Source organism: Manis pentadactyla, chromosome 4 (genome assembly GCF_030020395.1).
Source record: "Manis pentadactyla isolate mManPen7 chromosome 4, mManPen7.hap1, whole genome shotgun sequence".
Lineage (NCBI taxonomy): Eukaryota > Metazoa > Chordata > Mammalia > Pholidota > Manidae > Manis > Manis pentadactyla.
In genome coordinates this window covers 129,414,092-129,485,054 of record NC_080022.1, presented here as the reverse complement: position 1 = coordinate 129,485,054, position 70,963 = coordinate 129,414,092, and positions in this window count along the sequence as shown.

The following is a 70,963-nucleotide window of genomic DNA, read 5'->3' as shown; positions in this document are numbered from 1 at the left end:
CGTCACGTCTTAAAGGGAAGCTGTTTGGTAGGTGATCTGTAATCAGTGGAAGGCTTGTTGTTAGATGACCTCTGAGAAAGAAGTTTGTTAGGTGAAGTGTGACTGAGAAACCTGTTTGTTAAAGAGCTCTTACAGAGAAGCCTGGGTGTTATGTGACCTCATAAATGGAAGGCTGGTTGTTTTGTGATCTAATAAGGGGAAGCATGTTTGTCAGCTGAGCTCATACAGAGAAGCCTGGTTGTTACGTGACCTCTGAAACAGAAGCCTGTTTGTTATGTGGCTACTGATGGAGAAGCTTGATTGTTATGTAGTCTCTGACAGTGAAGACTTGTTGGTAGGTGACCTCATAAAGAAGGCTGGTTGTTCAGTGAACTCTCATAAGGCTTACAGAGAAGCCTAGTTGTTATGTGACCTCATAAAGGGAGAACTGGTTGTTGGGTGATCTAATAAGTAGCAGCCTGGTTGTTAAGTGACCTCTGAAAGAGAAGTCTACCTCACAGTCTTCTGACAGAGAAGACGGGTTGGTAAGTGACCTCACAAAGAGAAAACTTGCTGTTAAGTGACCTGTAATAAGGAGAAGCCTGTTTATTATGTGAGCCCTTCCAGAGACACTTGGATGTTATGTGACCTCATAAAGAGAAGACTAGTCGTTGGGTGATGTAAGAAGGAGAAGCCTGTTTATTATGTGAGCTCTTACAGAGACACTTGGATGTTATGTGACCTCATAAAGAGAAGACTGGCCATTGGGTGATGTAAGAAGGAGAAGCCTGTTTGTTACGAGAGCTCTGACAGAAAAGCCTGGTTGTTAGGTGGCTTCTGATGGAGACGGTTGGTTGTTATGTAATCTCTGACAGTGAAGACTGGTTGGTAGGTGACCTCATGAAGAGAAGCCTGGTTCTTCGGTTATCTCTAATAAGCATTAGAGTGAAGCTTGACTATAGAGAGGCCTTGTTGTTATGTGACCTCATTAAGAGGAGCCTGGTTGTTGGGTGATGTTATGAGGAGAAGCCCCTCTGTTAGGCGTGCTCTTACAGAAGCCTGGTTATCAGGTTATCTGTGACAGAGAAGTTCCGTTGTTAGGTCACCTCTTAAATCGAAGACTGATTGTTAGGTGATCTGCAATCAGTGGAAGGCTTGTGGTGAGCAGATCTCTGACAGAGAAGTCTTGTTAAGTCATGTCTGACAGAGAAACCTGTTTTGTTACAGAGCTCTCACAGAAAAGCCTGATTGTTATGTGACCTCATAAGGAGAAGACTGGTTGTTAGGTGACCTCCAATAGAGAAGCCTGGTGGTGAGGTGACCTCCAAAAGAGAAGCCTGGTGGTTAGGTGACTTCTGACAGAGAAGGTAAGTTGTTACATTATCTCTGACAGAAATGTGAAGACTGGTTGGTTACTGACCTCACAAAGAGAAGCCTGGTTGTCAGTTGATCTCTAATAAGGAGAAACCTGGTAGTCATGTGATCCGTAATGAGGATAACCCTGGTAGGTTACCTCTGACCGAGAAGACTGATTGTTAGGTGACATCTGAGGGAGAAGCCTGCTTATCAGGTTTTCCCTGACAGAGAAGCATGGTTGCTCGTTCACCTCTTATAGGGAAGACAGAACGTTAGGTGACCTGTAATCAGTGGAAGGCTTCTTGTTAGATGACTTCTCACAGAGAAGTCTTCTCCGGTGACGTCTGAAGGAGAAACCTGTTTAATACAGAGCTCTTCCAGAGAATCCTGGTTGTTATGTGACCTCATAAAGAGAAGACTGATCGTTGGGTGGTCTCATAAGGAGAAGCCTGTTTGATACGCGCTCTTACAGAAGCCTGGTTGTCTGGTTATCTGTGACAGAGAAGCATGGTTTTTACGTCACGTCTTAAAGGGAAGCTGTTTGGTAGGTGATCTGTAATCAGTGGAAGGCTTGTTGTTAGATGACCTCTGAGAAAGAGGTTTGTTAGGTGATGTGTGACTGAGAAACCTGTTTGTTAAAGAACTCTTACAGAGAAGCCTGGGTGTTATGTGACCTCATAAATGGAAGGCTGGTTGTTTTGTGATCTAATAAGGGGAAGCATGTTTGTCAGCTGAGCTCATACAGAGAAGCCTGGTTGTTACGTGACCTCACAAACAGAAGCCTGTTTGTTAGGTGGCTACTCATGGAGAAGCTTGATTGTTATGTAGTCTCTGACAGTGAAGACTTGTTGGTAGGTGACCTCATAAAGAAGGCTGGTTGTTCAGTGATCTCTCATAAGGCTTACAGAGAAGCCTAGTTGTTATGTGACCTCATAAAGGGAGAACTGGTTGTTGGGTGATCTAATAAGTAGCAGCCTGGTTGTTAAGTGACCTCTGAAAGAGAAGTCTACCTCACAGTCTTCTGACAGAGAAGACGGGTTGGTAAGTGACCTCACAAAGAGAAAACTTGCTGTTAAGTGATCTGTAATAAGGAGAAGCCTGTTTATTATGTGAGCCCTTGCAGAGACACTTGGATGTTATGTGACCTCATAAAGAGAAGACTGACCGTTGGGTGATCTCAAAAGGAGAAGCCTGTTTGATACGCGCTCTTACAGAAGCCTGGTTGTCTGGTTATCTGTGACAGAGAAGCATGGTTTCTACGTCACGTCTTAAAGGGAAGCTGTTTGGTAGGTGATCTGTAATCAGTGGAAGGCTTGTTGTTAGATGACCTCTGAGAAAGAAGTTTGTTAGGTGAAGTGTGACTGAGAAACCTGTTTGTTAAAGAGCTCTTACAGAGAAGCCTGGGTGTTATGTGACCTCATAAATGGAAGGCTGGTTGTTTTGTGATCTAATAAGGGGAAGCATGTTTGTCAGCTGAGCTCATACAGAGAAGCCTGGTTGTTACGTGACCTCTGAAACAGAAGCCTGTTTGTTATGTGGCTACTGATGGAGAAGCTTGATTGTTATGTAGTCTCTGACAGTGAAGACTTGTTGGTAGGTGACCTCATAAAGAAGGCTGGTTGTTCAGTGAACTCTCATAAGGCTTACAGAGAAGCCTAGTTGTTATGTGACCTCATAAAGGGAGAACTGGTTGTTGGGTGATCTAATAAGTAGCAGCCTGGTTGTTAAGTGACCTCTGAAAGAGAAGTCTACCTCACAGTCTTCTGACAGAGAAGACGGGTTGGTAAGTGACCTCACAAAGAGAAAACTTGCTGTTAAGTGACCTGTAATAAGGAGAAGCCTGTTTATTATGTGAGCCCTTCCAGAGACACTTGGATGTTATGTGACCTCATAAAGAGAAGACTAGTCGTTGGGTAATGTAAGAAGGAGAAGCCTGTTTATTATGTGAGCTCTTACAGAGACACTTGGATGTTATGTGACCTCATAAAGAGAAGACTGGCCATTGGGTGATGTAAGAAGGAGAAGCCTGTTTGTTACGAGAGCTCTGACAGAAAAGCCTGGTTGTTAGGTGGCTTCTGATGGAGACGGTTGGTTGTTATGTAATCTCTGACAGTGAAGACTGGTTGGTAGGTGACCTCATGAAGAGAAGCCTGGTTCTTCGGTTATCTCTAATAAGCATTAGAGTGAAGCTTGACTATAGAGAGGCCTTGTTGTTATGTGACCTCATTAAGAGGAGCCTGGTTGTTGGGTGATGTTATGAGGAGAAGCCCCTCTGTTAGGCGTGCTCTTACAGAAGCCTGGTTATCAGGTTATCTGTGACAGAGAAGTTCCGTTGTTAGGTCACCTCTTAAATCGAAGACTGATTGTTAGGTGATCTGCAATCAGTGGAAGGCTTGTGGTGAGCAGATCTCTGACAGAGAAGTCTTGTTAAGTCATGTCTGACAGAGAAACCTGTTTTGTTACAGAGCTCTCACAGAAAAGCCTGATTGTTATGTGACCTCATAAGGAGAAGACTGGTTGTTAGGTGACCTCCAATAGAGAAGCCTGGTGGTGAGGTGACCTCCAAAAGAGAAGCCTGGTGGTTAGGTGACTTCTGACAGAGAAGGTAAGTTGTTACATTATCTCTGACAGAAATGTGAAGACTGGTTGGTTACTGACCTCACAAAGAGAAGCCTGGTTGTCAGTTGATCTCTAATAAGGAGAAACCTGGTAGTCATGTGATCCGTAATGAGGATAACCCTGGTAGGTTACCTCTGACCGAGAAGACTGATTGTTAGGTGACATCTGAGGGAGAAGCCTGCTTATCAGGTTTTCCCTGACAGAGAAGCATGGTTGCTCGTTCACCTCTTATAGGGAAGACAGAACGTTAGGTGACCTGTAATCAGTGGAAGGCTTCTTGTTAGATGACTTCTCACAGAGAAGTCTTCTCCGGTGACGTCTGAAGGAGAAACCTGTTTAATACAGAGCTCTTCCAGAGAATCCTGGTTGTTATGTGACCTCATAAAGAGAAGACTGATCGTTGGGTGGTCTCATAAGGAGAAGCCTGTTTGATACGCGCTCTTACAGAAGCCTGGTTGTCTGGTTATCTGTGACAGAGAAGCATGGTTTTTACGTCACGTCTTAAAGGGAAGCTGTTTGGTAGGTGATCTGTAATCAGTGGAAGGCTTGTTGTTAGATGACCTCTGAGAAAGAGGTTTGTTAGGTGATGTGTGACTGAGAAACCTGTTTGTTAAAGAACTCTTACAGAGAAGCCTGGGGGTTATGTGACCTCATAAATGGAAGGCTGGTTGTTTTGTGATCTAATAAGGGGAAGCATGTTTGTCAGCTGAGCTCATACAGAGAAGCCTGGTTGTTACGTGACCTCACAAACAGAAGCCTGTTTGTTAGGTGGCTACTCATGGAGAAGCTTGATTGTTATGTAGTCTCTGACAGTGAAGACTTGTTGGTAGGTGACCTCATAAAGAAGGCTGGTTGTTCAGTGATCTCTCATAAGGCTTACAGAGAAGCCTAGTTGTTATGTGACCTCATAAAGGGAGAACTGGTTGTTGGGTGATCTAATAAGTAGCAGCCTGGTTGTTAAGTGACCTCTGAAAGAGAAGTCTACCTCACAGTCTTCTGACAGAGAAGACGGGTTGGTAAGTGACCTCACAAAGAGAAAACTTGCTGTTAAGTGATCTGTAATAAGGAGAAGCCTGTTTATTATGTGAGCCCTTGCAGAGACACTTGGATGTTATGTGACCTCATAAAGAGAAGACTGACCGTTGGGTGATCTCAAAAGGAGAAGCCTGTTTGATACGCGCTCTTACAGAAGCCTGGTTGTCTGGTTATCTGTGACAGAGAAGCATGGTTTTTACGTCACGTCTTAAAGGGAAGCTGTTTGGTAGGTGATCTGTAATCAGTGGAAGGCTTGTTGTTAGATGACCTCTGAGAAAGAAGTTTGTTAGGTGAAGTGTGACTGAGAAACCTGTTTGTGAAAGAGCTCTTACAGAGAAGCCTGGGTGTTATGTGACCTCATAAATGGAAGGCTGGTTGTTTTGTGATCTAATAAGGGGAAGCATGTTTGTCAGCTGAGCTCATACAGAGAAGCCTGGTTGTTACGTGACCTCTGAAACAGAAGCCTGTTCGTTATGTGGCTACTGATGGAGAAGCTTGATTGTTATGTAGTCTCTGACAGTGAAGACTTGTTGGTAGGTGACCTCATAAAGAAGGCTGGTTGTTCAGTGAACTCTCATAAGGCTTACAGAGAAGCCTAGTTGTTATGTGACCTCATAAAGGGAGAACTGGTTGTTGGGTGATCTAATAAGTAGCAGCCTGGTTGTTAAGTGACCTCTGAAAGAGAAGTCTACCTCACAGTCTTCTGACAGAGAAGACGGGTTGGTAAGTGACCTCACAAAGAGAAAACTTGCTGTTAAGTGACCTGTAATAAGGAGAAGCCTGTTTATTATGTGAGCCCTTCCAGAGACACTTGGATGTTATGTGACCTCATAAAGAGAAGACTAGTCGTTGGGTGATGTAAGAAGGAGAAGCCTGTTTATTATGTGAGCTCTTACAGAGACACTTGGATGTTATGTGACCTCATAAAGAGAAGACTGGCCATTGGGTGATGTAAGAAGGAGAAGCCTGTTTGTTACGAGAGCTCTGACAGAAAAGCCTGGTTGTTAGGTGGCTTCTGATGGAGACGGTTGGTTGTTATGTAATCTCTGACAGTGAAGACTGGTTGGTAGGTGACCTCATGAAGAGAAGCCTGGTTCTTCGGTTATCTCTAATAAGCATTAGAGTGAAGCTTGACTATAGAGAGGCCTTGTTGTTATGTGACCTCATTAAGAGGAGCCTGGTTGTTGGGTGATGTTATGAGGAGAAGCCCCTCTGTTAGGCGTGCTCTTACAGAAGCCTGGTTATCAGGTTATCTGTGACAGAGAAGTTCGGTTGTTAGGTCACCTCTTAAATCGAAGACTGATTGTTAGGTGATCTGCAATCAGTGGAAGGCTTGTGGTGAGCAGATCTCTGACAGAGAAGTCTTGTTAAGTCATGTCTGACAGAGAAACCTGTTTTGTTACAGAGCTCTCACAGAAAAGCCTGATTGTTATGTGACCTCATAAGGAGAAGACTGGTTGTTAGGTGACCTCGAATAGAGAAGCCTGGTGGTGAGGTGACCTCCAAAAGAGAAGCCTGGTGGTTAGGTGACTTCTGACAGAGAAGGTAAGTTGTTACATTATCTCTGACAGAAATGTGAAGACTGGTTGGTTACTGACCTCACAAAGAGAAGCCTGGTTGTCAGTTGATCTCTAATAAGGAGAAACCTGGTAGTCATGTGATCCGTAATGAGGATAACCCTGGTAGGTTACCTCTGACCGAGAAGACTGATTGTTAGGTGACATCTGAGGGAGAAGCCTGCTTATCAGGTTTTCCCTGACAGAGAAGCATGGTTGCTCGTTCACCTCTTATAGGGAAGACAGAACGTTAGGTGACCTGTAATCAGTGGAAGGCTTCTTGTTAGATGACTTCTCACAGAGAAGTCTTCTCCGGTGACGTCTGAAGGAGAAACCTGTTTAATACAGAGCTCTTCCAGAGAATCCTGGTTGTTATGTGACCTCATAAAGAGAAGACTGATCGTTGGGTGGTCTCATAAGGAGAAGCCTGTTTGATACGCGCTCTTACAGAAGCCTGGTTGTCTGGTTATCTGTGACAGAGAAGCATGGTTTTTACGTCACGTCTTAAAGGGAAGCTGTTTGGTAGGTGATCTGTAATCAGTGGAAGGCTTGTTGTTAGATGACCTCTGAGAAAGAGGTTTGTTAGGTGATGTGTGACTGAGAAACCTGTTTGTTAAAGAACTCTTACAGAGAAGCCTGGGTGTTATGTGACCTCATAAATGGAAGGCTGGTTGTTTTGTGATCTAATAAGGGGAAGCATGTTTGTCAGCTGAGCTCATACAGAGAAGCCTGGTTGTTACGTGACCTCACAAACAGAAGCCTGTTTGTTATGTGGCTACTGATGGAGAAGCTTGATTGTTATGTAGTCTCTGACAGTGAAGACTTGTTGGTAGGTGACCTCATAAAGAAGGCTGGTTGTTCAGTGATCTCTCATAAGGCTTACAGAGAAGCCTAGTTGTTATGTGACCTCATAAAGGGAGAACTGGTTGCTGGGTGATCTAATAGGTAGCAGCCTGGTTGTTAAGTGACCTCTGAAAGAGAAGTCTACCTCACAGTCTTACAGAGAAGACGGGTTGGTAAGTGACCTCACAAAGAGAAAACTTGCTGTTAAGTGATCTGTAATAAGGAGAAGCCTGTTTATTATGTGAGCCCTTCCAGAGACACTTGGATTTATGTGACCTCATAAAGAGAAGACTGGTCGTTGGGTGATGTAAGAAGGAGAAGCCTGTTTATTATGTGAGCTCTTACAGAGACACTTGGATGTTATGTGACCTCATAAAGAGAAGACTGGCCATTGGGTGATGTAAGAAGGAGAAGCCTGTTTGTTACGAGAGCTCTGACAGAAAAGCCTGGTTGTTAGGTGGCTTCTGATGGAGACGGTTGGTTGTTATGTAATCTCTGACAGTGAAGACTGGTTGGTAGGTGACCTCATGAAGAGAAGCCTGGTTCTTCGGTTATCTCTAATAAGCATTAGAGTGAAGCTTGACTATAGAGAGGCCTTGTTGTTATGTGACCTCATTAAGAGGAGCCTGGTTGTTGGGTGATGTTATGAGGAGAAGCCCCTCTGTTAGGCGTGCTCTTACAGAAGCCTGGTTATCAGGTTATCTGTGACAGAGAAGTTCGGTTGTTAGGTCACCTCTTAAATCGAAGACTGATTGTTAGGTGATCTGCAATCAGTGGAAGGCTTGTGGTGAGCAGATCTCTGACAGAGAAGTCTTGTTAAGTCATGTCTAACAGAGAAACCTGTTTTGTTACAGAGCTCTCACAGAGAAGCCTGATTGTTATGTGACCTCATAAGGAGAAGACTGGTTGTTAGGTGACCTCCAATAGAGAAGCCTGGTGGTGAGGTGACCTCCAAAAGAGAAGCCTGGTGGTTAGGTGACTTCTGACAGAGAAGGTAAGTTGTTACATTATCTCTGACAGAAATGTGAAGACTGGTTGGTTACTGACCTCACAAAGAGAAGCCTGGTTGTCAGTTGATCTCTAATAAGGAGAAACCTGGTAGTCATGTGATCCGTAATGAGGATAACCCTGGTAGGTTACCTCTGACCGAGAAGACTGATTGTTAGGTGACATCTGAGGGAGAAGCCTGCTTATCAGGTTTTCCCTGACAGAGAAGCATGGTTGCTCGTTCACCTCTTATAGGGAAGACAGAACGTTAGGTGACCTGTAATCAGTGGAAGGCTTCTTGTTAGATGACTTCTCACAGAGAAGTCTTCTCCGGTGACGTCTGAAGGAGAAACCTGTTTAATACAGAGCTCTTCCAGAGAATCCTGGTTGTTATGTGACCTCATAAAGAGAAGACTGATCGTTGGGTGGTCTCATAAGGAGAAGCCTGTTTGATACGCGCTCTTACAGAAGCCTGGTTGTCTGGTTATCTGTGACAGAGAAGCATGGTTTTTACGTCACGTCTTAAAGGGAAGCTGTTTGGTAGGTGATCTGTAATCAGTGGAAGGCTTGTTGTTAGATGACCTCTGAGAAAGAGGTTTGTTAGGTGATGTGTGACTGAGAAACCTGTTTGTTAAAGAACTCTTACAGAGAAGCCTGGGTGTTATGTGACCTCATAAATGGAAGGCTGGTTGTTTTGTGATCTAATAAGGGGAAGCATGTTTGTCAGCTGAGCTCATACAGAGAAGCCTGGTTGTTACGTGACCTCACAAACAGAAGCCTGTTTGTTAGGTGGCTACTCATGGAGAAGCTTGATTGTTATGTAGTCTCTGACAGTGAAGACTTGTTGGTAGGTGACCTCATAAAGAAGGCTGGTTGTTCAGTGATCTCTCATAAGGCTTACAGAGAAGCCTAGTTGTTATGTGACCTCATAAAGGGAGAACTGGTTGTTGGGTGATCTAATAAGTAGCAGCCTGGTTGTTAAGTGACCTCTGAAAGAGAAGTCTACCTCACAGTCTTCTGACAGAGAAGACGGGTTGGTAAGTGACCTCACAAAGAGAAAACTTGCTGTTAAGTGATCTGTAATAAGGAGAAGCCTGTTTATTATGTGAGCCCTTCCAGAGACACTTGGATGTTATGTGACCTCATAAAGAGAAGACTGACCGTTGGGTGATCTCAAAAGGAGAAGCCTGTTTGATACGCGCTCTTACAGAAGCCTGGTTGTCTGGTTATCTGTGACAGAGAAGCATGGTTTTTACGTCACGTCTTAAGGGGAAGCTGTTTGGTAGGTGATCTGTAATCAGTGGAAGGCTTGTTGTTAGATGACCTCTGAGAAAGAAGTTTGTTAGGTGAAGTGTGACTGAGAAACCTGTTTGTGAAAGAGCTCTTACAGAGAAGCCTGGGTGTTATGTGACCTCATAAATGGAAGGCTGGTTGTTTTGTGATCTAATAAGGGGAAGCATGTTTGTCAGCTGAGCTCATACAGAGAAGCCTGGTTGTTACGTGACCTCTGAAACAGAAGCCTATTTGTTAGGTGGCTACTGATGGAGAAGCTTGATTGTTATGCAGTCTCTGACAGTGAAGACTTGTTGGTAGGTGACCTCATAAAGAAGGCTGGTTGTTCAGTGATCTCTCATAAGGCTTACAGAGAAGCCTAGTTGTTATGTGACCTCATAAAGGGAGAACTGGTTGCTGGGTGATCTAATAGGTAGCAGCCTGGTTGTTAAGTGACCTCTGAAAGAGAAGTCTACCTCACAGTCTTCTGACAGAGAAGACGGGTTGGTAAGTGACCTCACAAAGAGAAAACTTGCTGTTAAGTGATCTGTAATAAGGAGAAGCCTGTTTATTATGTGAGCCCTTCCAGAGACACTTGGATGTTATGTGACCTCATAAAGAGAAGACTGGCCATTGGGTGATGTAAGAAGGAGAAGCCTGTTTGTTACGAGAGCTCTGACAGAAAAGCCTGGTTGTTAGGTGGCTTCTGATGGAGACGGTTGGTTGTTATGTAATCTCTGACAGTGAAGACTGGTTGGTAGGTGACCTCATGAAGAGAAGCCTGGTTCTTCGGTTATCTCTAATAAGCATTAGAGTGAAGCTTGACTATAGAGAGGCCTTGTTGTTATGTGACCTCATTAAGAGGAGCCTGGTTGTTGGGTGATGTTATGAGGAGAAGCCCCTCTGTTAGGCGTGCTCTTACAGAAGCCTGGTTATCAGGTTATCTGTGACAGAGAAGTTCCGTTGTTAGGTCATCTCTTAAATCGAAGACTGATTGTTAGGTGATCTGTAATCAGTGGAAGGCTTGTGGTGAGCAGATCTCTGACAGAGAAGTCTTGTTAAGTCATGTCTGACAGAGAAACCTGTTTGTTACAGAGCTCTCACAGAAAAGCCTGATTGTTATGTGACCTCATAAGGAGAAGACTGGTTGTTAGGTGACCTCCAATAGAGAAGCCTGGTGGTGAGGTGACCTCCAAAAGAGAAGCCTGGTGGTTAGGTGACTTCTGACAGAGAAGGTAAGTTGTTACATTATCTCTGACAGAAATGTGAAGACTGGTTGGTTACTGACCTCACAAAGAGAAGCCTGGTTGTCAGTTGATCTCTAATAAGGAGAAACCTGGTAGTCATGTGATCCGTAATGAGGATAACCCTGGTAGGTTACCTCTGACCGAGAAGACTGATTGTTAGGTGACATCTGAGGGAGAAGCCTGCTTATCAGGTTTTCCCTGACAGAGAAGCATGGTTGCTCGTTCACCTCTTATAGGGAAGACAGAACGTTAGGTGACCTGTAATCAGTGGAAGGCTTCTTGTTAGATGACTTCTCACAGAGAAGTCTTCTCCGGTGACGTCTGAAGGAGAAACCTGTTTAATACAGAGCTCTTCCAGAGAATCCTGGTTGTTATGTGACCTCATAAAGAGAAGACTGATCGTTGGGTGGTCTCATAAGGAGAAGCCTGTTTGATACGCGCTCTTACAGAAGCCTGGTTGTCTGGTTATCTGTGACAGAGAAGCATGGTTTTTACGTCACGTCTTAAAGGGAAGCTGTTTGGTAGGTGATCTGTAATCAGTGGAAGGCTTGTTGTTAGATGACCTCTGAGAAAGAGGTTTGTTAGGTGATGTGTGACTGAGAAACCTGTTTGTCAAAAAACTCTTACAGAGAAGCCTGGGTGTTATGTGACCTCATAAATGGAAGGCTGGTTGTTTTGTGGTCTAATAAGGGGAAGCATGTTTGTCAGCTGAGCTCATACAGAGAAGCCTGGTTGTTACGTGACCTCACAAACAGAAGCCTGTTTGTTAGGTGGCTACTCATGGAGAAGCTTGATTGTTATGTAGTCTCTGACAGTGAAGACTTGTTGGTAGGTGACCTCATAAAGAAGGCTGGTTGTTCAGTGATCTCTCATAAGGCTTACAGAGAAGCCTAGTTGTTATGTGACCTCATAAAGGGAGAACTGGTTGTTGGGTGATCTAATAAGTAGCAGCCTGGTTGTTAAGTGACCTCTGAAAGAGAAGTCTACCTCACAGTCTTCTGACAGAGAAGACGGGTTGGTAAGTGACCTCACAAAGAGAAAACTTGCTGTTAAGTGATCTGTAATAAGGAGAAGCCTGTTTATTATGTGAGCCCTTCCAGAGACACTTGGATGTTATGTGACCTCATAAAGAGAAGACTGACCGTTGGGTGATCTCAAAAGGAGAAGCCTGTTTGATACGCGCTCTTACAGAAGCCTGGTTGTCTGGTTATCTGTGACAGAGAAGCATGGTTTTTACGTCACGTCTTAAAGGGAAGCTGTTTGGTAGGTGATCTGTAATCAGTGGAAGGCTTGTTGTTAGATGACCTCTGAGAAAGAAGTTTGTTAGGTGAAGTGTGACTGAGAAACCTGTTTGTGAAAGAGCTCTTACAGAGAAGCCTGGGTGTTATGTGACCTCATAAATGGAAGGCTGGTTGTTTTGTGATCTAATAAGGGGAAGCATGTTTGTCAGCTGAGCTCATACAGAGAAGCCTGGTTGTTACGTGACCTCTGAAACAGAAGCCTGTTTGTTATGTGGCTACTGATGAAGAAGCTTGATTGTTATGTAGTCTCTGACAGTGAAGACTTGTTGGTAGGTGACCTCATAAAGAAGGCTGGTTGTTCAGTGAACTCTCATAAGGCTTACAGAGAAGCCTAGTTGTTATGTGACCTCATAAAGGGAGAACTGGTTGTTGGGTGATCTAATAAGTAGCAGCGTGGTTGTTAAGTGACCTCTGAAAGAGAAGTCTACCTCACAGTCTTCTGACAGAGAAGACGGGTTGGTAAGTGACCTCACAAAGAGAAAACTTGCTGTTAAGTGACCTGTAATAAGGAGAAGCCTGTTTATTATGTGAGCCCTTCCAGAGACACTTGGATGTTATGTGACCTCATAAAGAGAAGACTGGTCGTTGGGTGATGTAAGAAGGAGAAGCCTGTTTATTATGTGAGCTCTTACAGAGACACTTGGATGTTATGTGACCTCATAAAGAGAAGACTGGCCATTGGGTGATGTAAGAAGGAGAAGCCTGTTTGTTACGAGAGCTCTGACAGAAAAGCCTGGTTGTTAGGTGGCTTCTGATGGAGACGGTTGGTTGTTATGTAATCTCTGACAGTGAAGACTGGTTGGTAGGTGACCTCATGAAGAGAAGCCTGGTTCTTCGGTTATCTCTAATAAGCATTAGAGTGAAGCTTGACTATAGAGAGGCCTTGTTGTTATGTGACCTCATTAAGAGGAGCCTGGTTGTTGGGTGATGTTATGAGGAGAAACCCCTCTGTTAGGCGTGCTCTTACAGAAGCCTGGTTATCAGGTTATCTGTGACAGAGAAGTTCGGTTGTTAGGTCACCTCTTAAATCGAAGACTGATTGTTAGGTGATCTGTAATCAGTGGAAGGCTTGTGGTGAGCAGATCTCTGACAGAGAAGTCTTGTTAAGTCATGTCTGACAGAGAAACCTGTTTGTTACAGAGCTCTCACAGAGAAGCCTGATTGTTATGTGACCTCATAAGGAGAAGACTGGTTGTTAGGTGACCTCCAGTAGAGAAGCCTGGTGGTGAGGTGACCTCCAAAAGAGAAGCCTGGTGGTTAGGTGACTTCTGACAGAGAAGGTAAGTTGTTACATTATCTCAGACAGAAATGTGAAGACTGGTTGGTTACTGACCTCACAAAGAGAAGCCTGGTTGTCAGTTGATCTCTAATAAGGAGAAACCTGGTAGTCATGTGATCCGTAATGAGGATAACCCTGGTAGGTTACCTCTGACCGAGAAGACTGATTGTTAGGTGACATCTGAGGGAGAAGCCTGCTTATCAGGTTTTCCCTGACAGAGAAGCATGGTTGCTCGTTCACCTCTTATAGGGAAGACAGAACGTTAGGTGACCTGTAATCAGTGGAAGGCTTCTTGTTAGATGACTTCTCACAGAGAAGTCTTCTCCGGTGACGTCTGAAGGAGAAACCTGTTTAATACAGAGCTCTTCCAGAGAATCCTGGTTGTTATGTGACCTCATAAAGAGAAGACTGATCGTTGGGTGGTCTCATAAGGAGAAGCCTGTTTGATACGCGCTCTTACAGAAGCCTGGTTGTCTGGTTATCTGTGACAGAGAAGCATGGTTTTTATGTCACTTCTTAAAGGGAAGCTGTTTGGTAGGTGATCTGTAATCAGTGGAAGGCTTGTTGTTAGATGACCTCTGAGAAAGAAGTTTGTTAGGTGAAGTGTGACTGAGAAACCTGTTTGTTAAAGAGCTCTTACAGAGAAGCCTGGGTTTATGTGACCTCATAAATGGAAGGCTGGTTGTTTTGTGATCTAATAAGGGGAAGCATGTTTGTCAGCTGAGCTCATACAAAGAAGCCTGGTTGTTACGTGACCTCACAAACAGAAGCCTGTTTGTTATGTGGCTACTCATGGAGAAGCTTGATTGTTATGTAGTCTCTGACAGTGAAGACTTGTTGGTAGGTGACCTCATAAAGAAGGCTGGTTGTTCAGTGATCTCTCATAAGGATTACAGAGAAGCCTAGTTGTTATGTGACCTCATAAAGGGAGAACTGGTTGCTGGGTGATCTAATAGGTAGCAGCCTGGTTGTTAAGTGACCTCTGAAAGAGAAGTCTACCTCACAGTCTTCTGACAGAGAAGACGGGTTGGTAAGTGACCTCACAAAGAGAAAACTTGCTGTTAAGTGATCTGTAATAAGGAGAAGCCTGTTTATTATGTGAGCCCTTCCAGAGACACTTGGATTTATGTGACCTCATAAAGAGAAGACTGGTCGTTGGGTGATGTAAGAAGGAGAAGCCTGTTTATTATGTGAGCTCTTACAGAGACACTTGGATGTTATGTGACCTCATAAAGAGAAGACTGGCCATTGGGTGATGTAAGAAGGAGAAGCCTGTTTGTTACGAGAGCTCTGACAGAAAAGCCTGGTTGTTAGGTGGCTTCTGATGGAGACGGTTGGTTGTTATGTAATCTCTGACAGTGAAGACTGGTTGGTAGGTGACCTCATGAAGAGAAGCCTGGTTCTTCGGTTATCTCTAATAAGCATTAGAGTGAAGCTTGACTATAGAGAGGCCTTGTTGTTATGTGACCTCATTAAGAGGAGCCTGGTTGTTGGGTGATGTTATGAGGAGAAGCCCCTCTGTTAGGCGTGCTCTTACAGAAGCCTGGTTATCAGGTTATCTGTGACAGAGAAGTTCGGTTGTTAGGTCACCTCTTAAATCGAAGACTGATTGTTAGGTGATCTGCAATCAGTGGAAGGCTTGTGGTGAGCAGATCTCTGACAGAGAAGTCTTGTTAAGTCATGTCTGACAGAGAAACCTGTTTTGTTACAGAGCTCTCACAGAGAAGCCTGATTGTTATGTGACCTCATAAGGAGAAGACTGGTTGTTAGGTGACCTCCAATAGAGAAGCCTGGTGGTGAGGTGACCTCCAAAAGAGAAGCCTGGTGGTTAGGTGACTTCTGACAGAGAAGGTAAGTTGTTACATTATCTCTGACAGAAATGTGAAGACTGGTTGGTTACTGACCTCACAAAGAGAAGCCTGGTTGTCAGTTGATCTCTAATAAGGAGAAACCTGGTAGTCATGTGATCCGTAATGAGGATAACCCTGGTAGGTTACCTCTGACCGAGAAGACTGATTGTTAGGTGACATCTGAGGGAGAAGCCTGCTTATCAGGTTTTCCCTGACAGAGAAGCATGGTTGCTCGTTCACCTCTTATAGGGAAGACAGAACGTTAGGTGACCTGTAATCAGTGGAAGGCTTCTTGTTAGATGACTTCTCACAGAGAAGTCTTCTCCGGTGACGTCTGAAGGAGAAACCTGTTTAATACAGAGCTCTTCCAGAGAATCCTGGTTGTTATGTGACCTCATAAAGAGAAGACTGATCGTTGGGTGGTCTCATAAGGAGAAGCCTGTTTGATACGCGCTCTTACAGAAGCCTGGTTGTCTGGTTATCTGTGACAGAGAAGCATGGTTTTTACGTCACGTCTTAAAGGGAAGCTGTTTGGTAGGTGATCTGTAATCAGTGGAAGGCTTGTTGTTAGATGACCTCTGAGAAAGAGGTTTGTTAGGTGATGTGTGACTGAGAAACCTGTTTGTCAAAAAACTCTTACAGAGAAGCCTGGGTGTTATGTGACCTCATAAATGGAAGGCTGGTTGTTTTGTGGTCTAATAAGGGGAAGCATGTTTGTCAGCTGAGCTCATACAGAGAAGCCTGGTTGTTACGTGACCTCACAAACAGAAGCCTGTTTGTTAGGTGGCTACTCATGGAGAAGCTTGATTGTTATGTAGTCTCTGACAGTGAAGACTTGTTGGTAGGTGACCTCATAAAGAAGGCTGGTTGTTCAGTGATCTCTCATAAGGCTTACAGAGAAGCCTAGTTGTTATGTGACCTCATAAAGGGAGAACTGGTTGTTGGGTGATCTAATAAGTAGCAGCCTGGTTGTTAAGTGACCTCTGAAAGAGAAGTCTACCTCACAGTCTTCTGACAGAGAAGACGGGTTGGTAAGTGACCTCACAAAGAGAAAACTTGCTGTTAAGTGATCTGTAATAAGGAGAAGCCTGTTTATTATGTGAGCCCTTGCAGAGACACTTGGATGTTATGTGACCTCATAAAGAGAAGACTGACCGTTGGGTGATCTCAAAAGGAGAAGCCTGTTTGATACGCGCTCTTACAGAAGCCTGGTTGTCTGGTTATCTGTGACAGAGAAGCATGGTTTTTACGTCACGTCTTAAAGGGAAGCTGTTTGGTAGGTGATCTGTAATCAGTGGAAGGCTTGTTGTTAGATGACCTCTGAGAAAGAAGTTTGTTAGGTGAAGTGTGACTGAGAAACCTGTTTGTGAAAGAGCTCTTACAGAGAAGCCTGGGTGTTATGTGACCTCATAAATGGAAGGCTGGTTGTTTTGTGATCTAATAAGGGGAAGCATGTTTGTCAGCTGAGCTCATACAAAGAAGCCTGGTTGTTACGTGACCTCACAAACAGAAGCCTGTTTGTTATGTGGCTACTCATGGAGAAGCTTGATTGTTATGTAGTCTCTGACAGTGAAGACTTGTTGGTAGGTGACCTCATAAAGAAGGCTGGTTGTTCAGTGATCTCTCATAAGGATTACAGAGAAGCCTAGTTGTTATGTGACCTCATAAAGGGAGAACTGGTTGCTGGGTGATCTAATAGGTAGCAGCCTGGTTGTTAAGTGACCTCTGAAAGAGAAGTCTACCTCACAGTCTTCTGACAGAGAAGACGGGTTGGTAAGTGACCTCACAAAGAGAAAACTTGCTGTTAAGTGATCTGTAATAAGGAGAAGCCTGTTTATTATGTGAGCCCTTCCAGAGACACTTGGATTTATGTGACCTCATAAAGAGAAGACTGGTCGTTGGGTGATGTAAGAAGGAGAAGCCTGTTTATTATGTGAGCTCTTACAGAGACACTTGGATGTTATGTGACCTCATAAAGAGAAGACTGGCCATTGGGTGATGTAAGAAGGAGAAGCCTGTTTGTTACGAGAGCTCTGACAGAAAAGCCTGGTTGTTAGGTGGCTTCTGATGGAGACGGTTGGTTGTTATGTAATCTCTGACAGTGAAGACTGGTTGGTAGGTGACCTCATGAAGAGAAGCCTGGTTCTTCGGTTATCTCTAATAAGCATTAGAGTGAAGCTTGACTATAGAGAGGCCTTGTTGTTATGTGACCTCATTAAGAGGAGCCTGGTTGTTGGGTGATGTTATGAGGAGAAGCCCCTCTGTTAGGCGTGCTCTTACAGAAGCCTGGTTATCAGGTTATCTGTGACAGAGAAGTTCGGTTGTTAGGTCACCTCTTAAATCGAAGACTGATTGTTAGGTGATCTGCAATCAGTGGAAGGCTTGTGGTGAGCAGATCTCTGACAGAGAAGTCTTGTTAAGTCATGTCTGACAGAGAAACCTGTTTTGTTACAGAGCTCTCACAGAGAAGCCTGATTGTTATGTGACCTCATAAGGAGAAGACTGGTTGTTAGGTGACCTCCAATAGAGAAGCCTGGTGGTGAGGTGACCTCCAAAAGAGAAGCCTGGTGGTTAGGTGACTTCTGACAGAGAAGGTAAGTTGTTACATTATCTCTGACAGAAATGTGAAGACTGGTTGGTTACTGACCTCACAAAGAGAAGCCTGGTTGTCAGTTGATCTCTAATAAGGAGAAACCTGGTAGTCATGTGATCCGTAATGAGGATAACCCTGGTAGGTTACCTCTGACCGAGAAGACTGATTGTTAGGTGACATCTGAGGGAGAAGCCTGCTTATCAGGTTTTCCCTGACAGAGAAGCATGGTTGCTCGTTCACCTCTTATAGGGAAGACAGAACGTTAGGTGACCTGTAATCAGTGGAAGGCTTCTTGTTAGATGACTTCTCACAGAGAAGTCTTCTCCGGTGACGTCTGAAGGAGAAACCTGTTTAATACAGAGCTCTTCCAGAGAATCCTGGTTGTTATGTGACCTCATAAAGAGAAGACTGATCGTTGGGTGGTCTCATAAGGAGAAGCCTGTTTGATACGCGCTCTTACAGAAGCCTGGTTGTCTGGTTATCTGTGACAGAGAAGCATGGTTTTTACGTCACGTCTTAAAGGGAAGCTGTTTGGTAGGTGATCTGTAATCAGTGGAAGGCTTGTTGTTAGATGACCTCTGAGAAAGAGGTTTGTTAGGTGATGTGTGACTGAGAAACCTGTTTGTCAAAAAACTCTTACAGAGAAGCCTGGGTGTTATGTGACCTCATAAATGGAAGGCTGGTTGTTTTGTGGTCTAATAAGGGGAAGCATGTTTGTCAGCTGAGCTCATACAGAGAAGCCTGGTTGTTACGTGACCTCACAAACAGAAGCCTGTTTGTTAGGTGGCTACTCATGGAGAAGCTTGATTGTTATGTAGTCTCTGACAGTGAAGACTTGTTGGTAGGTGACCTCATAAAGAAGGCTGGTTGTTCAGTGATCTCTCATAAGGCTTACAGAGAAGCCTAGTTGTTATGTGACCTCATAAAGGGAGAACTGGTTGTTGGGTGATCTAATAAGTAGCAGCCTGGTTGTTAAGTGACCTCTGAAAGAGAAGTCTACCTCACAGTCTTCTGACAGAGAAGACGGGTTGGTAAGTGACCTCACAAAGAGAAAACTTGCTGTTAAGTGATCTGTAATAAGGAGAAGCCTGTTTATTATGTGAGCCCTTGCAGAGACACTTGGATGTTATGTGACCTCATAAAGAGAAGACTGACCGTTGGGTGATCTCAAAAGGAGAAGCCTGTTTGATACGCGCTCTTACAGAAGCCTGGTTGTCTGGTTATCTGTGACAGAGAAGCATGGTTTTTACGTCACGTCTTAAAGGGAAGCTGTTTGGTAGGTGATCTGTAATCAGTGGAAGGCTTGTTGTTAGATGACCTCTGAGAAAGAAGTTTGTTAGGTGAAGTGTGACTGAGAAACCTGTTTGTGAAAGAGCTCTTACAGAGAAGCCTGGGTGTTATGTGACCTCATAAATGGAAGGCTGGTTGTTTTGTGATCTAATAAGGGGAAGCATGTTTGTCAGCTGAGCTCATACAGAGAAGCCTGGTTGTTACGTGACCTCTGAAACAGAAGCCTGTTTGTTATGTGGCTACTGATGGAGAAGCTTGATTGTTATGTAGTCTCTGACAGTGAAGACTTGTTGGTAGGTGACCTCATAAAGAAGGCTGGTTGTTCAGTGAACTCTCATAAGGCTTACAGAGAAGCCTAGTTGTTATGTGACCTCATAAAGGGAGAACTGGTTGTTGGGTGATCTAATAAGTAGCAGCCTGGTTGTTAAGTGACCTCTGAAAGAGAAGTCTACCTCACAGTCTTCTGACAGAGAAGACGGGTTGGTAAGTGACCTCACAAAGAGAAAACTTGCTGTTAAGTGACCTGTAATAAGGAGAAGCCTGTTTATTATGTGAGCCCTTCCAGAGACACTTGGATGTTATGTGACCTCATAAAGAGAAGACTGGTCGTTGGGTGATGTAAGAAGGAGAAGCCTGTTTATTATGTGAGCTCTTACAGAGACACTTGGATGTTATGTGACCTCATAAAGAGAAGACTGGCCATTGGGTGATGTAAGAAGGAGAAGCCTGTTTGTTACGAGAGCTCTGACAGAAAAGCCTGGTTGTTAGGTGGCTTCTGATGGAGACGGTTGGTTGTTATGTAATCTCTGACAGTGAAGACTGGTTGGTAGGTGACCTCATGAAGAGAAGCCTGGTTCTTCGGTTATCTCTAATAAGCATTAGAGTGAAGCTTGACTATAGAGAGGCCTTGTTGTTATGTGACCTCATTAAGAGGAGCCTGGTTGTTGGGTGATGTTATGAGGAGAAACCCCTCTGTTAGGCGTGCTCTTACAGAAGCCTGGTTATCAGGTTATCTGTGACAGAGAAGTTCGGTTGTTAGGTCACCTCTTAAATCGAAGACTGATTGTTAGGTGATCTGTAATCAGTGGAAGGCTTGTGGTGAGCACATCTCTGACAGAGAAGTCTTGTTAAGTCATGTCTGACAGAGAAACCTGTTTGTTACAGAGCTCTCACAGAGAAGCCTGATTGTTATGTGACCTCATAAGGAGAAGACTGGTTGTTAGGTGACCTCCAGTAGAGAAGCCTGGTGGTGAGGTGACCTCCAAAAGAGAAGCCTGGTGGTTAGGTGACTTCTGACAGAGAAGGTAAGTTGTTACATTATCTCTGACAGAAATGTGAAGACTGGTTGGTTACTGACCTCACAAAGAGAAGCCTGGTTGTCAGTTGATCTCTAATAAGGAGAAACCTGGTAGTCATGTGATCCGTAATGAGGATAACCCTGGTAGGTTACCTCTGACCGAGAAGACTGATTGTTAGGTGACATCTGAGGGAGAAGCCTGCTTATCAGGTTTTCCCTGACAGAGAAGCATGGTTGCTCGTTCACCTCTTATAGGGAAGACAGAACGTTAGGTGACCTGTAATCAGTGGAAGGCTTCTTGTTAGATGACTTCTCACAGAGAAGTCTTCTCCGGTGACGTCTGAAGGAGAAACCTGTTTAATACAGAGCTCTTCCAGAGAATCCTGGTTGTTATGTGACCTCATAAAGAGAAGACTGATCGTTGGGTGATCTCAAAAGGAGAAGCCTGTTTGATACGCGCTCTTACAGAAGCCTGGTTGTCTGGTTATCTGTGACAGAGAAGCATGGTTTTTACGTCACGTCTTAAAGGGAAGCTGTTTGGTAGGTGATCTGTAATCAGTGGAAGGCTTGTTGTTAGATGACCTCTGAGAAAGAAGTTTGTTAGGTGAAGTGTGACTGAGAAACCTGTTTGTTAAAGAGCTCTTACAGAGAAGCCTGGGTGTTATGTGACCTCATAAATGGAAGGGTGGTTGTTTTGTGATCTAATAAGGGGAAGCATGTTTGTCAGCTGAGCTCATACAGAGAAGCCTGGTTGTTACGTGACCTCTGAAACAGAAGCCTGTTTGTTAGGTGGCTACTGATGGAGAAGCTTGATTGTTATGTAGTCTCTCACAGTGAAGACTTGTTGGTAGGTGACCTCATAAAGAAGGCTGGTTGTTCAGTGAACTCTCATAAGGCTTACAGAGAAGCCTAGTTGTTATGTGACCTCATAAAGGGAGAACTGGTTGCTGGGTGATCTAATAGGTAGCAGCCTGGTTGTTAAGTGACCTCTGAAAGAGAAGTCTACCTCACAGTCTTCTGACAGAGAAGACGGGTTGGTAAGTGACCTCACAAAGAGAAAACTTGCTGTTAAGTGATCTGTAATAAGGAGAAGCCTGTTTATTATGTGAGCCCTTCCAGAGACACTTGGATTTATGTGACCTCATAAAGAGAAGACTTGTCGTTGGGTGATGTAAGAAGGAGAAGCCTGTTTATTATGTGAGCTCTTACAGAGACACTTGGATGTTATGTGACCTCATAAAGAGAAGACTGGCCATTGGGTGATGTAAGAAGGAGAAGCCTGTTTGTTACGAGAGCTCTGACAGAAAAGCCTGGTTGTTAGGTGGCTTCTGATGGAGACGGTTGGTTGTTATGTAATCTCTGACAGTGAAGACTGGTTGGTAGGTGACCTCATGAAGAGAAGCCTGGTTCTTCGGTTATCTCTAATAAGCATTAGAGTGAAGCTTGACTATAGAGAGGCCTTGTTGTTATGTGACCTCATTAAGAGGAGCCTGGTTGTTGGGTGATGTTATGAGGAGAAACCCCTCTGTTAGGCGTGCTCTTACAGAAGCCTGGTTATCAGGTTATCTGTGACAGAGAAGTTCGGTTGTTAGGTCACCTCTTAAATCGAAGACTGATTGTTAGGTGATCTGTAATCAGTGGAAGGCTTCTGGTGAGCAGATCTCTGACAGAGAAGTCTTGTTAAGTCATGTCTGACAGAGAAACCTGTTTGTTACAGAGCTCTCACAGAGAAGCCTGATTGTTATGTGACCTCATAAGGAGAAGACTGGTTGTTAGGTGACCTCCAGTAGAGAAGCCTGGTGGTGAGGTGACCTCCAAAAGAGAAGCCTGGTGGTTAGGTGACTTCTGACAGAGAAGGTAAGTTGTTACATTATCTCAGACAGAAATGTGAAGACTGGTTGGTTACTGACCTCACAAAGAGAAGCCTGGTTGTCAGTTGATCTCTAATAAGGAGAAACCTGGTAGTCATGTGATCCGTAATGAGGATAACCCTGGTAGGTTACCTCTGACCGAGAAGACTGATTGTTAGGTGACATCTGAGGGAGAAGCCTGCTTATCAGGTTTTCCCTGACAGAGAAGCATGGTTGCTCGTTCACCTCTTATAGGGAAGACAGAACGTTAGGTGACCTGTAATCAGTGGAAGGCTTCTTGTTAGATGACTTCTCACAGAGAAGTCTTCTCCGGTGACGTCTGAAGGAGAAACCTGTTTAATACAGAGCTCTTCCAGAGAATCCTGGTTGTTATGTGACCTCATAAAGAGAAGACTGATCGTTGGGTGGTCTCATAAGGAGAAGCCTGTTTGATACGCGCTCTTACAGAAGCCTGGTTGTCTGGTTATCTGTGACAGAGAAGCATGGTTTTTATGTCACTTCTTAAAGGGAAGCTGTTTGGTAGGTGATCTGTAATCAGTGGAAGGCTTGTTGTTAGATGACCTCTGAGAAAGAAGTTTGTTAGGTGAAGTGTGACTGAGAAACCTGTTTGTTAAAGAGCTCTTACAGAGAAGCCTGGGTTTATGTGACCTCATAAATGGAAGGCTGGTTTTTTTGTGATCTAATAAGGGGAAGCATGTTTGTCAGCTGAGCTCATACAAAGAAGCCTGGTTGTTACGTGACCTCACAAACAGAAGCCTGTTTGTTATGTGGCTACTCATGGAGAAGCTTGATTGTTATGTAGTCTCTGACAGTGAAGACTTGTTGGTAGGTGACCTCATAAAGAAGGCTGGTTGTTCAGTGATCTCTCATAAGGATTACAGAGAAGCCTAGTTGTTATGTGACCTCATAAAGGGAGAACTGGTTGCTGGGTGATCTAATAGGTAGCAGCCTGGTTGTTAAGTGACCTCTGAAAGAGAAGTCTACCTCACAGTCTTCTGACAGAGAAGACGGGTTGGTAAGTGACCTCACAAAGAGAAAACTTGCTGTTAAGTGATCTGTAATAAGGAGAAGCCTGTTTATTATGTGAGCCCTTCCAGAGACACTTGGATTTATGTGACCTCATAAAGAGAAGACTGGTCGTTGGGTGATGTAAGAAGGAGAAGCCTGTTTATTATGTGAGCTCTTACAGAGACACTTGGATGTTATGTGACCTCATAAAGAGAAGACTGGCCATTGGGTGATGTAAGAAGGAGAAGCCTGTTTGTTACGAGAGCTCTGACAGAAAAGCCTGGTTGTTAGGTGGCTTCTGATGGAGACGGTTGGTTGTTATGTAATCTCTGACAGTGAAGACTGGTTGGTAGGTGACCTCATGAAGAGAAGCCTGGTTCTTCGGTTATCTCTAATAAGCATTAGAGTGAAGCTTGACTATAGAGAGGCCTTGTTGTTATGTGACCTCATTAAGAGGAGCCTGGTTGTTGGGTGATGTTATGAGGAGAAGCCCCTCTGTTAGGCGTGCTCTTACAGAAGCCTGGTTATCAGGTTATCTGTGACAGAGAAGTTCCGTTGTTAGGTCACCTCTTAAATCGAAGACTGATTGTTAGGTGATCTGTAATCAGTGGAAGGCTTGTAGTGAGCAGATCTCTGACAGAGAAGTCTTGTTAAGTCATGTCTGACAGAGAAACCTGTTTTGTTACAGAGCTCTCACAGAGAAGCCTGATTGTTATGTGACCTCATAAGGAGAAGTCTGGTTGTTAGGTGACCTCCAATAGAGAAGCCTGGTGGTGAGGTGACCTCCAAAAGAGAAGCCTGGTGGTTAGGTGACTTCTGACAGAGAAGGTAAGTTGTTACATTATCTCTGACAGAAATGTGAAGACTGGTTGGTTACTGACCTCACAAAGAGAAGCCTGGTTGTCAGTTGATCTCTAATAAGGAGAAACCTGGTAGTCATGTGATCCGTAATGAGGATAACCCTGGTAGGTTACCTCTGACCGAGAAGACTGATTGTTAGGTGACATCTGAGGGAGAAGCCTGCTTATCAGGTTTTCCCTGACAGAGAAGCATGGTTGCTCGTTCACCTCTTATAGGGAAGACAGAACGTTAGGTGACCTGTAATCAGTGGAAGGCTTCTTGTTAGATGACTTCTCACAGAGAAGTCTTCTCCGGTGACGTCTGAAGGAGAAACCTGTTTAATACAGAGCTCTTCCAGAGAATCCTGGTTGTTATGTGACCTCATAAAGAGAAGACTGATCGTTGGGTGGTCTCATAAGGAGAAGCCTGTTTGATACGCGCTCTTACAGAAGCCTGGTTGTCTGGTTATCTGTGACAGAGAAGCATGGTTTTTACGTCACGTCTTAAAGGGAAGCTGTTTGGTAGGTGATCTGTAATCAGTGGAAGGCTTGTTGTTAGATGACCTCTGAGAAAGAGGTTTGTTAGGTGATGTGTGACTGAGAAACCTGTTTGTCAAAAAACTCTTACAGAGAAGCCTGGGTGTTATGTGACCTCATAAATGGAAGGCTGGTTGTTTTGTGGTCTAATAAGGGGAAGCATGTTTGTCAGCTGAGCTCATACAGAGAAGCCTGGTTGTTACGTGACCTCACAAACAGAAGCCTGTTTGTTAGGTGGCTACTCATGGAGAAGCTTGATTGTTATGTAGTCTCTGACAGTGAAGACTTGTTGGTAGGTGACCTCATAAAGAAGGCTGGTTGTTCAGTGATCTCTCATAAGGCTTACAGAGAAGCCTAGTTGTTATGTGACCTCATAAAGGGAGAACTGGTTGTTGGGTGATCTAATAAGTAGCAGCCTGGTTGTTAAGTGACCTCTGAAAGAGAAGTCTACCTCACAGTCTTCTGACAGAGAAGACGGGTTGGTAAGTGACCTCACAAAGAGAAAACTTGCTGTTAAGTGATCTGTAATAAGGAGAAGCCTGTTTATTATGTGAGCCCTTGCAGAGACACTTGGATGTTATGTGACCTCATAAAGAGAAGACTGACCGTTGGGTGATCTCAAAAGGAGAAGCCTGTTTGATACGCGCTCTTACAGAAGCCTGGTTGTCTGGTTATCTGTGACAGAGAAGCATGGTTTTTACGTCACGTCTTAAAGGGAAGCTGTTTGGTAGGTGATCTGTAATCAGTGGAAGGCTTGTTGTTAGATGACCTCTGAGAAAGAAGTTTGTTAGGTGAAGTGTGACTGAGAAACCTGTTTGTGAAAGAGCTCTTACAGAGAAGCCTGGGTGTTATGTGACCTCATAAATGGAAGGCTGGTTGTTTTGTGATCTAATAAGGGGAAGCATGTTTGTCAGCTGAGCTCATACAGAGAAGCCTGGTTGTTACGTGACCTCTGAAACAGAAGCCTGTTTGTTATGTGGCTACTGATGGAGAAGCTTGATTGTTATGTAGTCTCTGACAGTGAAGACTTGTTGGTAGGTGACCTCATAAAGAAGGCTGGTTGTTCAGTGAACTCTCATAAGGCTTACAGAGAAGCCTAGTTGTTATGTGACCTCATAAAGGGAGAACTGGTTGTTGGGTGATCTAATAAGTAGCAGCCTGGTTGTTAAGTGACCTCTGAAAGAGAAGTCTACCTCACAGTCTTCTGACAGAGAAGACGGGTTGGTAAGTGACCTCACAAAGAGAAAACTTGCTGTTAAGTGACCTGTAATAAGGAGAAGCCTGTTTATTATGTGAGCCCTTCCAGAGACACTTGGATGTTATGTGACCTCATAAAGAGAAGACTGGTCGTTGGGTGATGTAAGAAGGAGAAGCCTGTTTATTATGTGAGCTCTTACAGAGACACTTGGATGTTATGTGACCTCATAAAGAGAAGACTGGCCATTGGGTGATGTAAGAAGGAGAAGCCTGTTTGTTACGAGAGCTCTGACAGAAAAGCCTGGTTGTTAGGTGGCTTCTGATGGAGACGGTTGGTTGTTATGTAATCTCTGACAGTGAAGACTGGTTGGTAGGTGACCTCATGAAGAGAAGCCTGGTTCTTCGGTTATCTCTAATAAGCATTAGAGTGAAGCTTGACTATAGAGAGGCCTTGTTGTTATGTGACCTCATTAAGAGGAGCCTGGTTGTTGGGTGATGTTATGAGGAGAAACCCCTCTGTTAGGCGTGCTCTTACAGAAGCCTGGTTATCAGGTTATCTGTGACAGAGAAGTTCGGTTGTTAGGTCACCTCTTAAATCGAAGACTGATTGTTAGGTGATCTGTAATCAGTGGAAGGCTTGTGGTGAGCAGATCTCTGACAGAGAAGTCTTGTTAAGTCATGTCTGACAGAGAAACCTGTTTGTTACAGAGCTCTCACAGAGAAGCCTGATTGTTATGTGACCTCATAAGGAGAAGACTGGTTGTTAGGTGACCTCCAGTAGAGAAGCCTGGTGGTGAGGTGACCTCCAAAAGAGAAGCCTGGTGGTTAGGTGACTTCTGACAGAGAAGGTAAGTTGTTACATTATCTCTGACAGAAATGTGAAGACTGGTTGGTTACTGACCTCACAAAGAGAAGCCTGGTTGTCAGTTGATCTCTAATAAGGAGAAACCTGGTAGTCATGTGATCCGTAATGAGGATAACCCTGGTAGGTTACCTCTGACCGAGAAGACTGATTGTTAGGTGACATCTGAGGGAGAAGCCTGCTTATCAGGTTTTCCCTGACAGAGAAGCATGGTTGCTCGTTCACCTCTTATAGGGAAGACAGAACGTTAGGTGACCTGTAATCAGTGGAAGGCTTCTTGTTAGATGACTTCTCACAGAGAAGTCTTCTCCGGTGACGTCTGAAGGAGAAACCTGTTTAATACAGAGCTCTTCCAGAGAATCCTGGTTGTTATGTGACCTCATAAAGAGAAGACTGATCGTTGGGTGATCTCAAAAGGAGAAGCCTGTTTGATACGCGCTCTTACAGAAGCCTGGTTGTCTGGTTATCTGTGACAGAGAAGCATGGTTTTTACGTCACGTCTTAAAGGGAAGCTGTTTGGTAGGTGATCTGTAATCAGTGGAAGGCTTGTTGTTAGATGACCTCTGAGAAAGAAGTTTGTTAGGTGAAGTGTGACTGAGAAACCTGTTTGTTAAAGAGCTCTTACAGAGAAGCCTGGGTGTTATGTGACCTCATAAATGGAAGGGTGGTTGTTTTGTGATCTAATAAGGGGAAGCATGTTTGTCAGCTGAGCTCATACAGAGAAGCCTGGTTGTTACGTGACCTCACAAACAGAAGCCTGTTTGTTATGTGGCTACTCATGGAGAAGCTTGATTGTTATGTAGTCTCTGACAGTGAAGACTTGTTGGTAGGTGACCTCATAAAGAAGGCTGGTTGTTCAGTGAACTCTCATAAGGCTTACAGAGAAGCCTAGTTGTTATGTGACCTCATAAAGGGAGAACTGGTTGCTGGGTGATCTAATAGGTAGCAGCCTGGTTGTTAAGTGACCTCTGAAAGAGAAGTCTACCTCACAGTCTTCTGACAGAGAAGACGGGTTGGTAAGTGACCTCACAAAGAGAAAACTTGCTGTTAAGTGATCTGTAATAAGGAGAAGCCTGTTTATTATGTGAGCCCTTCCAGAGACACTTGGATTTATGTGACCTCATAAAGAGAAGACTTGTCGTTGGGTGATGTAAGAAGGAGAAGCCTGTTTATTATGTGAGGTCTTACAGAGACACTTGGATGTTATGTGACCTCATAAAGAGAAGACTGGCCATTGGGTGATGTAAGAAGGAGAAGCCTGTTTGTTACGAGAGCTCTGACAGAAAAGCCTGGTTGTTAGGTGGCTTCTGATGGAGACGGTTGGTTGTTATGTAATCTCTGACAGTGAAGACTGGTTGGTAGGTGACCTCATGAAGAGAAGCCTGGTTCTTCGGTTATCTCTAATAAGCATTAGAGTGAAGCTTGACTATAGAGAGGCCTTGTTGTTATGTGACCTCATTAAGAGGAGCCTGGTTGTTGGGTGATGTTATGAGGAGAAGCCCCTCTGTTAGGCGTGCTCTTACAGAAGCCTGGTTATCAGGTTATCTGTGACAGAGAAGTTCGGTTGTTAGGTCACCTCTTAAATCGAAGACTGATTGTTAGGTGATCTGTAATCAGTGGAAGGCTTGTAGTGAGCAGATCTCTGACAGAGAAGTCTTGTTAAGTCATGTCTGACAGAGAAACCTGTTTTGTTACAGAGCTCTCACAGAGAAGCCTGATTGTTATGTGACCTCATAAGGAGAAGTCTGGTTGTTAGGTGACCTCCAATAGAGAAGCCTGGTGGTGAGGTGACCTCCAAAAGAGAAGCCTGGTGGTTAGGTGACTTCTGACAGAGAAGGTAAGTTGTTACATTATCTCTGACAGAAATGTGAAGACTGGTTGGTTACTGACCTCACAAAGAGAAGCCTGGTTGTCAGTTGATCTCTAATAAGGAGAAACCTGGTAGTCATGTGATCCGTAATGAGGATAACCCTGGTAGGTTACCTCTGACCGAGAAGACTGATTGTTAGGTGACATCTGAGGGAGAAGCCTGCTTATCAGGTTTTCCCTGACAGAGAAGCATGGTTGCTCGTTCACCTCTTATAGGGAAGACAGAACGTTAGGTGACCTGTAATCAGTGGAAGGCTTCTTGTTAGATGACTTCTCACAGAGAAGTCTTCTCTGGTGACGTCTGAAGGAGAAACCTGTTTAATACAGAGCTCTTCCAGAGAATCCTGGTTGTTATGTGACCTCATAAAGAGAAGACTGATCGTTGGGTGGTCTCATAAGGAGAAGCCTGTTTGATACGCGCTCTTACAGAAGCCTGGTTGTCTGGTTATCTGTGACAGAGAAGCATGGTTTTTACGTCACGTCTTAAAGGGAAGCTGTTTGGTAGGTGATCTGTAATCAGTGGAAGGCTTGTTGTTAGATGACCTCTGAGAAAGAGGTTTGTTAGGTGATGTGTGACTGAGAAACCTGTTTGTCAAAAAACTCTTACAGAGAAGCCTGGGTGTTATGTGACCTCATAAATGGAAGGCTGGTTGTTTTGTGGTCTAATAAGGGGAAGCATGTTTGTCAGCTGAGCTCATACAGAGAAGCCTGGTTGTTACGTGACCTCACAAACAGAAGCCTGTTTGTTAGGTGGCTACTCATGGAGAAGCTTGATTGTTATGTAGTCTCTGACAGTGAAGACTTGTTGGTAGGTGACCTCATAAAGAAGGCTGGTTGTTCAGTGATCTCTCATAAGGCTTACAGAGAAGCCTAGTTGTTATGTGACCTCATAAAGGGAGAACTGGTTGTTGGGTGATCTAATAAGTAGCAGCCTGGTTGTTAAGTGACCTCTGAAAGAGAAGTCTACCTCACAGTCTTCTGACAGAGAAGACGGGTTGGTAAGTGACCTCACAAAGAGAAAACTTGCTGTTAAGTGATCTGTAATAAGGAGAAGCCTGTTTATTATGTGAGCCCTTCCAGAGACACTTGGATGTTATGTGACCTCATAAAGAGAAGACTGACCGTTGGGTGATCTCAAAAGGAGAAGCCTGTTTGATACGCGCTCTTACAGAAGCCTGGTTGTCTGGTTATCTGTGACAGAGAAGCATGGTTTTTACGTCACGTCTTAAAGGGAAGCTGTTTGGTAGGTGATCTGTAATCAGTGGAAGGCTTGTTGTTAGATGACCTCTGAGAAAGAAGTTTGTTAGGTGAAGTGTGACTGAGAAACCTGTTTGTGAAAGAGCTCTTACAGAGAAGCCTGGGTGTTATGTGACCTCATAAATGGAAGGCTGGTTGTTTTGTGATCTAATAAGGGGAAGCATGTTTGTCAGCTGAGCTCATACAGAGAAGCCTGGTTGTTATGTGACCTCTGAAACAGAAGCCTGTTTGTTATGTGGCTACTGATGGAGAAGCTTGATTGTTATGTAGTCTCTGACAGTGAAGACTTGTTGGTAGGTGACCTCATAAAGAAGGCTGGTTGTTCAGTGAACTCTCATAAGGCTTACAGAGAAGCCTAGTTGTTATGTGACCTCATAAAGGGAGAACTGGTTGTTGGGTGATCTAATAAGTAGCAGCCTGGTTGTTAAGTGACCTCTGAAAGAGAAGTCTACCTCACAGTCTTCTGACAGAGAAGACGGGTTGGTAAGTGACCTCACAAAGAGAAAACTTGCTGTTAAGTGACCTGTAATAAGGAGAAGCCTGTTTATTATGTGAGCCCTTCCAGAGACACTTGGATGTTATGTGACCTCATAAAGAGAAGACTGGTCGTTGGGTGATGTAAGAAGGAGAAGCCTGTTTATTATGTGAGCTCTTACAGAGACACTTGGATGTTATGTGACCTCATAAAGAGAAGACTGGCCATTGGGTGATGTAAGAAGGAGAAGCCTGTTTGTTACGAGAGCTCTGACAGAAAAGCCTGGTTGTTAGGTGGCTTCTGATGGAGACGGTTGGTTGTTATGTAATCTCTGACAGTGAAGACTGGTTGGTAGGTGACCTCATGAAGAGAAGCCTGGTTCTTCGGTTATCTCTAATAAGCATTAGAGTGAAGCTTGACTATAGAGAGGCCTTGTTGTTATGTGACCTCATTAAGAGGAGCCTGGTTGTTGGGTGATGTTATGAGGAGAAACCCCTCTGTTAGGCGTGCTCTTACAGAAGCCTGGTTATCAGGTTATCTGTGACAGAGAAGTTCGGTTGTTAGGTCACCTCTTAAATCGAAGACTGATTGTTAGGTGATCTGTAATCAGTGGAAGGCTTGTGGTGAGCAGATCTCTGACAGAGAAGTCTTGTTAAGTCATGTCTGACAGAGAAACCTGTTTGTTACAGAGCTCTCACAGAGAAGCCTGATTGTTATGTGACCTCATAAGGAGAAGACTGGTTGTTAGGTGACCTCCAGTAGAGAAGCCTGGTGGTGAGGTGACCTCCAAAAGAGAAGCCTGGTGGTTAGGTGACTTCTGACAGAGAAGGTAAGTTGTTACATTATCTCTGACAGAAATGTGAAGACTGGTTGGTTACTGACCTCACAAAGAGAAGCCTGGTTGTCAGTTGATCTCTAATAAGGAGAAACCTGGTAGTCATGTGATCCGTAATGAGGATAACCCTGGTAGGTTACCTCTGACCGAGAAGACTGATTGTTAGGTGACATCTGAGGGAGAAGCCTGCTTATCAGGTTTTCCCTGACAGAGAAGCATGGTTGCTCGTTCACCTCTTATAGGGAAGACAGAACGTTAGGTGACCTGTAATCAGTGGAAGGCTTCTTGTTAGATGACTTCTCACAGAGAAGTCTTCTCCGGTGACGTCTGAAGGAGAAACCTGTTTAATACAGAGCTCTTCCAGAGAATCCTGGTTGTTATGTGACCTCATAAAGAGAAGACTGATCGTTGGGTGGTCTCATAAGGAGAAGCCTGTTTGATACGCGCTCTTACAGAAGCCTGGTTGTCTGGTTATCTGTGACAGAGAAGCATGGTTTTTATGTCACTTCTTAAAGGGAAGCTGTTTGGTAGGTGATCTGTAATCAGTGGAAGGCTTGTTGTTAGATGACCTCTGAGAAAGAAGTTTGTTAGGTGAAGTGTGACTGAGAAACCTGTTTGTTAAAGAGCTCTTACAGAGAAGCCTGGGTTTATGTGACCTCATAAATGGAAGGCTGGTTGTTTTGTGATCTAATAAGGGGAAGCATGTTTGTCAGCTGAGCTCATACAAAGAAGCCTGGTTGTTACGTGACCTCACAAACAGAAGCCTGTTTGTTATGTGGCTACTCATGGAGAAGCTTGATTGTTATGTAGTCTCTGACAGTGAAGACTTGTTGGTAGGTGACCTCATAAAGAAGGCTGGTTGTTCAGTGATCTCTCATAAGGATTACAGAGAAGCCTAGTTGTTATGTGACCTCATAAAGGGAGAACTGGTTGCTGGGTGATCTAATAGGTAGCAGCCTGGTTGTTAAGTGACCTCTGAAAGAGAAGTCTACCTCACAGTCTTCTGACAGAGAAGACGGGTTGGTAAGTGACCTCACAAAGAGAAAACTTGCTGTTAAGTGATCTGTAATAAGGAGAAGCCTGTTTATTATGTGAGCCCTTCCAGAGACACTTGGATTTATGTGACCTCATAAAGAGAAGACTGGTCGTTGGGTGATGTAAGAAGGAGAAGCCTGTTTATTATGTGAGCTCTTACAGAGACACTTGGATGTTATGTGACCTCATAAAGAGAAGACTGGCCATTGGGTGATGTAAGAAGGAGAAGCCTGTTTGTTACGAGAGCTCTGACAGAAAAGCCTTTTTGTTAGGTGGCTTCTGATGGAGACGGTTGGTTGTTATGTAATCTCTGACAGTGAAGACTGGTTGGTAGGTGACCTCATGAAGAGAAGCCTGGTTCTTCGGTTATCTCTAATAAGCATTAGAGTGAAGCTTGACTATAGAGAGGCCTTGTTGTTATGTGACCTCATTAAGAGGAGCCTGGTTGTTGGGTGATGTTATGAGGAGAAGCCCCTCTGTTAGGCGTGCTCTTACAGAAGCCTGGTTATCAGGTTATCTGTGACAGAGAAGTTCGGTTGTTAGGTCACCTCTTAAATCGAAGACTGATTGTTAGGTGATCTGTAATCAGTGGAAGGCTTGTAGTGAGCAGATCTCTGACAGAGAAGTCTTGTTAAGTCATGTCTGACAGAGAAACCTGTTTTGTTACAGAGCTCTCACAGAGAAGCCTGATTGTTATGTGACCTCATAAGGAGAAGTCTGGTTGTTAGGTGACCTCCAATAGAGAAGCCTGGTGGTGAGGTGACCTCCAAAAGAGAAGCCTGGTGGTTAGGTGACTTCTGACAGAGAAGGTAAGTTGTTACATTATCTCTGACAGAAATGTGAAGACTGGTTGGTTACTGACCTCACAAAGAGAAGCCTGGTTGTCAGTTGATCTCTAATAAGGAGAAACCTGGTAGTCATGTGATCCGTAATGAGGATAACCCTGGTAGGTTACCTCTGACCGAGAAGACTGATTGTTAGGTGACATCTGAGGGAGAAGCCTGCTTATCAGGTTTTCCCTGACAGAGAAGCATGGTTGCTCGTTCACCTCTTATAGGGAAGACAGAACGTTAGGTGACCTGTAATCAGTGGAAGGCTTCTTGTTAGATGACTTCTCACAGAGAAGTCTTCTCCGGTGACGTCTGAAGGAGAAACCTGTTTAATACAGAGCTCTTCCAGAGAATCCTGGTTGTTATGTGACCTCATAAAGAGAAGACTGATCGTTGGGTGGTCTCATAAGGAGAAGCCTGTTTGATACGCGCTCTTACAGAAGCCTGGTTGTCTGGTTATCTGTGACAGAGAAGCATGGTTTTTACGTCACGTCTTAAAGGGAAGCTGTTTGGTAGGTGATCTGTAATCAGTGGAAGGCTTGTTGTTAGATGACCTCTGAGAAAGAGGTTTGTTAGGTGATGTGTGACTGAGAAACCTGTTTGTCAAAAAACTCTTACAGAGAAGCCTGGGTGTTATGTGACCTCATAAATGGAAGGCTGGTTGTTTTGTGGTCTAATAAGGGGAAGCATGTTTGTCAGCTGAGCTCATACAGAGAAGCCTGGTTGTTACGTGACCTCACAAACAGAAGCCTGTTTGTTAGGTGGCTACTCATGGAGAAGCTTGATTGTTATGTAGTCTCTGACAGTGAAGACTTGTTGGTAGGTGACCTCATAAAGAAGGCTGGTTGTTCAGTGATCTCTCATAAGGCTTACAGAGAAGCCTAGTTGTTATGTGACCTCATAAAGGGAGAACTGGTTGTTTGGTGATCTAATAAGTAGCAGCCTGGTTGTTAAGTGACCTCTGAAAGAGAAGTCTACCTCACAGTCTTCTGACAGAGAAGACGGGTTGGTAAGTGACCTCACAAAGAGAAAACTTGCTGTTAAGTGATCTGTAATAAGGAGAAGCCTGTTTATTATGTGAGCCCTTGCAGAGACACTTGGATGTTATGTGACCTCATAAAGAGAAGACTGACCGTTGGGTGATCTCAAAAGGAGAAGCCTGTTTGATACGCGCTCTTACAGAAGCCTGGTTGTCTGGTTATCTGTGACAGAGAAGCATGGTTTTTACGTCACGTCTTAAAGGGAAGCTGTTTGGTAGGTGATCTGTAATCAGTGGAAGGCTTGTTGTTAGATGACCTCTGAGAAAGAAGTTTGTTAGGTGAAGTGTGACTGAGAAACCTGTTTGTGAAAGAGCTCTTACAGAGAAGCCTGGGTGTTATGTGACCTCATAAATGGAAGGCTGGTTGTTTTGTGATCTAATAAGGGGAAGCATGTTTGTCAGCTGAGCTCATACAGAGAAGCCTGGTTGTTACGTGACCTCTGAAACAGAAGCCTGTTTGTTATGTGGCTACTGATGGAGAAGCTTGATTGTTATGTAGTCTCTGACAGTGAAGACTTGTTGGTAGGTGACCTCATAAAGAAGGCTGGTTGTTCAGTGAACTCTCATAAGGCTTACAGAGAAGCCTAGTTGTTATGTGACCTCATAAAGGGAGAACTGGTTGTTGGGTGATCTAATAAGTAGCAGCCTGGTTGTTAAGTGACCTCTGAAAGAGAAGTCTACCTCACAGTCTTCTGACAGAGAAGACGGGTTGGTAAGTGACCTCACAAAGAGAAAACTTGCTGTTAAGTGACCTGTAATAAGGAGAAGCCTGTTTATTATGTGAGCCCTTCCAGAGACACTTGGATGTTATGTGACCTCATAAAGAGAAGACTGGTCGTTGGGTGATGTAAGAAGGAGAAGCCTGTTTATTATGTGAGCTCTTACAGAGACACTTGGATGTTATGTGACCTCATAAAGAGAAGACTGGCCATTGGGTGATGTAAGAAGGAGAAGCCTGTTTGTTACGAGAGCTCTGACAGAAAAGCCTGGTTGTTAGGTGGCTTCTGATGGAGACGGTTGGTTGTTATGTAATCTCTGACAGTGAAGACTGGTTGGTAGGTGACCTCATGAAGAGAAGCCTGGTTCTTCGGTTATCTCTAATAAGCATTAGAGTGAAGCTTGACTATAGAGAGGCCTTGTTGTTATGTGACCTCATTAAGAGGAGCCTGGTTGTTGGGTGATGTTATGAGGAGAAACCCCTCTGTTAGGCGTGCTCTTACAGAAGCCTGGTTATCAGGTTATCTGTGACAGAGAAGTTCGGTTGTTAGGTCACCTCTTAAATCGAAGACTGATTGTTAGGTGATCTGTAATCAGTGGAAGGCTTGTGGTGAGCAGATCTCTGACAGAGAAGTCTTGTTAAGTCATGTCTGACAGAGAAACCTGTTTGTTACAGAGCTCTCACAGAGAAGCCTGATTGTTATGTGACCTCATAAGGAGAAGACTGGTTGTTAGGTGACCTCCAGTAGAGAAGCCTGGTGGTGAGGTGACCTCCAAAAGAGAAGCCTGGTGGTTAGGTGACTTCTGACAGAGAAGGTAAGTTGTTACATTATCTCAGACAGAAATGTGAAGACTGGTTGGTTACTGACCTCACAAAGAGAAGCCTGGTTGTCAGTTGATCTCTAATAAGGAGAAACCTGGTAGTCATGTGATCCATAATGAGGATAACCCTGGTAGGTTACCTCTGACCGAGAAGACTGATTGTTAGGTGACATCTGAGGGAGAAGCCTGCTTATCAGGTTTTCCCTGACAGAGAAGCATGGTTGCTCGTTCACCTCTTATAGGGAAGACAGAACGTTAGGTGACCTGTAATCAGTGGAAGGCTTCTTGTTAGATGACTTCTCACAGAGAAGTCTTCTCCGGTGACGTCTGAAGGAGAAACCTGTTTAATACAGAGCTCTTCCAGAGAATCCTGGTTGTTATTTGACCTCATAAAGAGAAGACTGATCGTTGGGTGGTCTCATAAGGAGAAGCCTGTTTGATACGCGCTCTTACAGAAGCCTGGTTGTCTGGTTATCTGTGACAGAGAAGCATGGTTTTTACGTCACGTCTTAAAGGGAAGCTGTTTGGTAGGTGATCTGTAATCAGTGGAAGGCTTGTTGTTAGATGACCTCTGAGAAAGAGGTTTGTTAGGTGATGTGTGACTGAGAAACCTGTTTGTCAAAAAACTCTTACAGAGAAGCCTGGGTGTTATGTGACCTCATAAATGGAAGGCTGGTTGTTTTGTGGTCTAATAAGGGGAAGCATGTTTGTCAGCTGAGCTCATACAGAGAAGCCTGGTTGTTACGTGACCTCACAAACAGAAGCCTGTTTGTTAGGTGGCTACTCATGGAGAAGCTTGATTGTTATGTAGTCTCTGACAGTGAAGACTTGTTGGTAGGTGACCTCATAAAGAAGGCTGGTTGTTCAGTGATCTCTCATAAGGCTTACAGAGAAGCCTAGTTGTTATGTGACCTCATAAAGGGAGAACTGGTTGTTTGGTGATCTAATAAGTAGCAGCCTGGTTGTTAAGTGACCTCTGAAAGAGAAGTCTACCTCACAGTCTTCTGACAGAGAAGACGGGTTGGTAAGTGACCTCACAAAGAGAAAACTTGCTGTTAAGTGATCTGTAATAAGGAGAAGCCTGTTTATTATGTGAGCCCTTGCAGAGACACTTGGATGTTATGTGACCTCATAAAGAGAAGACTGACCGTTGGGTGATCTCAAAAGGAGAAGCCTGTTTGATACGCGCTCTTACAGAAGCCTGGTTTTCTGGTTATCTGTGACAGAGAAGCATGGTTTTTACGTCACGTCTTAAAGGGAAGCTGTTTGGTAGGTGATCTGTAATCAGTGGAAGGCTTGTTGTTAGATGACCTCTGAGAAAGAAGTTTGTTAGGTGAAGTGTGACTGAGAAACCTGTTTGTGAAAGAGCTCTTACAGAGAAGCCTGGGTGTTATGTGACCTCATAAATGGAAGGCTGGTTGTTTTGTGATCTAATAAGGGGAAGCATGTTTGTCAGCTGAGCTCATACAGAGAAGCCTGGTTGTTACGTGACCTCTGAAACAGAAGCCTGTTTGTTATGTGGCTACTGATGGAGAAGCTTGATTGTTATGTAGTCTCTGACAGTGAAGACTTGTTGGTAGGTGACCTCATAAAGAAGGCTGGTTGTTCAGTGAACTCTCATAAGGCTTACAGAGAAGCCTAGTTGTTATGTGACCTCATAAAGGGAGAACTGGTTGTTGGGTGATCTAATAAGTAGCAGCCTGGTTGTTAAGTGACCTCTGAAAGAGAAGTCTACCTCACAGTCTTCTGACAGAGAAGACGGGTTGGTAAGTGACCTCACAAAGAGAAAACTTGCTGTTAAGTGACCTGTAATAAGGAGAAGCCTGTTTATTATGTGAGCCCTTCCAGAGACACTTGGATGTTATGTGACCTCATAAAGAGAAGACTGGTCGTTGGGTGATGTAAGAAGGAGAAGCCTGTTTATTATGTGAGCTCTTACAGAGACACTTGGATGTTATGTGACCTCATAAAGAGAAGACTGGCCATTGGGTGATGTAAGAAGGAGAAGCCTGTTTGTTACGAGAGCTCTGACAGAAAAGCCTGGTTGTTAGGTGGCTTCTGATGGAGACGGTTGGTTGTTATGTAATCTCTGACAGTGAAGACTGGTTGGTAGGTGACCTCATGAAGAGAAGCCTGGTTCTTCGGTTATCTCTAATAAGCATTAGAGTGAAGCTTGACTATAGAGAGGCCTTGTTGTTATGTGACCTCATTAAGAGGAGCCTGGTTGTTGGGTGATGTTATGAGGAGAAACCCCTCTGTTAGGCGTGCTCTTACAGAAGCCTGGTTATCAGGTTATCTGTGACAGAGAAGTTCGGTTGTTAGGTCACCTCTTAAATCGAAGACTGATTGTTAGGTGATCTGTAATCAGTGGAAGGCTTGTGGTGAGCAGATCTCTGACAGAGAAGTCTTGTTAAGTCATGTCTGACAGAGAAACCTGTTTGTTACAGAGCTCTCACAGAGAAGCCTGATTGTTATGTGACCTCATAAGGAGAAGACTGGTTGTTAGGTGACCTCCAGTAGAGAAGCCTGGTGGTGAGGTGACCTCCAAAAGAGAAGCCTGGTGGTTAGGTGACTTCTGACAGAGAAGGTAAGTTGTTACATTATCTCAGACAGAAATGTGAAGACTGGTTGGTTACTGACCTCACAAAGAGAAGCCTGGTTGTCAGTTGATCTCTAATAAGGAGAAACCTGGTAGTCATGTGATCCGTAATGAGGATAACCCTGGTAGGTTACCTCTGACCGAGAAGACTGATTGTTAGGTGACATCTGAGGGAGAAGCCTGCTTATCAGGTTTTCCCTGACAGAGAAGCATGGTTGCTCGTTCACCTCTTATAGGGAAGACAGAACGTTAGGTGACCTGTAATCAGTGGAAGGCTTCTTGTTAGATGACTTCTCACAGAGAAGTCTTCTCTGGTGACGTCTGAAGGAGAAACCTGTTTAATACAGAGCTCTTCCAGAGAATCCTGGTTGTTATTTGACCTCATAAAGAGAAGACTGATCGTTGGGTGGTCTCATAAGGAGAAGCCTGTTTGATACGCGCTCTTACAGAAGCCTGGTTGTCTGGTTATCTGTGACAGAGAAGCATGGTTTTTACGTCACGTCTTAAAGGGAAGCTGTTTGGTAGGTGATCTGTAATCAGTGGAAGGCTTGTTGTTAGATGACCTCTGAGAAAGAGGTTTGTTAGGTGATGTGTGACTGAGAAACCTGTTTGTCAAAAAACTCTTACAGAGAAGCCTGGGTGTTATGTGACCTCATAAATGGAAGGCTGGTTGTTTTGTGGTCTAATAAGGGGAAGCATGTTTGTCAGCTGAGCTCATACAGAGAAGCCTGGTTGTTACGTGACCTCACAAACAGAAGCCTGTTTGTTAGGTGGCTACTCATGGAGAAGCTTGATTGTTATGTAGTCTCTGACAGTGAAGACTTGTTGGTAGGTGACCTCATAAAGAAGGCTGGTTGTTCAGTGATCTCTCATAAGGCTTACAGAGAAGCCTAGTTATGTGACCTCATAAAGGGAGAACTGGTTGTTTGGTGATCTAATAAGTAGCAGCCTGGTTGTTAAGTGACCTCTGAAAGAGAAGTCTACCTCACAGTCTTCTGACAGAGAAGACGGGTTGGTAAGTGACCTCACAAAGAGAAAACTTGCTGTTAAGTGATCTGTAATAAGGAGAAGCCTGTTTATTATGTGAGCCCTTGCAGAGACACTTGGATGTTATGTGACCTCATAAAGAGAAGACTGACCGTTGGGTGATCTCAAAAGGAGAAGCCTGTTTGATACGCGCTCTTACAGAAGCCTGGTTGTCTGGTTATCTGTGACAGAGAAGCATGGTTTTTACGTCACGTCTTAAAGGGAAGCTGTTTGGTAGGTGATCTGTAATCAGTGGAAGGCTTGTTGTTAGATGACCTCTGAGAAAGAAGTTTGTTAGGTGAAGTGTGACTGAGAAACCTGTTTGTGAAAGAGCTCTTACAGAGAAGCCTGGGTGTTATGTGACCTCATAAATGGAAGGCTGGTTGTTTTGTGATCTAATAAGGGGAAGCATGTTTGTCAGCTGAGCTCATACAGAGAAGCCTGGTTGTTACGTGACCTCTGAAACAGAAGCCTGTTTGTTATGTGGCTACTGATGGAGAAGCTTGATTGTTATGTAGTCTCTGACAGTGAAGACTTGTTGGTAGGTGACCTCATAAAGAAGGCTGGTTGTTCAGTGAACTCTCATAAGGCTTACAGAGAAGCCTAGTTGTTATGTGACCTCATAAAGGGAGAACTGGTTGTTGGGTGATCTAATAAGTAGCAGCCTGGTTGTTAAGTGACCTCTGAAAGAGAAGTCTACCTCACAGTCTTCTGACAGAGAAGACGGGTTGGTAAGTGACCTCACAAAGAGAAAACTTGCTGTTAAGTGACCTGTAATAAGGAGAAGCCTGTTTATTATGTGAGCCCTTCCAGAGACACTTGGATGTTATGTGACCTCATAAAGAGAAGACTGGTCGTTGGGTGATGTAAGAAGGAGAAGCCTGTTTATTATGTGAGCTCTTACAGAGACACTTGGATGTTATGTGACCTCATAAAGAGAAGACTGGCCATTGGGTGATGTAAGAAGGAGAAGCCTGTTTGTTACGAGAGCTCTGACAGAAAAGCCTGGTTGTTAGGTGGCTTCTGATGGAGACGGTTGGTTGTTATGTAATCTCTGACAGTGAAGACTGGTTGGTAGGTGACCTCATGAAGAGAAGCCTGGTTCTTCGGTTATCTCTAATAAGCATTAGAGTGAAGCTTGACTATAGAGAGGCCTTGTTGTTATGTGACCTCATTAAGAGGAGCCTGGTTGTTGGGTGATGTTATGAGGAGAAACCCCTCTGTTAGGCGTGCTCTTACAGAAGCCTGGTTATCAGGTTATCTGTGACAGAGAAGTTCGGTTGTTAGGTCACCTCTTAAATCGAAGACTGATTGTTAGGTGATCTGTAATCAGTGGAAGGCTTGTGGTGAGCAGATCTCTGACAGAGAAGTCTTGTTAAGTCATGTCTGACAGAGAAACCTGTTTGTTACAGAGCTCTCACAGAGAAGCCTGATTGTTATGTGACCTCATAAGGAGAAGACTGGTTGTTAGGTGACCTCCAGTAGAGAAGCCTGGTGGTGAGGTGACCTCCAAAAGAGAAGCCTGGTGGTTAGGTGACTTCTGACAGAGAAGGTAAGTTGTTACATTATCTCAGACAGAAATGTGAAGACTGGTTGGTTACTGACCTCACAAAGAGAAGCCTGGTTGTCAGTTGATCTCTAATAAGGAGAAACCTGGTAGTCATGTGATCCGTAATGAGGATAACCCTGGTAGGTTACCTCTGACCGAGAAGACTGATTGTTAGGTGACATCTGAGGGAGAAGCCTGCTTATCAGGTTTTCCCTGACAGAGAAGCATGGTTGCTCGTTCACCTCTTATAGGGAAGACAGAACGTTAGGTGACCTGTAATCAGTGGAAGGCTTCTTGTTAGATGACTTCTCACAGAGAAGTCTTCTCCGGTGACGTCTGAAGGAGAAACCTGTTTAATACAGAGCTCTTCCAGAGAATCCTGGTTGTTATGTGACCTCATAAAGAGAAGACTGATCGTTGGGTGATCTCAAAAGGAGAAGCCTGTTTGATACGCGCTCTTACAGAAGCCTGGTTGTCTGGTTATCTGTGACAGAGAAGCATGGTTTTTATGTCACTTCTTAAAGGGAAGCTGTTTGGTAGGTGATCTGTAATCAGTGGAAGGCTTGTTGTTAGATGACCTCTGAGAAAGAAGTTTGTTAGGTGAAGTGTGACTGAGAAACCTGTTTGTTAAAGAGCTCTTACAGAGAAGCCTGGGTTTATGTGACCTCATAAATGGAAGGCTGGTTGTTTTGTGATCTAATAAGGGGAAGCATGTTTGTCAGCTGAGCTCATACAAAGAAGCCTGGTTGTTACGTGACCTCACAAACAGAAGCCTGTTTGTTATGTGGCTACTCATGGAGAAGCTTGATTGTTATGTAGTCTCTGACAGTGAAGACTTGTTGGTAGGTGACCTCATAAAGAAGGCTGGTTGTTCAGTGATCTCTCATAAGGATTACAGAGAAGCCTAGTTGTTATGTGACCTCATAAAGGGAGAACTGGTTGCTGGGTGATCTAATAGGTAGCAGCCTGGTTGTTAAGTGACCTCTGAAAGAGAAGTCTACCTCACAGTCTTCTGACAGAGAAGACGGGTTGGTAAGTGACCTCACAAAGAGAAAACTTGCTGTTAAGTGATCTGTAATAAGGAGAAGCCTGTTTATTATGTGAGCCCTTCCAGAGACACTTGGATTTATGTGACCTCATAAAGAGAAGACTTGTCGTTGGGTGATGTAAGAAGGAGAAGCCTGTTTGTTACGAGAGCTCTGACAGAAAAGCCTGGTTGTTAGGTGGCTTCTGATGGAGACGGTTGGTTGTTATGTAATCTCTGACAGTGAAGACTGGTTGGTAGGTGACCTCATGAAGAGAAGCCTGGTTCTTCGGTTATCTCTAATAAGCATTAGAGTGAAGCTTGACTATAGAGAGGCCTTGTTGTTATGTGACCTCATTAAGAGGAGCCTGGTTGTTGGGTGATGTTATGAGGAGAAGCCCCTCTGTTAGGCGTGCTCTTACAGAAGCCTGGTTATCAGGTTATCTGTGACAGAGAAGTTCGGTTGTTAGGTCACCTCTTAAATCGAAGACTGATTGTTAGGTGATCTGTAATCAGTGGAAGGCTTGTGGTGAGCAGATCTCTGACAGATAAGTCTTGTTAAATCATGTCTGACAGAGAAACCTGTTTTGTTACAGAGCTCTCACAGAGAAGCCTGATTGTTATGTGACCTCATAAGGAGAAGTCTGGTTGTTAGGTGACCTCCAATAGAGAAGCCTGGTGGTGAGGTGACCTCCAAAAGAGAAGCCTGGTGGTTAGGTGACTTCTGACAGAGAAGGTAAGTTGTTACATTATCTCTGACAGAAATGTGAAGACTGGTTGGTTACTGACCTCACAAAGAGAAGCCTGGTTGTCAGTTGATCTCTAATAAGGAGAAACCTGGTAGTCATGTGATCCGTAATGAGGATAACCCTGGTAGGTTACCTCTGACCGAGAAGACTGATTGTTAGGTGACATCTGAGGGAGAAGCCTGCTTATCAGGTTTTCCCTGACAGAGAAGCATGGTTGCTCGTTCACCTCTTATAGGGAAGACAGAACGTTAGGTGACCTGTAATCAGTGGAAGGCTTCTTGTTAGATGACTTCTCACAGAGAAGTCTTCTCCGGTGACGTCTGAAGGAGAAACCTGTTTAATACAGAGCTCTTCCAGAGAATCCTGGTTGTTATGTGACCTCATAAAGAGAAGACTGATCGTTGGGTGGTCTCATAAGGAGAAGCCTGTTTGATACGCGCTCTTACAGAAGCCTGGTTGTCTGGTTATCTGTGACAGAGAAGCATGGTTTTTACGTCACGTCTTAAAGGGAAGCTGTTTGGTAGGTGATCTGTAATCAGTGGAAGGCTTGTTGTTAGATGACCTCTGAGAAAGAGGTTTGTTAGGTGATGTGTGACTGAGAAACCTGTTTGTCAAAAAACTCTTACAGAGAAGCCTGGGTGTTATGTGACCTCATAAATGGAAGGCTGGTTGTTTTGTGGTCTAATAAGGGGAAGCATGTTTGTCAGCTGAGCTCATACAGAGAAGCCTGGTTGTTACGTGACCTCACAAACAGAAGCCTGTTTGTTAGGTGGCTACTCATGGAGAAGCTTGATTGTTATGTAGTCTCTGACAGTGAAGACTTGTTGGTAGGTAACCTCATAAAGAAGGCTGGTTGTTCAGTGATCTCTCATAAGGCTTACAGAGAAGCCTAGTTGTTATGTGACCTCATAAAGGGAGAACTGGTTGTTGGGTGATCTAATAAGTAGCAGCCTGGTTGTTAAGTGACCTCTGAAAGAGAAGTCTACCTCACAGTCTTCTGACAGAGAAGACGGGTTGGTAAGTGACCTCACAAAGAGAAAACTTGCTGTTAAGTGATCTGTAATAAGGAGAAGCCTGTTTATTATGTGAGCCCTTGCAGAGACACTTGGATGTTATGTGACCTCATAAAGAGAAGACTGACCGTTGGGTGATCTCAAAAGGAGAAGCCTGTTTGATACGCGCTCTTACAGAAGCCTGGTTGTCTGGTTATCTGTGACAGAGAAGCATGGTTTTTACGTCACGTCTTAAAGGGAAGCTGTTTGGTAGGTGATCTGTAATCAGTGGAAGGCTTGTTGTTAGATGACCTCTGAGAAAGAAGTTTGTTAGGTGAAGTGTGACTGAGAAACCTGTTTGTGAAAGAGCTCTTACAGAGAAGCCTGGGTGTTATGTGACCTCATAAATGGAAGGCTGGTTGTTTTGTGATCTAATAAGGGGAAGCATGTTTGTCAGCTGAGCTCATACAGAGAAGCCTGGTTGTTACGTGACCTCTGAAACAGAAGCCTGTTTGTTATGTGGCTACTGATGGAGAAGCTTGATTGTTATGTAGTCTCTGACAGTGAAGACTTGTTGGTAGGTGACCTCATAAAGAAGGCTGGTTGTTCAGTGAACTCTCATAAGGCTTACAGAGAAGCCTAGTTGTTATGTGACCTCATAAAGGGAGAACTGGTTGTTGGGTGATCTAATAAGTAGCAGCCTGGTTGTTAAGTGACCTCTGAAAGAGAAGTCTACCTCACAGTCTTCTGACAGAGAAGACGGGTTGGTAAGTGACCTCACAAAGAGAAAACTTGCTGTTAAGTGACCTGTAATAAGGAGAAGCCTGTTTATTATGTGAGCCCTTCCAGAGACACTTGGATGTTATGTGACCTCATAAAGAGAAGACTGGTCGTTGGGTGATGTAAGAAGGAGAAGCCTGTTTATTATGTGAGCTCTTACAGAGACACTTGGATGTTATGTGACCTCATAAAGAGAAGACTGGCCATTGGGTGATGTAAGAAGGAGAAGCCTGTTTGTTACGAGAGCTCTGACAGAAAAGCCTGGTTGTTAGGTGGCTTCTGATGGAGACGGTTGGTTGTTATGTAATCTCTGACAGTGAAGACTGGTTGGTAGGTGACCTCATGAAGAGAAGCCTGGTTCTTCGGTTATCTCTAATAAGCATTAGAGTGAAGCTTGACTATAGAGAGGCCTTGTTGTTATGTGACCTCATTAAGAGGAGCCTGGTTGTTGGGTGATGTTATGAGGAGAAGCCCCTCTGTTAGGCGTGCTCTTACAGAAGCCTGGTTATCAGGTTATCTGTGACAGAGAAGTTCGGTTGTTAGGTCACCTCTTAAATCGAAGACTGATTGTTAGGTGATCTGTAATCAGTGGAAGGCTTGTGGTGAGCAGATCTCTGACAGAGAAGTCTTGTTAAGTCATGTCTGACAGAGAAACCTGTTTGTTACAGAGCTCTCACAGAGAAGCCTGATTGTTATGTGACCTCATAAGGAGAAGACTGGTTGTTAGGTGACCTCCAGTAGAGAAGCCTGGTGGTGAGGTGACCTCCAAAAGAGAAGCCTGGTGGTTAGGTGACTTCTGACAGAGAAGGTAAGTTGTTACATTATCTCTGACAGAAATGTGAAGACTGGTTGGTTACTGACCTCACAAAGAGAAGCCTGGTTGTCAGTTGATCTCTAATAAGGAGAAACCTGGTAGTCATGTGATCCGTAATGAGGATAACCCTGGTAGGTTACCTCTGACCGAGAAGACTGATTGTTAGGTGACATCTGAGGGAGAAGCCTGCTTATCAGGTTTTCCCTGACAGAGAAGCATGGTTGCTCGTTCACCTCTTATAGGGAAGACAGAACGTTAGGTGACCTGTAATCAGTGGAAGGCTTCTTGTTAGATGACTTCTCACAGAGAAGTCTTCTCCGGTGACGTCTGAAGGAGAAACCTGTTTAATACAGAGCTCTTCCAGAGAATCCTGGTTGTTATGTGACCTCATAAAGAGAAGACTGATCGTTGGGTGATCTCAAAAGGAGAAGCCTGTTTGATACGTGCTCTTACAGAAGCCTGGTTGTCTGGTTATCTGTGACAGAGAAGCATGGTTTTTATGTCACTTCTTAAAGGGAAGCTGTTTGGTAGGTGATCTGTAATCAGTGGAAGGCTTGTTGTTAGATGACCTCTGAGAAAGAAGTTTGTTAGGTGAAGTGTGACTGAGAAACCTGTTTGTTAAAGAGCTCTTACAGAGAAGCCTGGGTTTATGTGACCTCATAAATGGAAGGCTGGTTGTTTTGTGATCTAATAAGGGGAAGCATGTTTGTCAGCTGAGCTCATACAAAGAAGCCTGGTTGTTACGTGACCTCACAAACAGAAGCCTGTTTGTTATGTGGCTACTCATGGAGAAGCTTGATTGTTATGTAGTCTCTGACAGTGAAGACTTGTTGGTAGGTGACCTCATAAAGAAGGCTGGTTGTTCAGTGATCTCTCATAAGGATTACAGAGAAGCCTAGTTGTTATGTGACCTCATAAAGGGAGAACTGGTTGCTGGGTGATCTAATAGGTAGCAGCCTGGTTGTTAAGTGACCTCTGAAAGAGAAGTCTACCTCACAGTCTTCTGACAGAGAAGACGGGTTGGTAAGTGACCTCACAAAGAGAAAACTTGCTGTTAAGTGATCTGTAATAAGGAGAAGCCTGTTTATTATGTGAGCCCTTCCAGAGACACTTGGATTTATGTGACCTCATAAAGAGAAGACTTGTCGTTGGGTGATGTAAGAAGGAGAAGCCTGTTTGTTACGAGAGCTCTGACAGAAAAGCCTGGTTGTTAGGTGGCTTCTGATGGAGACGGTTGGTTGTTATGTAATCTCTGACAGTGAAGACTGGTTGGTAGGTGACCTCATGAAGAGAAGCCTGGTTCTTCGGTTATCTCTAATAAGCATTAGAGTGAAGCTTGACTATAGAGAGGCCTTGTTGTTATGTGACCTCATTAAGAGGAGCCTGGTTGTTGGGTGATGTTATGAGGAGAAGCCCCTCTGTTAGGCGTGCTCTTACAGAAGCCTGGTTATCAGGTTATCTGTGACAGAGAAGTTCCGTTGTTAGGTCACCTCTTAAATCGAAGACTGATTGTTAGGTGATCTGTAATCAGTGGAAGGCTTGTAGTGAGCAGATCTCTGACAGAGAAGTCTTGTTAAGTCATGTCTGACAGAGAAACCTGTTTTGTTACAGAGCTCTCACAGAGAAGCCTGATTGTTATGTGACCTCATAAGGAGAAGTCTGGTTGTTAGGTGACCTCCAATAGAGAAGCCTGGTGGTGAGGTGACCTCCAAAAGAGAAGCCTGGTGGTTAGGTGACTTCTGACAGAGAAGGTAAGTTGTTACATTATCTCTGACAGAAATGTGAAGACTGGTTGGTTACTGACCTCACAAAGAGAAGCCTGGTTGTCAGTTGATCTCTAATAAGGAGAAACCTGGTAGTCATGTGATCCGTAATGAGGATAACCCTGGTAGGTTACCTCTGACCGAGAAGACTGATTGTTAGGTGACATCTGAGGGAGAAGCCTGCTTATCAGGTTTTCCCTGACAGAGAAGCATGGTTGCTCGTTCACCTCTTATAGGGAAGACAGAACGTTAGGTGACCTGTAATCAGTGGAAGGCTTCTTGTTAGATGACTTCTCACAGAGAAGTCTTCTCCGGTGACGTCTGAAGGAGAAACCTGTTTAATACAGAGCTCTTCCAGAGAATCCTGGTTGTTATGTGACCTCATAAAGAGAAGACTGATCGTTGGGTGGTCTCATAAGGAGAAGCCTGTTTGATACGCGCTCTTACAGAAGCCTGGTTGTCTGGTTATCTGTGACAGAGAAGCATGGTTTTTACGTCACGTCTTAAAGGGAAGCTGTTTGGTAGGTGATCTGTAATCAGTGGAAGGCTTGTTGTTAGATGACCTCTGAGAAAGAGGTTTGTTAGGTGATGTGTGACTGAGAAACCTGTTTGTTAAAGAACTCTTACAGAGAAGCCTGGGTGTTATGTGACCTCATAAATGGAAGGCTGGTTGTTTTGTGATCTAATAAGGGGAAGCATGTTTGTCAGCTGAGCTCATACAGAGAAGCCTGGTTGTTACGTGACCTCACAAACAGAAGCCTGTTTGTTAGGTGGCTACTCATGGAGAAGCTTGATTGTTATGTAGTCTCTGACAGTGAAGACTTGTTGGTAGGTGACCTCATAAAGAAGGCTGGTTGTTCAGTGATCTCTCATAAGGCTTACAGAGAAGCCTAGTTGTTATGTGACCTCATAAAGGGAGAACTGGTTGTTGGGTGATCTAATAAGTAGCAGCCTGGTTGTTAAGTGACCTCTGAAAGAGAAGTCTACCTCACAGTCTTCTGACAGAGAAGACGGGTTGGTAAGTGACCTCACAAAGAGAAAACTTGCTGTTAAGTGATCTGTAATAAGGAGAAGCCTGTTTATTATGTGAGCCCTTGCAGAGACACTTGGATGTTATGTGACCTCATAAAGAGAAGACTGACCGTTGGGTGATCTCAAAAGGAGAAGCCTGTTTGATACGCGCTCTTACAGAAGCCTGGTTGTCTGGTTATCTGTGACAGAGAAGCATGGTTTTTACGTCACGTCTTAAAGGGAAGCTGTTTGGTAGGTGATCTGTAATCAGTGGAAGGCTTGTTGTTAGATGACCTCTGAGAAAGAAGTTTGTTAGGTGAAGTGTGACTGAGAAACCTGTTTGTGAAAGAGCTCTTACAGAGAAGCCTGGGTGTTATGTGACCTCATAAATGGAAGGCTGGTTGTTTTGTGATCTAATAAGGGGAAGCATGTTTGTCAGCTGAGCTCATACAGAGAAGCCTGGTTGTTACGTGACCTCTGAAACAGAAGCCTGTTTGTTATGTGGCTACTGATGGAGAAGCTTGATTGTTATGTAGTCTCTGACAGTGAAGACTTGTTGGTAGGTGACCTCATAAAGAAGGCTGGTTGTTCAGTGAACTCTCATAAGGCTTACAGAGAAGCCTAGTTGTTATGTGACCTCATAAAGGGAGAACTGGTTGTTGGGTGATCTAATAAGTAGCAGCCTGGTTGTTAAGTGACCTCTGAAAGAGAAGTCTACCTCACAGTCTTCTGACAGAGAAGACGGGTTGGTAAGTGACCTCACAAAGAGAAAACTTGCTGTTAAGTGACCTGTAATAAGGAGAAGCCTGTTTATTATGTGAGCCCTTCCAGAGACACTTGGATGTTATGTGACCTCATAAAGAGAAGACTAGTCGTTGGGTGATGTAAGAAGGAGAAGCCTGTTTATTATGTGAGCTCTTACAGAGACACTTGGATGTTATGTGACCTCATAAAGAGAAGACTGGCCATTGGGTGATGTAAGAAGGAGAAGCCTGTTTGTTACGAGAGCTCTGACAGAAAAGCCTGGTTGTTAGGTGGCTTCTGATGGAGACGGTTGGTTGTTATGTAATCTCTGACAGTGAAGACTGGTTGGTAGGTGACCTCATGAAGAGAAGCCTGGTTCTTCGGTTATCTCTAATAAGCATTAGAGTGAAGCTTGACTATAGAGAGGCCTTGTTGTTATGTGACCTCATTAAGAGGAGCCTGGTTGTTGGGTGATGTTATGAGGAGAAGCCCCTCTGTTAGGCGTGCTCTTACAGAAGCCTGGTTATCAGGTTATCTGTGACAGAGAAGTTCCGTTGTTAGGTCACCTCTTAAATCGAAGACTGATTGTTAGGTGATCTGCAATCAGTGGAAGGCTTGTGGTGAGCAGATCTCTGACAGAGAAGTCTTGTTAAGTCATGTCTGACAGAGAAACCTGTTTTGTTACAGAGCTCTCACAGAAAAGCCTGATTGTTATGTGACCTCATAAGGAGAAGACTGGTTGTTAGGTGACCTCCAATAGAGAAGCCTGGTGGTGAGGTGACCTCCAAAAGAGAAGCCTGGTGGTTAGGTGACTTCTGACAGAGAAGGTAAGTTGTTACATTATCTCTGACAGAAATGTGAAGACTGGTTGGTTACTGACCTCACAAAGAGAAGCCTGGTTGTCAGTTGATCTCTAATAAGGAGAAACCTGGTAGTCATGTGATCCGTAATGAGGATAACCCTGGTAGGTTACCTCTGACCGAGAAGACTGATTGTTAGGTGACATCTGAGGGAGAAGCCTGCTTATCAGGTTTTCCCTGACAGAGAAGCATGGTTGCTCGTTCACCTCTTATAGGGAAGACAGAACGTTAGGTGACCTGTAATCAGTGGAAGGCTTCTTGTTAGATGACTTCTCACAGAGAAGTCTTCTCCGGTGACGTCTGAAGGAGAAACCTGTTTAATACAGAGCTCTTCCAGAGAATCCTGGTTGTTATGTGACCTCATAAAGAGAAGACTGATCGTTGGGTGGTCTCATAAGGAGAAGCCTGTTTGATACGCGCTCTTACAGAAGCCTGGTTGTCTGGTTATCTGTGACAGAGAAGCATGGTTTTTACGTCACGTCTTAAAGGGAAGCTGTTTGGTAGGTGATCTGTAATCAGTGGAAGGCTTGTTGTTAGATGACCTCTGAGAAAGAGGTTTGTTAGGTGATGTGTGACTGAGAAACCTGTTTGTTAAAGAACTCTTACAGAGAAGCCTGGGGGTTATGTGACCTCATAAATGGAAGGCTGGTTGTTTTGTGATCTAATAAGGGGAAGCATGTTTGTCAGCTGAGCTCATACAGAGAAGCCTGGTTGTTACGTGACCTCACAAACAGAAGCCTGTTTGTTAGGTGGCTACTCATGGAGAAGCTTGATTGTTATGTAGTCTCTGACAGTGAAGACTTGTTGGTAGGTGACCTCATAAAGAAGGCTGGTTGTTCAGTGATCTCTCATAAGGCTTACAGAGAAGCCTAGTTGTTATGTGACCTCATAAAGGGAGAACTGGTTGTTGGGTGATCTAATAAGTAGCAGCCTGGTTGTTAAGTGACCTCTGAAAGAGAAGTCTACCTCACAGTCTTCTGACAGAGAAGACGGGTTGGTAAGTGACCTCACAAAGAGAAAACTTGCTGTTAAGTGATCTGTAATAAGGAGAAGCCTGTTTATTATGTGAGCCCTTGCAGAAACACTTGGATGTTATGTGACCTCATAAAGAGAAGACTGACCGTTGGGTGATCTCAAAAGGAGAAGCCTGTTTGATACGCGCTCTTACAGAAGCCTGGTTGTCTGGTTATCTGTGACAGAGAAGCATGGTTTTTACGTCACGTCTTAAAGGGAAGCTGTTTGGTAGGTGATCTATAATCAGTGGAAGGCTTGTTGTTAGATGACCTCTGAGAAAGAAGTTTGTTAGGTGAAGTGTGACTGAGAAACCTGTTTGTGAAAGAGCTCTTACAGAGAAGCCTGGGTGTTATGTGACCTCATAAATGGAAGGCTGGTTGTTTTGTGATCTAATAGGGGGAAGCATGTTTGTCAGCTGAGCTCATACAGAGAAGCCTGGTTGTTACGTGACCTCTGAAACAGAAGCCTGTTTGTTATGTGGCTACTGATGGAGAAGCTTGATTGTTATGTAGTCTCTGACAGTGAAGACTTGTTGGTAGGTGACCTCATAAAGAAGGCTGGTTGTTCAGTGAACTCTCATAAGGCTTACAGAGAAGCCTAGTTGTTATGTGACCTCATAAAGGGAGAACTGGTTGTTGGGTGATCTAATAAGTAGCAGCCTGGTTGTTAAGTGACCTCTGAAAGAGAAGTCTACCTCACAGTCTTCTGACAGAGAAGACGGGTTGGTAAGTGACCTCACAAAGAGAAAACTTGCTGTTAAGTGACCTGTAATAAGGAGAAGCCTGTTTATTATGTGAGCCCTTCCAGAGACACTTGGATGTTATGTGACCTCATAAAGAGAAGACTAGTCGTTGGGTGATGTAAGAAGGAGAAGCCTGTTTATTATGTGAGCTCTTACAGAGACACTTGGATGTTATGTGACCTCATAAAGAGAAGACTGGCCATTGGGTGATGTAAGAAGGAGAAGCCTGTTTGTTACGAGAGCTCTGACAGAAAAGCCTGGTTGTTAGGTGGCTTCTGATGGAGACGGTTGGTTGTTATGTAATCTCTGACAGTGAAGACTGGTTGGTAGGTGACCTCATGAAGAGAAGCCTGGTTCTTCGGTTATCTCTAATAAGCATTAGAGTGAAGCTTGACTATAGAGAGGCCTTGTTGTTATATGACCTCATTAAGAGGAGCCTGGTTGTTGGGTGATGTTATGAGGAGAAGCCCCTCTGTTAGGCGTGCTCTTACAGAAGCCTGGTTATCAGGTTATCTGTGACAGAGAAGTTCCGTTGTTAGGTCACCTCTTAAATCGAAGACTGATTGTTAGGTGATCTGCAATCAGTGGAAGGCTTGTGGTGAGCAGATCTCTGACAGAGAAGTCTTGTTAAGTCATGTCTGACAGAGAAACCTGTTTTGTTACAGAGCTCTCACAGAAAAGCCTGATTGTTATGTGACCTCATAAGGAGAAGACTGGTTGTTAGGTGACCTCCAATAGAGAAGCCTGGTGGTGAGGTGACCTCCAAAAGAGAAGCCTGGTGGTTAGGTGACTTCTGACAGAGAAGGTAAGTTGTTACATTATCTCTGACAGAAATGTGAAGACTGGTTGGTTACTGACCTCACAAAGAGAAGCCTGGTTGTCAGTTGATCTCTAATAAGGAGAAACCTGGTAGTCATGTGATCCGTAATGAGGATAACCCTGGTAGGTTACCTCTGACCGAGAAGACTGATTGTTAGGTGACATCTGAGGGAGAAGCCTGCTTATCAGGTTTTCCCTGACAGAGAAGCATGGTTGCTCGTTCACCTCTTATAGGGAAGACAGAACGTTAGGTGACCTGTAATCAGTGGAAGGCTTCTTGTTAGATGACTTCTCACAGAGAAGTCTTCTCCGGTGACGTCTGAAGGAGAAACCTGTTTAATACAGAGCTCTTCCAGAGAATCCTGGTTGTTATGTGACCTCATAAAGAGAAGACTGATCGTTGGGTGGTCTCATAAGGAGAAGCCTGTTTGATACGCACTCTTACAGAAGCCTGGTTGTCTGGTTATCTGTGACAGAGAAGCATGGTTTTTACGTCACGTCTTAAAGGGAAGCTGTTTGGTAGGTGATCTGTAATCAGTGGAAGGCTTGTTGTTAGATGACCTCTGAGAAAGAGGTTTGTTAGGTGATGTGTGACTGAGAAACCTGTTTGTTAAAGAACTCTTACAGAGAAGCCTGGGTGTTATGTGACCTCATAAATGGAAGGCTGGTTGTTTTGTGATCTAATAAGGGGAAGCATGTTTGTCAGCTGAGCTCATACAGAGAAGCCTGGTTGTTACGTGACCTCACAAACAGAAGCCTGTTTGTTGGTGGCTACTCATGGAGAAGCTTGATTGTTATGTAGTCTCTGACAGTGAAGACTTGTTGGTAGGTGACCTCATAAAGAAGGCTGGTTGTTCAGTGATCTCTCATAAGGCTTACAGAGAAGCCTAGTTGTTATGTGACCTCATAAAGGGAGAACTGGTTGTTGGGTGATCTAATAAGTAGCAGCCTGGTTGTTAAGTGACCTCTGAAAGAGAAGTCTACCTCACAGTCTTCTGACAGAGAAGACGGGTTGGTAAGTGACCTCACAAAGAGAAAACTTGCTGTTAAGTGATCTGTAATAAGGAGAAGCCTGTTTATTATGTGAGCCCTTGCAGAGACACTTGGATGTTATGTGACCTCATAAAGAGAAGACTGACCGTTGGGTGATCTCAAAAGGAGAAGCCTGTTTGATACGCGCTCTTACAGAAGCCTGGTTGTCTGGTTATCTGTGACAGAGAAGCATGGTTTTTACGTCACGTCTTAAAGGGAAGCTGTTTGGTAGGTGATCTGTAATCAGTGGAAGGCTTGTTGTTAGATGACCTCTGAGAAAGAAGTTTGTTAGGTGAAGTGTGACTGAGAAACCTGTTTGTTAAAGAGCTCTTACAGAGAAGCCTGGGTGTTATGTGACCTCATAAATGGAAGGCTGGTTGTTTTGTGATCTAATAGGGGGAAGCATGTTTGTCAGCTGAGCTCATGCAGAGAAGCCTGGTTGTTACGTGACCTCTGAAACAGAAGCCTGTTCGTTATGTGGCTACTGATGGAGAAGCTTGATTGTTATGTAGTCTCTGACAGTGAAGACTTGTTGGTAGGTGACCTCATAAAGAAGGCTGGTTGTTCAGTGAACTCTCATAAGGCTTACAGAGAAGCCTAGTTGTTATGTGACCTCATAAAGGGAGAACTGGTTGTTGGGTGATCTAATAAGTAGCAGCCTGGTTGTTAAGTGACCTCTGAAAGAGAAGTCTACCTCACAGTCTTCTGACAGAGAAGACGGGTTGGTAAGTGACCTCACAAAGAGAAAACTTGCTGTTAAGTGATCTGTAATAAGGAGAAGCCTGTTTATTATGTGAGCCCTTCCAGAGACACTTGGATTTATGTGACCTCATAAAGAGAAGACTGGTCGTTGGGTGATGTAAGAAGGAGAAGCCTGTTTATTATGTGAGCTCTTACAGAGACACTTGGATGTTATGTGACCTCATAAAGAGAAGACTGGCCATTGGGTGATGTAAGAAGGAGAAGCCTGTTTGTTACGAGAGCTCTGACAGAAAAGCCTGGTTGTTAGGTGGCTTCTGATGGAGACGGTTGGTTGTTATGTAATCTCTGACAGTGAAGACTGGTTGGTAGGTGACCTCATGAAGAGAAGCCTGGTTCTTCGGTTATCTCTAATAAGCATTAGAGTGAAGCTTGACTATAGAGAGGCCTTGTTGTTATGTGACCTCATTAAGAGGAGCCTGGTTGTTGGGTGATGTTATGAGGAGAAGCCCCTCTGTTAGGCGTGCTCTTACAGAAGCCTGGTTATCAGGTTATCTGTGACAGAGAAGTTCCGTTGTTAGGTCACCTCTTAAATCGAAGACTGATTGTTAGGTGATCTGTAATCAGTGGAAGGCTTGTAGTGAGCAGATCTCTGACAGAGAAGTCTTGTTAAGTCATGTCTGACAGAGAAACCTGTTTTGTTACAGAGCTCTCACAGAGAAGCCTGATTGTTATGTGACCTCATAAGGAGAAGTCTGGTTGTTAGGTGACCTCCAATAGAGAAGCCTGGTGGTGAGGTGACCTCCAAAAGAGAAGCCTGGTGGTTAGGTGACTTCTGACAGAGAAGGTAAGTTGTTACATTATCTCTGACAGAAATGTGAAGACTGGTTGGTTACTGACCTCACAAAGAGAAGCCTGGTTGTCAGTTGATCTCTAATAAGGAGAAACCTGGTAGTCATGTGATCCGTAATGAGGATAACCCTGGTAGGTTACCTCTGACCGAGAAGACTGATTGTTAGGTGACATCTGAGGGAGAAGCCTGCTTATCAGGTTTTCCCTGACAGAGAAGCATGGTTGCTCGTTCACCTCTTATAGGGAAGACAGAACGTTAGGTGACCTGTAATCAGTGGAAGGCTTCTTGTTAGATGACTTCTCACAGAGAAGTCTTCTCCGGTGACGTCTGAAGGAGAAACCTGTTTAATACAGAGCTCTTCCAGAGAATCCTGGTTGTTATGTGACCTCATAAAGAGAAGACTGATCGTTGGGTGGTCTCATAAGGAGAAGCCTGTTTGATACGCGCTCTTACAGAAGCCTGGTTGTCTGGTTATCTGTGACAGAGAAGCATGGTTTTTATGTCACTTCTTAAAGGGAAGCTGTTTGGTAGGTGATCTGTAATCAGTGGAAGGCTTGTTGTTAGATGACCTCTGAGAAAGAAGTTTGTTAGGTGAAGTGTGACTGAGAAACCTGTTTGTTAAAGAGCTCTTACAGAGAAGCCTGGGTTTATGTGACCTCATAAATGGAAGGCTGGTTGTTTTGTGATCTAATAAGGGGAAGCATGTTTGTCAGCTGAGCTCATACAAAGAAGCCTGGTTGTTACGTGACCTCACAAACAGAAGCCTGTTTGTTATGTGGCTACTCATGGAGAAGCTTGATTGTTATGTAGTCTCTGACAGTGAAGACTTGTTGGTAGGTGACCTCATAAAGAAGGCTGGTTGTTCAGTGATCTCTCATAAGGATTACAGAGAAGCCTAGTTGTTATGTGACCTCATAAAGGGAGAACTGGTTGCTGGGTGATCTAATAGGTAGCAGCCTGGTTGTTAAGTGACCTCTGAAAGAGAAGTCTACCTCACAGTCTTCTGACAGAGAAGACGGGTTGGTAAGTGACCTCACAAAGAGAAAACTTGCTGTTAAGTGATCTGTAATAAGGAGAAGCCTGTTTATTATGTGAGCCCTTCCAGAGACACTTGGATTTATGTGACCTCATAAAGAGAAGACTGGTCGTTGGGTGATGTAAGAAGGAGAAGCCTGTTTATTATGTGAGCTCTTACAGAGACACTTGGATGTTATGTGACCTCATAAAGAGAAGACTGGCCATTGGGTGATGTAAGAAGGAGAAGCCTGTTTGTTACGAGAGCTCTGACAGAAAAGCCTGGTTGTTAGGTGGCTTCTGATGGAGACGGTTGGTTGTTATGTAATCTCTGACAGTGAAGACTGGTTGGTAGGTGACCTCATGAAGAGAAGCCTGGTTCTTCGGTTATCTCTAATAAGCATTAGAGTGAAGCTTGACTATAGAGAGGCCTTGTTGTTATGTGACCTCATTAAGAGGAGCCTGGTTGTTGGGTGATGTTATGAGGAGAAGCCCCTCTGTTAGGCGTGCTCTTACAGAAGCCTGGTTATCAGGTTATCTGTGACAGAGAAGTTCCGTTGTTAGGTCACCTCTTAAATCGAAGACTGATTGTTAGGTGATCTGTAATCAGTGGAAGGCTTGTAGTGAGCAGATCTCTGACAGAGAAGTCTTGTTAAGTCATGTCTGACAGAGAAACCTGTTTTGTTACAGAGCTCTCACAGAGAAGCCTGATTGTTATGTGACCTCATAAGGAGAAGTCTGGTTGTTAGGTGACCTCCAATAGAGAAGCCTGGTGGTGAGGTGACCTCCAAAAGAGAAGCCTGGTGGTTAGGTGACTTCTGACAGAGAAGGTAAGTTGTTACATTATCTCTGACAGAAATGTGAAGACTGGTTGGTTACTGACCTCACAAAGAGAAGCCTGGTTGTCAGTTGATCTCTAATAAGGAGAAACCTGGTAGTCATGTGATCCGTAATGAGGATAACCCTGGTAGGTTACCTCTGACCGAGAAGACTGATTGTTAGGTGACATCTGAGGGAGAAGCCTGCTTATCAGGTTTTCCCTGACAGAGAAGCATGGTTGCTCGTTCACCTCTTATAGGGAAGACAGAACGTTAGGTGACCTGTAATCAGTGGAAGGCTTCTTGTTAGATGACTTCTCACAGAGAAGTCTTCTCCGGTGACGTCTGAAGGAGAAACCTGTTTAATACAGAGCTCTTCCAGAGAATCCTGGTTGTTATGTGACCTCATAAAGAGAAGACTGATCGTTGGGTGGTCTCATAAGGAGAAGCCTGTTTGATACGCGCTCTTACAGAAGCCTGGTTGTCTGGTTATCTGTGACAGAGAAGCATGGTTTTTACGTCACGTCTTAAAGGGAAGCTGTTTGGTAGGTGATCTGTAATCAGTGGAAGGCTTGTTGTTAGATGACCTCTGAGAAAGAGGTTTGTTAGGTGATGTGTGACTGAGAAACCTGTTTGTCAAAAAACTCTTACAGAGAAGCCTGGGTGTTATGTGACCTCATAAATGGAAGGCTGGTTGTTTTGTGGTCTAATAAGGGGAAGCATGTTTGTCAGCTGAGCTCATACAGAGAAGCCTGGTTGTTACGTGACCTCACAAACAGAAGCCTGTTTGTTAGGTGGCTACTCATGGAGAAGCTTGATTGTTATGTAGTCTCTGACAGTGAAGACTTGTTGGTAGGTGACCTCATAAAGAAGGCTGGTTGTTCAGTGATCTCTCATAAGGCTTACAGAGAAGCCTAGTTGTTATGTGACCTCATAAAGGGAGAACTGGTTGTTGGGTGATCTAATAAGTAGCAGCCTGGTTGTTAAGTGACCTCTGAAAGAGAAGTCTACCTCACAGTCTTCTGACAGAGAAGACGGGTTGGTAAGTGACCTCACAAAGAGAAAACTTGCTGTTAAGTGATCTGTAATAAGGAGAAGCCTGTTTATTATGTGAGCCCTTGCAGAGACACTTGGATGTTATGTGACCTCATAAAGAGAAGACTGACCGTTGGGTGATCTCAAAAGGAGAAGCCTGTTTGATACGCGCTCTTACAGAAGCCTGGTTGTCTGGTTATCTGTGACAGAGAAGCATGGTTTTTACGTCACGTCTTAAAGGGAAGCTGTTTGGTAGGTGATCTGTAATCAGTGGAAGGCTTGTTGTTAGATGACCTCTGAGAAAGAAGTTTGTTAGGTGAAGTGTGACTGAGAAACCTGTTTGTGAAAGAGCTCTTACAGAGAAGCCTGGGTGTTATGTGACCTCATAAATGGAAGGCTGGTTGTTTTGTGATCTAATAAGGGGAAGCATGTTTGTCAGCTGAGCTCATACAGAGAAGCCTGGTTGTTACGTGACCTCTGAAACAGAAGCCTGTTTGTTATGTGGCTACTGATGGAGAAGCTTGATTGTTATGTAGTCTCTGACAGTGAAGACTTGTTGGTAGGTGACCTCATAAAGAAGGCTGGTTGTTCAGTGAACTCTCATAAGGCTTACAGAGAAGCCTAGTTGTTATGTGACCTCATAAAGGGAGAACTGGTTGTTGGGTGATCTAATAAGTAGCAGCCTGGTTGTTAAGTGACCTCTGAAAGAGAAGTCTACCTCACAGTCTTCTGACAGAGAAGACGGGTTGGTAAGTGACCTCACAAAGAGAAAACTTGCTGTTAAGTGACCTGTAATAAGGAGAAGCCTGTTTATTATGTGAGCCCTTCCAGAGACACTTGGATGTTATGTGACCTCATAAAGAGAAGACTGGTCGTTGGGTGATGTAAGAAGGAGAAGCCTGTTTATTATGTGAGCTCTTACAGAGACACTTGGATGTTATGTGACCTCATAAAGAGAAGACTGGCCATTGGGTGATGTAAGAAGGAGAAGCCTGTTTGTTACGAGAGCTCTGACAGAAAAGCCTGGTTGTTAGGTGGCTTCTGATGGAGACGGTTGGTTGTTATGTAATCTCTGACAGTGAAGACTGGTTGGTAGGTGACCTCATGAAGAGAAGCCTGGTTCTTCGGTTATCTCTAATAAGCATTAGAGTGAAGCTTGACTATAGAGAGGCCTTGTTGTTATGTGACCTCATTAAGAGGAGCCTGGTTGTTGGGTGATGTTATGAGGAGAAACCCCTCTGTTAGGCGTGCTCTTACAGAAGCCTGGTTATCAGGTTATCTGTGACAGAGAAGTTCGGTTGTTAGGTCACCTCTTAAATCGAAGACTGATTGTTAGGTGATCTGTAATCAGTGGAAGGCTTGTGGTGAGCACATCTCTGACAGAGAAGTCTTGTTAAGTCATGTCTGACAGAGAAACCTGTTTGTTACAGAGCTCTCACAGAGAAGCCTGATTGTTATGTGACCTCATAAGGAGAAGACTGGTTGTTAGGTGACCTCCAGTAGAGAAGCCTGGTGGTGAGGTGACCTCCAAAAGAGAAGCCTGGTGGTTAGGTGACTTCTGACAGAGAAGGTAAGTTGTTACATTATCTCTGACAGAAATGTGAAGACTGGTTGGTTACTGACCTCACAAAGAGAAGCCTGGTTGTCAGTTGATCTCTAATAAGGAGAAACCTGGTAGTCATGTGATCCGTAATGAGGATAACCCTGGTAGGTTACCTCTGACCGAGAAGACTGATTGTTAGGTGACATCTGAGGGAGAAGCCTGCTTATCAGGTTTTCCCTGACAGAGAAGCATGGTTGCTCGTTCACCTCTTATAGGGAAGACAGAACGTTAGGTGACCTGTAATCAGTGGAAGGCTTCTTGTTAGATGACTTCTCACAGAGAAGTCTTCTCCGGTGACGTCTGAAGGAGAAACCTGTTTAATACAGAGCTCTTCCAGAGAATCCTGGTTGTTATGTGACCTCATAAAGAGAAGACTGATCGTTGGGTGATCTCAAAAGGAGAAGCCTGTTTGATACGCGCTCTTACAGAAGCCTGGTTGTCTGGTTATCTGTGACAGAGAAGCATGGTTTTTACGTCACGTCTTAAAGGGAAGCTGTTTGGTAGGTGATCTGTAATCAGTGGAAGGCTTGTTGTTAGATGACCTCTGAGAAAGAAGTTTGTTAGGTGAAGTGTGACTGAGAAACCTGTTTGTTAAAGAGCTCTTACAGAGAAGCCTGGGTGTTATGTGACCTCATAAATGGAAGGGTGGTTGTTTTGTGATCTAATAAGGGGAAGCATGTTTGTCAGCTGAGCTCATACAGAGAAGCCTGGTTGTTACGTGACCTCTGAAACAGAAGCCTGTTTGTTAGGTGGCTACTGATGGAGAAGCTTGATTGTTATGTAGTCTCTCACAGTGAAGACTTGTTGGTAGGTGACCTCATAAAGAAGGCTGGTTGTTCAGTGAACTCTCATAAGGCTTACAGAGAAGCCTAGTTGTTATGTGACCTCATAAAGGGAGAACTGGTTGCTGGGTGATCTAATAGGTAGCAGCCTGGTTGTTAAGTGACCTCTGAAAGAGAAGTCTACCTCACAGTCTTCTGACAGAGAAGACGGGTTGGTAAGTGACCTCACAAAGAGAAAACTTGCTGTTAAGTGATCTGTAATAAGGAGAAGCCTGTTTATTATGTGAGCCCTTCCAGAGACACTTGGATTTATGTGACCTCATAAAGAGAAGACTTGTCGTTGGGTGATGTAAGAAGGAGAAGCCTGTTTATTATGTGAGCTCTTACAGAGACACTTGGATGTTATGTGACCTCATAAAGAGAAGACTGGCCATTGGGTGATGTAAGAAGGAGAAGCCTGTTTGTTACGAGAGCTCTGACAGAAAAGCCTGGTTGTTAGGTGGCTTCTGATGGAGACGGTTGGTTGTTATGTAATCTCTGACAGTGAAGACTGGTTGGTAGGTGACCTGATGAAGAGAAGCCTGGTTCTTCGGTTATCTCTAATAAGCATTAGAGTGAAGCTTGACTATAGAGAGGCCTTGTTGTTATGTGACCTCATTAAGAGGAGCCTGGTTGTTGGGTGATGTTATGAGGAGAAACCCCTCTGTTAGGCGTGCTCTTACAGAAGCCTGGTTATCAGGTTATCTGTGACAGAGAAGTTCGGTTGTTAGGTCACCTCTTAAATCGAAGACTGATTGTTAGGTGATCTGTAATCAGTGGAAGGCTTGTGGTGAGCAGATCTCTGACAGAGAAGTCTTGTTAAGTCATGTCTGACAGAGAAACCTGTTTGTTACAGAGCTCTCACAGAGAAGCCTGATTGTTATGTGACCTCATAAGGAGAAGACTGGTTGTTAGGTGACCTCCAGTAGAGAAGCCTGGTGGTGAGGTGACCTCCAAAAGAGAAGCCTGGTGGTTAGGTGACTTCTGACAGAGAAGGTAAGTTGTTACATTATCTCAGACAGAAATGTGAAGACTGGTTGGTTACTGACCTCACAAAGAGAAGCCTGGTTGTCAGTTGATCTCTAATAAGGAGAAACCTGGTAGTCATGTGATCCGTAATGAGGATAACCCTGGTAGGTTACCTCTGACCGAGAAGACTGATTGTTAGGTGACATCTGAGGGAGAAGCCTGCTTATCAGGTTTTCCCTGACAGAGAAGCATGGTTGCTCGTTCACCTCTTATAGGGAAGACAGAACGTTAGGTGACCTGTAATCAGTGGAAGGCTTCTTGTTAGATGACTTCTCACAGAGAAGTCTTCTCCGGTGACGTCTGAAGGAGAAACCTGTTTAATACAGAGCTCTTCCAGAGAATCCTGGTTGTTATGTGACCTCATAAAGAGAAGACTGATCGTTGGGTGGTCTCATAAGGAGAAGCCTGTTTGATACGCGCTCTTACAGAAGCCTGGTTGTCTGGTTATCTGTGACAGAGAAGCATGGTTTTTATGTCACTTCTTAAAGGGAAGCTGTTTGGTAGGTGATCTGTAATCAGTGGAAGGCTTGTTGTTAGATGACCTCTGAGAAAGAAGTTTGTTAGGTGAAGTGTGACTGAGAAACCTGTTTGTTAAAGAGCTCTTACAGAGAAGCCTGGGTTTATGTGACCTCATAAATGGAAGGCTGGTTTTTTTGTGATCTAATAAGGGGAAGCATGTTTGTCAGCTGAGCTCATACAAAGAAGCCTGGTTGTTACGTGACCTCACAAACAGAAGCCTGTTTGTTATGTGGCTACTCATGGAGAAGCTTGATTGTTATGTAGTCTCTGACAGTGAAGACTTGTTGGTAGGTGACCTCATAAAGAAGGCTGGTTGTTCAGTGATCTCTCATAAGGATTACAGAGAAGCCTAGTTGTTATGTGACCTCATAAAGGGAGAACTGGTTGCTGGGTGATCTAATAGGTAGCAGCCTGGTTGTTAAGTGACCTCTGAAAGAGAAGTCTACCTCACAGTCTTCTGACAGAGAAGACGGGTTGGTAAGTGACCTCACAAAGAGAAAACTTGCTGTTAAGTGATCTGTAATAAGGAGAAGCCTGTTTATTATGTGAGCCCTTCCAGAGACACTTGGATTTATGTGACCTCATAAAGAGAAGACTGGTCGTTGGGTGATGTAAGAAGGAGAAGCCTGTTTATTATGTGAGCTCTTACAGAGACACTTGGATGTTATGTGACCTCATAAAGAGAAGACTGGCCATTGGGTGATGTAAGAAGGAGAAGCCTGTTTGTTACGAGAGCTCTGACAGAAAAGCCTGGTTGTTAGGTGGCTTCTGATGGAGACGGTTGGTTGTTATGTAATCTCTGACAGTGAAGACTGGTTGGTAGGTGACCTCATGAAGAGAAGCCTGGTTCTTCGGTTATCTCTAATAAGCATTAGAGTGAAGCTTGACTATAGAGAGGCCTTGTTGTTATGTGACCTCATTAAGAGGAGCCTGGTTGTTGGGTGATGTTATGAGGAGAAGCCCCTCTGTTAGGCGTGCTCTTACAGAAGCCTGGTTATCAGGTTATCTGTGACAGAGAAGTTCCGTTGTTAGGTCACCTCTTAAATCGAAGACTGATTGTTAGGTGATCTGTAATCAGTGGAAGGCTTGTAGTGAGCAGATCTCTGACAGAGAAGTCTTGTTAAGTCATGTCTGACAGAGAAACCTGTTTTGTTACAGAGCTCTCACAGAGAAGCCTGATTGTTATGTGACCTCATAAGGAGAAGTCTGGTTGTTAGGTGACCTCCAATAGAGAAGCCTGGTGGTGAGGTGACCTCCAAAAGAGAAGCCTGGTGGTTAGGTGACTTCTGACAGAGAAGGTAAGTTGTTACATTATCTCTGACAGAAATGTGAAGACTGGTTGGTTACTGACCTCACAAAGAGAAGCCTGGTTGTCAGTTGATCTCTAATAAGGAGAAACCTGGTAGTCATGTGATCCGTAATGAGGATAACCCTGGTAGGTTACCTCTGACCGAGAAGACTGATTGTTAGGTGACATCTGAGGGAGAAGCCTGCTTATCAGGTTTTCCCTGACAGAGAAGCATGGTTGCTCGTTCACCTCTTATAGGGAAGACAGAACGTTAGGTGACCTGTAATCAGTGGAAGGCTTCTTGTTAGATGACTTCTCACAGAGAAGTCTTCTCCGGTGACGTCTGAAGGAGAAACCTGTTTAATACAGAGCTCTTCCAGAGAATCCTGGTTGTTATGTGACCTCATAAAGAGAAGACTGATCGTTGGGTGGTCTCATAAGGAGAAGCCTGTTTGATACGCGCTCTTACAGAAGCCTGGTTGTCTGGTTATCTGTGACAGAGAAGCATGGTTTTTACGTCACGTCTTAAAGGGAAGCTGTTTGGTAGGTGATCTGTAATCAGTGGAAGGCTTGTTGTTAGATGACCTCTGAGAAAGAGGTTTGTTAGGTGATGTGTGACTGAGAAACCTGTTTGTCAAAAAACTCTTACAGAGAAGCCTGGGTGTTATGTGACCTCATAAATGGAAGGCTGGTTGTTTTGTGGTCTAATAAGGGGAAGCATGTTTGTCAGCTGAGCTCATACAGAGAAGCCTGGTTGTTACGTGACCTCACAAACAGAAGCCTGTTTGTTAGGTGGCTACTCATGGAGAAGCTTGATTGTTATGTAGTCTCTGACAGTGAAGACTTGTTGGTAGGTGACCTCATAAAGAAGGCTGGTTGTTCAGTGATCTCTCATAAGGCTTACAGAGAAGCCTAGTTGTTATGTGACCTCATAAAGGGAGAACTGGTTGTTGGGTGATCTAATAAGTAGCAGCCTGGTTGTTAAGTGACCTCTGAAAGAGAAGTCTACCTCACAGTCTTCTGACAGAGAAGACGGGTTGGTAAGTGACCTCACAAAGAGAAAACTTGCTGTTAAGTGATCTGTAATAAGGAGAAGCCTGTTTATTATGTGAGCCCTTGCAGAGACACTTGGATGTTATGTGACCTCATAAAGAGAAGACTGACCGTTGGGTGATCTCAAAAGGAGAAGCCTGTTTGATACGCGCTCTTACAGAAGCCTGGTTGTCTGGTTATCTGTGACAGAGAAGCATGGTTTTTACGTCACGTCTTAAAGGGAAGCTGTTTGGTAGGTGATCTGTAATCAGTGGAAGGCTTGTTGTTAGATGACCTCTGAGAAAGAAGTTTGTTAGGTGAAGTGTGACTGAGAAACCTGTTTGTGAAAGAGCTCTTACAGAGAAGCCTGGGTGTTATGTGACCTCATAAATGGAAGGCTGGTTGTTTTGTGATCTAATAAGGGGAAGCATGTTTGTCAGCTGAGCTCATACAGAGAAGCCTGGTTGTTACGTGACCTCTGAAACAGAAGCCTGTTTGTTATGTGGCTACTGATGGAGAAGCTTGATTGTTATGTAGTCTCTGACAGTGAAGACTTGTTGGTAGGTGACCTCATAAAGAAGGCTGGTTGTTCAGTGAACTCTCATAAGGCTTACAGAGAAGCCTAGTTGTTATGTGACCTCATAAAGGGAGAACTGGTTGTTGGGTGATCTAATAAGTAGCAGCCTGGTTGTTAAGTGACCTCTGAAAGAGAAGTCTACCTCACAGTCTTCTGACAGAGAAGACGGGTTGGTAAGTGACCTCACAAAGAGAAAACTTGCTGTTAAGTGACCTGTAATAAGGAGAAGCCTGTTTATTATGTGAGCCCTTCCAGAGACACTTGGATGTTATGTGACCTCATAAAGAGAAGACTGGTCGTTGGGTGATGTAAGAAGGAGAAGCCTGTTTATTATGTGAGCTCTTACAGAGACACTTGGATGTTATGTGACCTCATAAAGAGAAGACTGGCCATTGGGTGATGTAAGAAGGAGAAGCCTGTTTGTTACGAGAGCTCTGACAGAAAAGCCTGGTTGTTAGGTGGCTTCTGATGGAGACGGTTGGTTGTTATGTAATCTCTGACAGTGAAGACTGGTTGGTAGGTGACCTCATGAAGAGAAGCCTGGTTCTTCGGTTATCTCTAATAAGCATTAGAGTGAAGCTTGACTATAGAGAGGCCTTGTTGTTATGTGACCTCATTAAGAGGAGCCTGGTTGTTGGGTGATGTTATGAGGAGAAACCCCTCTGTTAGGCGTGCTCTTACAGAAGCCTGGTTATCAGGTTATCTGTGACAGAGAAGTTCGGTTGTTAGGTCACCTCTTAAATCGAAGACTGATTGTTAGGTGATCTGTAATCAGTGGAAGGCTTGTGGTGAGCAGATCTCTGACAGAGAAGTCTTGTTAAGTCATGTCTGACAGAGAAACCTGTTTTGTTACAGAGCTCTCACAGAAAAGCCTGATTGTTATGTGACCTCATAAGGAGAAGACTGGTTGTTAGGTGACCTCCAATAGAGAAGCCTGGTGGTGAGGTGACCTCCAAAAGAGAAGCCTGGTGGTTAGGTGACTTCTGACAGAGAAGGTAAGTTGTTACATTATCTCTGACAGAAATGTGAAGACTGGTTGGTTACTGACCTCACAAAGAGAAGCCTGGTTGTCAGTTGATCTCTAATAAGGAGAAACCTGGTAGTCATGTGATCCGTAATGAGGATAACCCTGGTAGGTTACCTCTGACCGAGAAGACTGATTGTTAGGTGACATCTGAGGGAGAAGCCTGCTTATCAGGTTTTCCCTGACAGAGAAGCATGGTTGCTCGTTCACCTCTTATAGGGAAGACAGAACGTTAGGTGACCTGTAATCAGTGGAAGGCTTCTTGTTAGATGACTTCTCACAGAGAAGTCTTCTCCGGTGACGTCTGAAGGAGAAACCTGTTTAATACAGAGCTCTTCCAGAGAATCCTGGTTGTTATGTGACCTCATAAAGAGAAGACTGATCGTTGGGTGATCTCAAAAGGAGAAGCCTGTTTGATACGCGCTCTTACAGAAGCCTGGTTGTCTGGTTATCTGTGACAGAGAAGCATGGTTTTTACGTCACGTCTTAAAGGGAAGCTGTTTGGTAGGTGATCTGTAATCAGTGGAAGGCTTGTTGTTAGATGACCTCTGAGAAAGAAGTTTGTTAGGTGAAGTGTGACTGAGAAACCTGTTTGTTAAAGAGCTCTTACAGAGAAGCCTGGGTGTTATGTGACCTCATAAATGGAAGGGTGGTTGTTTTGTGATCTAATAAGGGGAAGCATGTTTGTCAGCTGAGCTCATACAGAGAAGCCTGGTTGTTACGTGACCTCACAAACAGAAGCCTGTTTGTTATGTGGCTACTCATGGAGAAGCTTGATTGTTATGTAGTCTCTGACAGTGAAGACTTGTTGGTAGGTGACCTCATAAAGAAGGCTGGTTGTTCAGTGAACTCTCATAAGGATTACAGAGAAGCCTAGTTGTTATGTGACCTCATAAAGGGAGAACTGGTTGCTGGGTGATCTAATAGGTAGCAGCCTGGTTGTTAAGTGACCTCTGAAAGAGAAGTCTACCTCACAGTCTTCTGACAGAGAAGACGGGTTGGTAAGTGACCTCACAAAGAGAAAACTTGCTGTTAAGTGATCTGTAATAAGGAGAAGCCTGTTTATTATGTGAGCCCTTCCAGAGACACTTGGATTTATGTGACCTCATAAAGAGAAGACTTGTCGTTGGGTGATGTAAGAAGGAGAAGCCTGTTTATTATGTGAGCTCTTACAGAGACACTTGGATGTTATGTGACCTCATAAAGAGAAGACTGGCCATTGGGTGATGTAAGAAGGAGAAGCCTGTTTGTTACGAGAGCTCTGACAGAAAAGCCTGGTTGTTAGGTGGCTTCTGATGGAGACGGTTGGTTGTTATGTAATCTCTGACAGTGAAGACTGGTTGGTAGGTGACCTCATGAAGAGAAGCCTGGTTCTTCGGTTATCTCTAATAAGCATTAGAGTGAAGCTTGACTATAGAGAGGCCTTGTTGTTATGTGACCTCATTAAGAGGAGCCTGGTTGTTGGGTGATGTTATGAGGAGAAGCCCCTCTGTTAGGCGTGCTCTTACAGAAGCCTGGTTATCAGGTTATCTGTGACAGAGAAGTTCCGTTGTTAGGTCACCTCTTAAATCGAAGACTGATTGTTAGGTGATCTGTAATCAGTGGAAGGCTTGTAGTGAGCAGATCTCTGACAGAGAAGTCTTGTTAAGTCATGTCTGACAGAGAAACCTGTTTTGTTACAGAGCTCTCACAGAGAAGCCTGATTGTTATGTGACCTCATAAGGAGAAGTCTGGTTGTTAGGTGACCTCCAATAGAGAAGCCTGGTGGTGAGGTGACCTCCAAAAGAGAAGCCTGGTGGTTAGGTGACTTCTGACAGAGAAGGTAAGTTGTTACATTATCTCTGACAGAAATGTGAAGACTGGTTGGTTACTGACCTCACAAAGAGAAGCCTGGTTGTCAGTTGATCTCTAATAAGGAGAAACCTGGTAGTCATGTGATCCGTAATGAGGATAACCCTGGTAGGTTACCTCTGACCGAGAAGACTGATTGTTAGGTGACATCTGAGGGAGAAGCCTGCTTATCAGGTTTTCCCTGACAGAGAAGCATGGTTGCTCGTTCACCTCTTATAGGGAAGACAGAACGTTAGGTGACCTGTAATCAGTGGAAGGCTTCTTGTTAGATGACTTCTCACAGAGAAGTCTTCTCTGGTGACGTCTGAAGGAGAAACCTGTTTAATACAGAGCTCTTCCAGAGAATCCTGGTTGTTATGTGACCTCATAAAGAGAAGACTGATCGTTGGGTGGTCTCATAAGGAGAAGCCTGTTTGATACGCGCTCTTACAGAAGCCTGGTTGTCTGGTTATCTGTGACAGAGAAGCATGGTTTTTACGTCACGTCTTAAAGGGAAGCTGTTTGGTAGGTGATCTGTAATCAGTGGAAGGCTTGTTGTTAGATGACCTCTGAGAAAGAGGTTTGTTAGGTGATGTGTGACTGAGAAACCTGTTTGTCAAAAAACTCTTACAGAGAAGCCTGGGTGTTATGTGACCTCATAAATGGAAGGCTGGTTGTTTTGTGGTCTAATAAGGGGAAGCATGTTTGTCAGCTGAGCTCATACAGAGAAGCCTGGTTGTTACGTGACCTCACAAACAGAAGCCTGTTTGTTAGGTGGCTACTCATGGAGAAGCTTGATTGTTATGTAGTCTCTGACAGTGAAGACTTGTTGGTAGGTGACCTCATAAAGAAGGCTGGTTGTTCAGTGATCTCTCATAAGGCTTACAGAGAAGCCTAGTTGTTATGTGACCTCATAAAGGGAGAACTGGTTGTTGGGTGATCTAATAAGTAGCAGCCTGGTTGTTAAGTGACCTCTGAAAGAGAAGTCTACCTCACAGTCTTCTGACAGAGAAGACGGGTTGGTAAGTGACCTCACAAAGAGAAAACTTGCTGTTAAGTGATCTGTAATAAGGAGAAGCCTGTTTATTATGTGAGCCCTTCCAGAGACACTTGGATGTTATGTGACCTCATAAAGAGAAGACTGACCGTTGGGTGATCTCAAAAGGAGAAGCCTGTTTGATACGCGCTCTTACAGAAGCCTGGTTGTCTGGTTATCTGTGACAGAGAAGCATGGTTTTTACGTCACGTCTTAAAGGGAAGCTGTTTGGTAGGTGATCTGTAATCAGTGGAAGGCTTGTTGTTAGATGACCTCTGAGAAAGAAGTTTGTTAGGTGAAGTGTGACTGAGAAACCTGTTTGTGAAAGAGCTCTTACAGAGAAGCCTGGGTGTTATGTGACCTCATAAATGGAAGGCTGGTTGTTTTGTGATCTAATAAGGGGAAGCATGTTTGTCAGCTGAGCTCATACAGAGAAGCCTGGTTGTTATGTGACCTCTGAAACAGAAGCCTGTTTGTTATGTGGCTACTGATGGAGAAGCTTGATTGTTATGTAGTCTCTGACAGTGAAGACTTGTTGGTAGGTGACCTCATAAAGAAGGCTGGTTGTTCAGTGAACTCTCATAAGGCTTACAGAGAAGCCTAGTTGTTATGTGACCTCATAAAGGGAGAACTGGTTGTTGGGTGATCTAATAAGTAGCAGCCTGGTTGTTAAGTGACCTCTGAAAGAGAAGTCTACCTCACAGTCTTCTGACAGAGAAGACGGGTTGGTAAGTGACCTCACAAAGAGAAAACTTGCTGTTAAGTGACCTGTAATAAGGAGAAGCCTGTTTATTATGTGAGCCCTTCCAGAGACACTTGGATGTTATGTGACCTCATAAAGAGAAGACTGGTCGTTGGGTGATGTAAGAAGGAGAAGCCTGTTTATTATGTGAGCTCTTACAGAGACACTTGGATGTTATGTGACCTCATAAAGAGAAGACTGGCCATTGGGTGATGTAAGAAGGAGAAGCCTGTTTGTTACGAGAGCTCTGACAGAAAAGCCTGGTTGTTAGGTGGCTTCTGATGGAGACGGTTGGTTGTTATGTAATCTCTGACAGTGAAGACTGGTTGGTAGGTGACCTCATGAAGAGAAGCCTGGTTCTTCGGTTATCTCTAATAAGCATTAGAGTGAAGCTTGACTATAGAGAGGCCTTGTTGTTATGTGACCTCATTAAGAGGAGCCTGGTTGTTGGGTGATGTTATGAGGAGAAACCCCTCTGTTAGGCGTGCTCTTACAGAAGCCTGGTTATCAGGTTATCTGTGACAGAGAAGTTCGGTTGTTAGGTCACCTCTTAAATCGAAGACTGATTGTTAGGTGATCTGTAATCAGTGGAAGGCTTGTGGTGAGCAGATCTCTGACAGAGAAGTCTTGTTAAGTCATGTCTGACAGAGAAACCTGTTTGTTACAGAGCTCTCACAGAGAAGCCTGATTGTTATGTGACCTCATAAGGAGAAGACTGGTTGTTAGGTGACCTCCAGTAGAGAAGCCTGGTGGTGAGGTGACCTCCAAAAGAGAAGCCTGGTGGTTAGGTGACTTCTGACAGAGAAGGTAAGTTGTTACATTATCTCTGACAGAAATGTGAAGACTGGTTGGTTACTGACCTCACAAAGAGAAGCCTGGTTGTCAGTTGATCTCTAATAAGGAGAAACCTGGTAGTCATGTGATCCGTAATGAGGATAACCCTGGTAGGTTACCTCTGACCGAGAAGACTGATTGTTAGGTGACATCTGAGGGAGAAGCCTGCTTATCAGGTTTTCCCTGACAGAGAAGCATGGTTGCTCGTTCACCTCTTATAGGGAAGACAGAACGTTAGGTGACCTGTAATCAGTGGAAGGCTTCTTGTTAGATGACTTCTCACAGAGAAGTCTTCTCCGGTGACGTCTGAAGGAGAAACCTGTTTAATACAGAGCTCTTCCAGAGAATCCTGGTTGTTATGTGACCTCATAAAGAGAAGACTGATCGTTGGGTGGTCTCATAAGGAGAAGCCTGTTTGATACGCGCTCTTACAGAAGCCTGGTTGTCTGGTTATCTGTGACAGAGAAGCATGGTTTTTATGTCACTTCTTAAAGGGAAGCTGTTTGGTAGGTGATCTGTAATCAGTGGAAGGCTTGTTGTTAGATGACCTCTGAGAAAGAAGTTTGTTAGGTGAAGTGTGACTGAGAAACCTGTTTGTTAAAGAGCTCTTACAGAGAAGCCTGGGTTTATGTGACCTCATAAATGGAAGGCTGGTTGTTTTGTGATCTAATAAGGGGAAGCATGTTTGTCAGCTGAGCTCATACAAAGAAGCCTGGTTGTTACGTGACCTCACAAACAGAAGCCTGTTTGTTATGTGGCTACTCATGGAGAAGCTTGATTGTTATGTAGTCTCTGACAGTGAAGACTTGTTGGTAGGTGACCTCATAAAGAAGGCTGGTTGTTCAGTGATCTCTCATAAGGATTACAGAGAAGCCTAGTTGTTATGTGACCTCATAAAGGGAGAACTGGTTGCTGGGTGATCTAATAGGTAGCAGCCTGGTTGTTAAGTGACCTCTGAAAGAGAAGTCTACCTCACAGTCTTCTGACAGAGAAG